This window comes from Enoplosus armatus, chromosome 6 (genome assembly GCF_043641665.1).
Source record: "Enoplosus armatus isolate fEnoArm2 chromosome 6, fEnoArm2.hap1, whole genome shotgun sequence".
In the NCBI taxonomy this organism is placed as follows: domain Eukaryota; kingdom Metazoa; phylum Chordata; class Actinopteri; order Centrarchiformes; family Enoplosidae; genus Enoplosus; species Enoplosus armatus.
In genome coordinates this window covers 18,440,888-18,512,976 of record NC_092185.1, presented here as the reverse complement: position 1 = coordinate 18,512,976, position 72,089 = coordinate 18,440,888, and the positions used below count along the sequence as shown (strand labels likewise).

Here is a 72,089-nt window from a genome sequence, read left to right as displayed (position 1 = left end):
CGAGCACTGATAGCGAGCCACCGCTGCTAACGTAAGCTAGCTCTGTGGGTAGCAACGCACTTGATAACATCATATCTCGTTTCTACTAATCGATACACACAAACACTCACCTCGGGCTCCACGCGGCTCCTGTGTGTTATTCAACTGGCCTCCATGTGTGAGGGGACAGCGGCCGTGTCTTCATGGGGCTGGCCGGTGTTTACCTGGGTGTGTGGCGGGGGACAGTACAGCTGACAGAGGGTGACAGCGCCAGGAACAAACGAGACATGAAAGCGCGGCGATACGCTAACAAACCGCTTCTTCGGCCGTTAAACTGACCAGGATACGTGGTCAGCTCGTGGAGGGATAGATTAGCTTTGCTAGGCTAGGTAATAACTAAAACGGGTAGTGTGTATGTGTGTGTTGGGGAGGAGGAGTGGGGGGGGGGGGGTAGTTACAGAAGGTGCACTTTAGCACTTTCTTGAACTAAAGGGATGAGGTCATGGTTCAGTAGTGAGAAGAAAAAAATATGAGGTTGACGTCACCTCCAGCCAATCAGCGCAGGCGGCTCAGGGGCTGGGTGACGTCAGTTCTGATCCGCGGATTAAAGGGACAGTCCGGCTTTTTAAAGGAGACGCGCTCATGAATGAGTGCAGTCACTGTTCTGCCGTGAACCAGTGATGCAGACCACCACGAAGAAAAAATAGCGTCATATTGTGCTAATGATTATATTATTTCATAATAATCAGTTACTAGACTGTTGCTTTGCCTTATTTAAGATAACTATAAATGTATAACATATATGTTTATGTTTCTATGTAAACCATAGTCTAGTTTTCAGATGTTGCAACAAAACCCTTGCAGATCAGCCACTTAGTGGTTAAAAAAGATGCAGATGCAAGTTTTATTGTGAATACCAAGCATTTAGGCATTTTTCTAAAAAATAAAATATAGGGTAACACAATGCTGCAGTAACACATGCAGGTTGAAAATAACATACATTACTTGCAAAATAATTTGTATTATATAGACCTTTATCGAGGCTTGCATGGTTTTGTGTAATAAACCATGTCAGAATATTTGAGTGTAAAAAATAATTAGCACAGTTTTGTTTTCTGTAATTGTTATTTAGCTGTTATTTAGGTGCAGGGACTCATTTACAAAACATTGTAAAATTGTACATTGCAGTTGCATACTGTTTGCACCACAGAATGTTGCATAGTTTAAATGTGCCTTACAGAAAAAAGCTAAATAATTAGTGAGCACAATTACACCAATATTCTGATATGGTAGCTATTTGAGAATCATAGATTGTCTCAGACTATGAATTTGCTAGGTGAGGCTCACTCGCTGACACAGAACAGCATTTTTGATAATGATTTAAAGGCCCTACACACCCACACAGGTGTTGTCAGTTATGAGACCTCTAATTAGGTGGAAGGTATTCTGGGAATTACATGATGTCACCAAAGTCTGTGTACTGAGAAGAATGATATAGGTGTAATTTGTGACAACACAGCTAACAGTTGAGTGAGCGAGATGTCAATCAAGCGCAGTTCACTTAGTCCTGAGAAGCTCCCTGACCAGGGAACATGAGTGAAAACACCTGTGTTCGTGTATTATTGGTATGTAGGGACTTACGTATTTACGCTAACTTACTTAGAGAAATAGATCAAGAATATGTCAAAAGTATATTTAGATTTTATATATGGTTTACAAAAAATTTACATTAATTTATCGACAGTATTACATTCTCACTAACCACTGAAAAACAGTTGTAATAAGTGGGTGTTGGGTGTTTGAATTCAGTATTGTGAATTCTCTTTTTTTTGATTGAAAGCCTTTTGTTCTGTTCCTCTGCCATCTAAATGTGTTAGTGAGTAAGCAGATGAATGCAGGGTGAAAGAGCCACTGGCAGTATGTGTAATTACATTGTATATGCTGACACCTAGTGGTACAGATATTGAACTGCACTTTGTAGGACAAGAGAGAAGTTTTGCGGGTACAGTCAAGGTAATATGTGAATAGTGAATGTCACATCTCCACTTTGACATAATCGTTCCCGGCGCTTTAAATTTCAGATTGCTCTTTCCATAGTGATTAGCTTCACTGATGCTTAAAGGTTTAAAGGGAGGTTTGTGTGTCTTGTGTAATGTTTAAGTGCAATACATATATAGTCACACACTTTAGTGCAACACATACATACATATACATTGTTATTGTATATATTTTTACCTCATTTCACTTAAATACTGTAAATGTGTATATTTTGTATTTTGTATTTCTTATTTTTATATTTTGTACAAACTTTTAGTTCTAAATTATGCTACTTTCTACTCTTGAATGGGAGCACCGGTACTGTACAATTTCCCCCCGGGGATCAATAAAGTATTTCTGATTCTGATTCTGATTCTGATTGTTATTGAGAGATAGAGCGTCAGAGAAGCAGCAACACAGATTCATGAAAATCTACCTTTATTTGGATGCAAAAACTCACAACTTAAAGCGATACTGTAGCAGAGGAGAGGAATACTAATTGCTGGTTGGTTGTATGTCTGACTGTTTGGCTATTTCGTCATCCCCATTTTGATCATCAGAAGAGGACCAGGTAAGCATTGAAAACAAGCACTCAAAATAAAAGCTTTTCAGTCAAGTACACTGGACATTATCAGAGGATTATGTCAAAACTCTGACAATCGATTGTAGCTTTTCTCATGAATCATCCCAGTCCTGTTTTCCTGTAGAAGGTAATTTTGGCAGTTTAATTTGCTTGTTGATTTGATGTTTAGAAATTGGTCCGAGCTCACACAGTTGAGCCATCCTCTGATAATGTTCATGACTGTTGATCTGATGCATTAAGTCAAGATAGAAGTTGTTTGAGTGTGATTTTTGTTACATAGAAAACTGTCTTCACTGTTTTAGCTGCCTTACACATAGCAATTATTTCTCGTGTTGTCAACTGAGAGTGGCCGAGAGTCACAGATGGAATCGAGTGGGGACTGCGTAAAAACTCAGTCTGAGGTAAAATTCTCCAAGAAAAAACGATAAAAACATACACAGAAAGCAAAGCATATTAAAGCAAAGCCTAAAGGCATAAAGTAATAATACTGAAGACTGAACATAATCTATTTATTTTCTGTACTGTAAGGTAACTTAGGTAGTTGTCACATTTTGTTCTGTCAAATCTTGCAATATAAACCGATGGTTTGATCCACAGTATGAGCTACATTCCATCATGGTGTAAACGGAAATATACACAAGGCATCTACTCGAAAGGATTGTATCAAAATGTTCTAAAAATATCTCTGGTTGGTTTCACAAAAGCAAACTGTATCAAAAGCATTGGCCGAGAGCAAGCAATATAATAGGCTTAAACCCCTTTACACAACAAAAAGCAGGACAACCAATCACGTCGCTTTGATTGTGGACCTATGGAGTCCCATACAGCACATGCAATCCATTAAACTCAACACAATCAAAACACAATACGGGAAAAAAAAGAACTTTTACAGCTGAACATCAGAGACAACCTTAGTTGGTCTATTGTGCTTCATACAGATTAGGCCTGGCCTGTCTATACAACAATCATGGGCTTCTTACTTCACGGATGTGTTCAAGCTACTGTTGAAAGCCGAGGCATCACAGAGCATCACACTCTGAGGGCGACAAGCTTCATGATAGTAAATGGACATTTACAAGAATATTAGTGGTATGTGACCATCCGTCATCAATTTATGGTGCTTTTTTTTTTTTTGATACAACGTTTTGCTTTCCTCTGCTTCACACTTCCCTGTGTGTGTATACGTCAGATTCTCCAGAGCTTTGATTGGGCTTTGCATTGATTTTTCAGACAGTCTGATTCTATTTCTGGCCTCTGTCCCCTCAGTGTCGCTGGCTCTGTGACGCCTCCGAGTGTACGTCTATGTGGCCGTAATGCAGGAGTTGTTCACTGTAAACATCATGGGCCATGAGGACTGCACAGGCAGCATGGTAAAACTGTAATACTGTAGATTGCACAGAAATCCTAATTAGTTAATTAATAACCTAATTGTTATACATTCCTATGTTCCATAACATTGCACATGCCTTTAATGAACACTTAGCACCATGCAACCTGAAGATGAGGTGGCTCCTGAATGCATCAAAAGTTGAAACAGGCCTTCTGTGATGATTTTTTACATCAAAAGTGAGAGTCAATGAGAGTCAACGAGAAAAGAATGTTCCATGTGAACTTTTACATCTATGTAGTGTTTAATATCAGGCTGGCATTTGATCACTTCTGTAGATTTAAATTATGCTGGCATTTATACTGTAAAGGGCCCTTATTATTGACACTAACTTTAGGAGACTGAATGAATCTCCTCCTTACAGCAAACTGACACCGCTGCAGGTGATCTGATTATACTATACCTCCAGTTGAACCTTTTGATGTACTGTACATACAGTATGTGAGGGGGCTATTTCAGACCCAGCACTAAATGAGGCCTTGATGACTGAGACTCATGTACAGTAACGTGATAAAAACCTCAGCAGTGCAAATGAAAAGATGTCAGGAGTGCGGGATTATTTCAGCCTGACTGTTATGACTCTCCGGGACTGTTTGGATCAGTGACACCAGAGTGTCGGATCAGGATTTTTGGGGGCTATCTCAAATCCCCCCCCCCCCCCCCCCCCCATGTTTGTTCTGCTCAAAGACATACAATAAGCACAGATTTCATGTCAACCGTTCAGTCCTGTCTGAGCGAGCCTGTCTTGGGTGAAGAGATTATCATGGTAAGAACTTGTTAAAGGGTGAGATTGAGATGATGCTAGGTACAGTGGTGCATACCACCAGAGGCGGTACAGTGTACAGTGGTGTGTCTCGGTCTGGGTGCGGCTGTGGCGCTCACTCTACTCCTCAGCAGTGTGAGACAGCTGCTTCTCATACAGGCTGAGAACATGATGCACAAACTGGTACTGCTCGCACGTCTGGATCATCCCACCCCTGAGAATCACACACAGAAAGACAAGCACAATAAGTCACATAGAACTTTTTTTCTTGTTGTCACGCTAGCGGTGTAGCTCTGTTGGTCAGTCGTTCCACCAATTTGGTGCCACCATAAGGTTGACATGTATGACATGGATTGCCATGAAAGCAAAAGCAGCACCATCATGAGAACAAAATGTTAATTCCTCCAGAATTTTGGTTTGTGGTCAAATACCTGCAGAACTAATGACATTCCCGTCAACTTCAGCTGTGCTTTGTGTTTGCAGTATTTTCACAGCTTTGTGTCAATTTGCCAAACTAAGATGGTGAACGTGGTAAACATTTTTGCCTGCTTGACTTCAGCATGTTAGCATATCCGTTGTGAGCATGTTAGCATGCTGATGTTAGCATTTAGCCCAAAGCTCCACTGACAGCCTCACAGGGCTGGCAGCTTGACTGTAGACACCTATTCTTGTTTTTATAAGGGTACAAAGTATGCTAGATCTTTGGTATGGTGTTCATCAAAAGCTATATGTGCTGTCAACATTGCCTTTTATACAATTTCCAATCATCCTCTTATCTTTTTTCTTAAGATAGTTTAAGATAGTTGCTGTAGCACAGAGCTATGTTGTGGCTCTGTCTTAAGGAACAGTTCACCCAAATTTGAAATTTCAATTTTTGATATTGAAATTCAGAACACAGAATAAAATAATATAAATATATAATATATATTTATATTTTTGTAACCCAAAACTGAGTACTTTGGCTACTTTTGCTATGAAAATGCAGTACTTACTGTATCGGCTTATCTCAATTTAATCAAAACTAATGTCTCACACATTGAATTAATTTCAGCTTTACTTTTATGAAGGACAAGTTAAAATGTAATAATATGTAATATTAATGTAATATTGGAATTAAAAACATTTTGTGGCCATATTTGTTTGATTAATACTCTTGGCTAGAAAAACATTTAAATTATGCTGCTTTAGAAATTAGGTGGCCATTTTATTGTTTATGGTAGAAGTGTGAAAAGATCAACTCAATAATTTCAGTATATTGCAAGAAAGCTGTGATTGACTTAAGTGGCTTAACAAAGTGGTTGGATGTCCTAAACTCTAGATGTTCTCTGAAGTTTCATTTTGGGTAAACTATTCAAGCTTGAGCTCATAGTGACTTTCCTTTAGCTCATGATTTGAAACGAGATCAACTGAAACTAAGTCAACCAGGCTCTTTTTCCACAACAAACAAAGATTTGATGCCAAGAACTAAAGATAGACGTGAGCGTGGATAAGGGCTGAGAATATCTCACCTGTCCAGACGGAGCTGGCAGGTGGTTCTCAGGATGTCGACCACACCCTCAGTCCTCAGCTGCTTGCACAGGATGGAGGTGGCGATGAAGCAGCCAGTTCGACCAATTCCAGCACTGCAGACAAAAAGTTGGAGGGGTAAAGGGACAGAGGAGGGTGGTGAAGGAGAAAATGGATGGATCAGTGTATTGATTTGCTTTGATCCCACTAATTCAATTAATGCCAAATTCTCCTTGGAGAAATCAGATGGCAGAAGATTGGAAGAAGGAAAATGCTTTGCTTCCTCTGATATGAAACTGGGCGATTTGCATTTGGCCCTATGCATGTATATTATCGACATGGGTTTATTATGGGCCTTTTGACTCAGAGCCTTCTGAATGTACATGAACTCCTTATTTGTCCCTATATGACAAAAAAGCTACTTTTGTACCTGCAGTGGACAATTATAGGGCCAGCGGAGGGCGAGGCTTCTTCTCGGGCCCTTTCCACTTCCTGCACCAGCTCCAGAAGAGGTGGAGCCTTGTCTGGAGTCTTCTGATCAGGCCACGAGGTGTACCAGTACTGCAGAAGACTACGCTCCTCTTCCCCACACTGGTACACGGATACACAAACACACAGACAGGATTCAGGCGAAACATACGGATGTGATCGTGTTGCGCACAAATGTACATGAGACTGAGAATGATTTCTGATCAGCCTGTTGCTCTGCACGTACATCCAAATTGTTACCTTGGTGTTAGTTGCTACGACAACAATGAAGGCAGAGCAAGACAGCAAAAAAAAGAGTGAGGGTTATAAAAAAAGAGCTTACATAGTCTATTCCTCCCCTGCCTACACTGTAACATAATCAAGTCCATCAGCTGCCTCTATTCCCTGAGTGTCAGTCTGACAACGATCATTAATCCAACAGACAGACAACATAAACCAGCGGAGCTGAATAAACAACAAGCTTTTAACTCAGAGCACAGTTATAAAATGATCCCCTGGTGCTTAGTAATCAGATGCAGCCTGCATTTACTGAATTATCATGTTTAGCTTGCTAAGTGCCAATGCCACCGTGACCCCAAATTAAATATAAAGCACCCATCATGAACACATGAATGGAACTGGAAAGTACGGCTACATCAGGAAGACTGAGTAAACCACCGCCCAGCACACACATCTGTGTCTGATGAAACTGTCTGATAAAAAACATTTACTTTGGCAAAAAGAAAACTTGGGTAGTGTTTGCTTGGTATGTTGAGAACCCTGGATCACAATCTGGTGTGATGACTACAAGTCTACACTGCAGTGCTTCATGTTTTTATTACACGGTCTTACAGCATTAATCTTCAGAGATCAGATGTGTGGACACAACCAATCATCTGAAAACACACACACACACACACACACACACACACACAGTTGTCAACAGATATACTGCAGGTAAGAGTGAAAAAAAGTTTTGGTCTTATTTTTACTGCCGCACTACCACAATGGATTGGGAAAGGAATTGAATTTGTGTTCCTAACAACATTCAAAATGTACATTAAAAAAATTCAACAACTTTAGAAACTCTAGAAACCATGTCCTTGTGACTCTGTGATGTTTGGTTGAAAGAAGTTCCAATGAAAACTGTGAGCTCTCTGAATTATCCAGAATAATTGGGGCATTTATTCTGGAAAGATTGTTTTTAGCCACACTAGTGGCATGACTTTGGTCCACACTGAAATATCTCAACATCTATTGGATGGATTGCCATGTAATTATGTGCAGACAGTCATGTTCCCCAGAGGATGTATTTAAATGACTTAGGTGACTTTTCCACTAGAGCCACCATGAGGTTCACATTAGTGTCAAAAATGTACTTTGTGTTTAGTGCTAATTAGCAAATGTTAGCATGCTAACATGCTAGACTAAGATGTTGAACATGGTAAACATTATATCTGCTAAACATTTGCATGTTAGCATTGTTACTGTGAGCACGTTAGCATGCTGATGTGTTACCAGCTAGCTCAATGCACCGCTGTGCAGCCTCACAGAGGTGCTAGTGTGGCTGTAAACTCTTTGTTTCAGTACAAAGTTTGAATGCTGTGAGCACCAGAAATTAAATTCAATTCACCTCCAGTAAATTCAGAAATAAAACCGTAACTGCATAGCTAGTTACCATTGTAATCTTGTGCGCTGTATTCGCCCTTCTTGTGTGCCATATTAACCGTCTGTCTGTGTCTCACCTTCAAAGTAAACACCCTCAGACTGTAGTCATCCTCCTGGGTTACCGTGACGACGGTGATCTCGATGCCCTCATGGGTCACAGTGTCCTCGGGCCAGTACTCCGCACATTTCTGCAACAGTAGACACAATGGACACTCAAGTGGATATTTTTTTTACCCAGTATCAATGTATCTGTCCATTTATCCATTAATGCATCCATCATCATCCTACTTATGCTGCATTTTGCCACACCAACCTCGTTTTTCTCCTCCAGGTTGGTGATCATCACTATGATTGGGCTTCTCTCCTGCCACACCATCCGCCAGAAGTCCCCCACTGTGTTCACGGTGGGACCCTGGGTGGCAATGTATGCACGCTCCTCACCCCCATAACCCTTCACACACACACACACACACACACACACAAACATGCCCAGTCATGTTATCTGTTTCTACAGGAGACACTGAGAACATGGGGTCACTTCCATGGAGAACAAATAAAGTTACAGTGGCTTCATCACAGAGTTGTGCTGGGGCAAGAGATTGCTTGTAAATACACACATTTTCACTTACTTTGAGATAATTAGCATTGATGTAGGTAGTGAGGAAATCCTCTTCATCCTGTGATTTCAAGATCACTCTGCTGTGTGTGTCTGGAGGTGGACAGTATGAGATTATCATGAGAAAGAGAGACAGATGGGTTGTGATTCAAAGAGATAACAGCGAAAGACAATGGGAGATTCATGCATATACCGTATAACACCTTACAGCTCAGTTTTATTACAAGTTTGGTTCGTTTCATTTTATGTGCTGTGTCTCACTGCGAGTATCAATATTCTGGTGCAGGGACAGACCTTTTACAAACACATCTGAGCTAAATAGTTGATGAGTATGTGAAATTATTAAAGAGAAGCAAGACACAAAACAGCCAAATTCACTACTGCGTTATCTCTTTTTGGTGACTGTTGCAGCTGCACTCACTGGGTAAGATGGTTTTGTAGCGGTTCTTTCTCACCAGCCCTGGGTAGTTGTACTCCTTAGGGTCCACAAAGTTCATGGGAGTTTCCTGCCGATGGACACAGAACAATGGATGCAACAACAATCAGTCCTTGCAGAATATGGAGCGGAAGTCTTCTTACAAAACAGTAAGAAAATAATATCCAACATTAAGTCACCCAAAACTCACTGCCCTTCACACTAAACGGTTACTGTCTAATTGCACGAGATTGAATTCTATGGACAACTTGTGTATGGTCTTCAACGCACATCTCTCTGCCTAGCAGACACTGAAATCCTCTGTGGGTTTTCGTATGCAAATATGCCTGTATCCATCCTTCCTTCGCCCACTAACAGACAGTGGAAAAGCTTACGGGTGTGTGCAGAGCTCCGCTGGGTGTGTGTGTGTGTGTGGGTGTGTGCATTTGTGCCTGTGTCTGACTGTGTGTGTCAGCGTACGTCTTTTCCGGTGAGTCTCTGTTCATCCCTGTTAATCTAAAGCGTGTAGGTGGGCGAGCTGCTGTTGCTGCGCTCACATAAAACTCAGCCTGCAGGCTCTGGTCATCCATGGCCCGTGTGTGTAGCATGGCCGGGGTCAGGGTGTGTGTTCCCTGTCGGAGGTATTCCTGGGCCGTCTGGTCTCGGGGGGAGAGCTGGGCTCCGTAACCATAGGGCTCAGTGCAACCCGGTGTACACATGTCCAAGGTCAGGGAAACGTTGGAACCCCTCCTGTGTGATACATATTCAATCATACAAATGCATATAGACGTACAGTGTGTGTTTACCTATTGGCTCATCTGTAGATGCCTTCCTGATCCTCCAGATCCAGATATAAATGCAAACAAATAAACCCAGTTCTCCTATTTCCAAAAGTGCTCCCCAGCCTGCAGACTCTAACCTCTCCTGGAGCCCCACTGGTGTGACAGTGAGGGTGGCGGCGTCTCCCTCCGTCCTGTTGTCAGTGCCCATTTCAAAGACCGGCGTCTGGGGCACAGGGTCCATGTCCAGCAGATCCTCCTGAGCGTCTGTCCACTCTGACAGGGTGAAGGAGGGCTGGCGGCTCACAGACTGACGCCGATCACCAAAGTCCACCCGCGACACTGTTCCTGACGACCACAAGCCAGTGCCGTAACGCCACTTACACACCATGTGGACAACCTGGGGAGAGGTTAGTGGGAGGAGGGAGGCAGTGAACGACATTTTTCCCATCCATTTATCAGTCAATAAACAAATCAATCAAGTAAGAACCTAGCCAATCTGCAAATGAATGATCCAGCCTATCTAGTTTCTTTCAAAGACAATAATTCAACATCCACCCTAATCTCACATTAAAGCAGAAATGATCAAATGTTTTGGGTAGGAAGTGAATGGTCCGTCCAGTGTTTTACCATGATAACACAGATGGCCACTCCGATGCCTGCAGTTCCAAGGACAATCCAGTTGTGCTGTCTGGTGTTTACCACCTCCCTCATCAACACCATGGACTGGCCAGTGCAGAGAGAGAAAGACAGGGGAAGAGGCAGTTAGACACAACCAACACTGGATTTTTTTGAAGCCTAAACAAACAGGTCGAATCCAGGACTGACACTTACATCCGTTCCGAAAATCGGGTGGCAGGGTAAGATGAAGCCTAGGTAGAAGTCGATGACCTGCAGGGCTTTGTAGATGGAAGAGAGCGGTCCATTTCCTTCCACCACAAAAAACACCCAGTACCCCTTGGAGGAGAGAAGGACGGAAGGCAGATTGTCACTGTGCACTCTCCAGTCATTCATGCACTGGTAATCAGGCAGCGCTGTGGCTGCTCTCAGGTGAAAAGCAAACAGAGAATAAAAGAATAAGGCCTATTACGCACGCATAAAAAATATGTAAATTGACCACATGGAGTCTGGTGTCATAATCATGGCCACATTTACAGGGTATGATTTATACGTATGATAATGTTGCACCTGTCCTGTTGCACCTGTCCTGTTTTTTGAGATGGGAAGAGGGAATAAATACTAAAGAGGTGTCAAATTTTAGCCTAAAACCTTTGCCGGAATGAAGTACACTGTCGACCAAAGCACTTCAGAGAGTATGACAACGTAATGACGCATGTGATAAGAAAATCTTTGTGGAAAAATAAGGGCCAAGTTGAGAGAATAACTTGTGCTCAAGTGTCACAGTAACGTGTCATTTGCATTGTTAATGTTGCAATTACACTACATCTCCACTACATGCTGAGCTGAAAACCAAAGCTTGTGCAGGAAGGTCATCTTAATCTTAGTCTACTTTAAAGCAGACATTTGAGTAAAAATCCAGTTTTACTTAATTTTTCTGGTTTCAACTGACGTCCATTCACATACCGTGACTTGGGAGACGACAAACAGTGCAGCCCAGCAGTGGATCTCAATCACCAGCGCGTACACCTTGTGCATGAACACTTCCTTTCCCTGTGGGCTTTGGCCCCCTGTGGGTCCATCTTTGCATTTTGGGAGCCCATCCTTTTTAGGGGCTCCGTCGCCTATTTTTTCAGTCTTTGTGGGCTCATCCAGCCAGACGGGGTCCTCGTCGGGCCTCAGGAAGATGGAGTCCTCAGTGTGGGAACGGGTGGAGCTGCTCAGCCGGCGGGTCATGATCCCCCTGTTAAATGAGGCTCCTTTGTATTAAAGGTATTTCACATGTCTTGCCTCTCTTTCACAGCTGGATTCTGACCTTGTTTCACATTGACTTTTTTATTATGTATTTGCCATGTACACTATCTGAAAATCTAACAAAATACTGAAAGATTAAGAGTGTGTGATCTCAAAGAATGTCCAAAAAACACTGTTTAAATTAAATGCATACAGTGTGTGCTGTAGTTGTTGCTTTAACTCCTTGTACACACAAAAAAGGCCAATGTGGGTTGTGTTGTTTTATGGCTTTATATTGTTTTTGAGACCTTTGACTGGTGTTAGATTATAAGACACCCTGTGTGAACAACATTCAACATGCAGACATACTTCAAACTTCTCAAAATAAAGCTGTTTCTGTTCACGTGACCATTAACATGTCTTGGTAAGTAATCACACTTTGATGGGGTTTTTTTGTGTTTGTTGCTTTACTAATAATGCACGTGCACAGAGGAAAATTCAACAAGACTACATATTGATTTCCAGTTCAATTACCTGCTGGCTGTGTTTGTCAGGTTGTGTGTGTTTGTCTGATAGTGTGTTTTTTAAACGGGCGTGTATATGACAAAAAGAGATGCGTTTATTCCACAGACCTATTCAGATGTATAGCTAAGCGGCTTGGAGTGGCTCTCATCTCCGGATCCTCTTGTCTCCCTCAGATTGGACTCTATTGTGAATGTGAATGTGTGTGTGTGTGTGTGTGTGTGTGTGTTTGAGACAGAGAAAGTATGTGTGTGTGTGTGTGTGTTTGAGAGAGAGAGAGAGAGAGAGTGTGTGTGTGTGTGTGTGTGTGTGAGAGAGAGAGAGAGAGAGAGAGAGAGAAAAAAAGAGAGAAAGAGAGAGGCTCTATTGTGGAGAGATGAGTCAGGGGTAGCGTGTTTACAGCCCTGTCCGTTGCCTTGGCAACAGAGTGGCTCTCATCCCTCTCATCCGTCCTGAGCATTATCATCTACTGACAACACACACACACACACACACACACACACATACACAGCCTCTGTATCAGTCAGCAGTGTATTCAAAGCCCTTTTCCGCCCTGCTCTTTTGTCCTTCAACCATTAATAAAGGTGTTTTTTACATTTGGCTGATTACCGCCACGTGGTTTGTGCGGATGTGTGAATGCGGGGGCCCATGAGAGTGGTGGTGTACTGTTTGCGCACATATCACTTTTGTCTGAATGTGTTGCTGATGGCTAAATTTGCCACGAGTGAGTTTGGAACAAGTTTTCATCAATGACTACCAAACCAACAATGCAGAAGAAAATGATGTCCCTGTTGGCTTACTGGAATATTAAAAAAACAAAAAACCATACAGCCTGTCACATGACTCACCAATGATAGATGGCAGGGAACTGGGGAGGGAGTCAGATCACATGATCAAGTTAAATCCTGTATCCTGTGGCAACCAGCCGTTGTCAGCCATTGTGAGGCAGAGTCAAATCTGAAGGACAGATGACAACAGCCAGACATGTGTTCATCTCACGTGTTCAAAATTCAAAAGTAAAGGTCAGAGAAATAAAACAGGTAATTTAAACACATTCCCAATCGTGTCCCAAGATGCTACATATACAGAAGAGACACCTTGTGACTCAAACTCTACTGGTCACGCTGAGACAGGTTTGGTAATCTTGTTTCATCTAAAGATGGATCAGAGTAGCACCCTCGTCAGCACCCAGCTGTGCTTTCATGAGCGGAGGATCGTAATGTAAGGTGACACAGTAAACTGTCAATATTTCTTCCCCTCTCTTTCTTCCTCTGCCTCTCTCTCCCTCTCTCTCCCTCCTTAAGAGGCAGGGATGATGCGAGCCAGACTAAGCAGACACCCTCAGAGATACATTCAGATTGCTCCAGTCGAATCAGTATGCATGAAGTCGAGCCTCCTCTGCTCTCTCCTCTCTCTCATCTCCCCTCCTCTCCTTCTGTGCCACTGGACCCTGTTGAACGAATGAGGTGAGCTCAGCGGAATATGAGACCACACCAGTAGCAGGAGCTATGTGTGTGTGTGTGTGTGTGTGTGTGTGTGTGAGAGAGAGATAGAGTGAGAGAGAGAGAGTGCAGGTGTTGAACAGAGGGGAGCTGCTGTGAGTCCTTTTCTATCTCTCTTTGCTTGCTGCGAAGGTGGTTTTGAAGTGATGACGCCAGTATGCCCGTAGTCATGGCAACGTGCATACATACAATGTACACACACACACACAGATTGTGTTGTATAAGAGAAACTGCTTCCGTTTTTAAACAATAGATGGACAGGTAGATGAGTGGATGGAGGGATGAATGGGAGGAAAAGCGGCTCTTTTTTGTCTGAAGGTTGTCTGAAGCAGTGACGCAGTGAGGTTGGCGTTTTGGTAACTGTAGCAACCAACATGCTGTAGCGTGCACACACACACACACACACACACACACACACACACACTTTGGCAGACACACTGCATGAAAAGCACAAACATACATCTGCACTGGGAGAGCAGTGACAATATTCACGTTTGTCTAGAAAAATTCTGCCTCTCTTTGCTTTTATTCTTTGAGGTAAATATCTTCAGTCACTTGCTGTGGCTGCTGAGTACTTGCTTGTCTAGTACATTTAACCAGGGCTGTAGCTACAAATACAAAGTCATAGGTCCCCCTCACCCCTCGATGTTGACCAGACACCAAAAATAAAGTCTCAAATTCTTTCATCTGTTAACCGTTTAATTATATTGTTTGTATTTTATTTCCCAACATGCTGTGTCAAAGTCTTTTCTCACTGCCAAGAATTCTGGTGGGGAAATATACATTTTTATTTATAGGCCTAAGGGTAGCAGAATGTATATAAAGTAATCTAGAAAATACTGGAATCAGTATATAGAACGTAACGTACCAGTACCAGAAATAATACTGAGGACATGACCTCAGTGTCCTCAGTGGTAAGTGTGGCCCTGAATTTAACCCAGCTTGTTACAGCTCTTCATCGCAGCTACATGATGTTAACAATGAAAAAAAACATCAAACCAAAACTCCTTTTGTTTTTGTGGCCTCACCACCTATCTAATGGAGATATTCTAGATGTCTTGTACATCATTTTATATACATTTCTCCAAAATTCAGCCTCATCCGACACACATATTTGGTATCTTTGGAAACTCTGGGATCCCCACTAGAATTTAAAATAAAGTTCTGTGGGTTTGAACAATGATGATGGAGATTATTAATGCTCCGAAAGTGATAAAAAAAAAAGCTGTGTTAAAAATGCTCTGTTTCTAGCTTATACACAATGTTCCTGTTGATTGTTGGAGGCATCACATCACACGTAACATAACACACAAAGTTGTCATTCAAAATTACACAAAATCAGACAGTGACTGACAATACCAAGCTTGTAGCACAGGGAGGTAGTTTAATAAAACACAGTTGACATTCTAACGGTCACTAAACTCCTAAAGTAATTACATCACTATTTAATTTATTCTGAGAAAAATGTACCACCAGGCCAAGTGGATTCATGGCAAACAAGTCAAACCTGGCAGCTGATTCGGCCTCATTCCTCATTGAAGGTCTACTGTCTTTGGGTCCTTACAAACACCACCCCCTCAGCCTTCAAATAGAGTATGTGTGTAGTGTTTCCATTGATCTGCGTCCATTCAAAGCACCCAACATCCAGCTGAGTCTAAACGGAGCCATACAGTAAGCCCCGTGGCCTCTGTCCCACGAGAACCACCGGGCCAGGAATGACTGTCTGCTGACAGCTGTGTAAAGCTCTTTTCCTGCAATCAGGAACAAGGGGAATTAAAGCGATCTCTTTTTTTTTTCTTTTTGGTGACAGCTGGCTCGTGTTTTAATGGACATTCCTGATGCTCCCGGTGTCTCTGTCTGGAAGAATAATGTGTTCAAATCTGCTTTTCTTCCTTTTAAAAAGGGTCAGGATTTGTTTTGCTTTGTCTGATGTGTCCCCATCATTACAGCAAAATCTCAGGTACAGCAGCTTTTCCTGTTTCCAGGTCGAATCAAAAGCGCGTGAAGTATCGAGCGCGCTGTTGAAGTGCTGAATGTGGCAGGGAGACGAGGTAAGAGGAAGCTCTTACTGAAAAGTGATGATGGCATGGTAACGTGAGATAAGTCACGAGGGCCAAGACCTGCCTCATCAACCTTTCCCTGTCACACACACTCGTGCGGATAAAATCTTGATATCAACACACACACATAAGCTCACAGTGACCTTAAAATGAAATACTCAGCAAGCCTGCAGCTTCCTCCTGTATATCACACAGACAGATAATCAATCAGCTCTATTGTTTACATACACTCCTACTCTTGCAGCAGCTCCAGGGGCATTTCAATGAGAAATTTCATTAACACACGTATAAACTTACAATTCAGCCTAAGCTATACTGTATGAATAATTGAAATGTGCTGCATAGCAAATTGATTTACAGGCTGCTGGAGATAAATTTGGATTCCCGGTGACAAAGGATTGTGTTACATGATTGCACTGCATCAAAACACCAGTGCAGGAATGGCATTCTCTGGCAGTCATTCATACTAAGACAAAACACCATTCATATCACGTACATGACTACGGTGAGCTAGAGCGACCACACAGTGCAGAGCTGGATGGATTAGTAATGAATCACCCAGGGAGGTGGACTGTTGCATCTCTCTCTGGTAACTCCCACATTGTCACATAGACATGATACAACACAGAGGAAATCAAGCTTTGAATGATAATAGACGAGAGAGGAGACACACAGTTATAACAGCGTCGAGGAAACCAACCTGTTGGCAAATGATCAGATTTAATAATCTGAAAATAAACATGCACGCACAGCCGAGGCTACATCACAGATCCCTACCTTTTCACAGCCAGGGAAGCGCAGCAGCCACACGAACCGTGGGGGCTTTGCTGAGGAATTGGTATTCACCTCATGTCGCACAGGGGGGAAAGAGGGAGAGACAGAGGGAGTAGAGGAGGGCTGGAACAGTCACTCACCCAGAGCCTTAAGTCTGGTTAGGATAAGTCCTCTTACCTGGCTGAGCCCGTCTTCACATCGCCATCTGGCGCTCTGCTCCCTCTGAGCCAAAGACCAGGAGCCAAACACCAAGAACCACGCCAATCCCTTTACTGCTGCTCTGTCTGGGAGAAGAAGGAGTGTGTTTGCATGTGAGAAGGAGACCGACCGACGGTGAGAGGCAAAGGACGTGTGTGAGAGGTTAGGAGAGGCAGAATCTACGGTCGTGGGTGTGTGTGTCTGTGTGTGAAAGAGAGATGGAGATATAAAAGTCTGATGGGTTTTCTTTTGTTTGTATCCTGGAGGAGAGAGAGATCCACAGGCGGCAGCTTCGTCTAGGTATATGCAGCAAGAGGCTGTACGGTAGCCTTGGCAACAGAGCCAGAATGAGGGAGAGCAGGCGAGGGAGCGAGGGAGCTGGAAAGCGAGAGAGAGAGAGAGAGACTGTGTGTGTGTGTATTAATCACATTGTGGGCACATGAATCTGTTCATACAGTCACATTAAGATGGTTCCTACATGGTATATGATTAAAAGGTAAGGCTGGTTATATTCTATATTATAATCATTGTCAACAAACCCTATAAAAATATATGAAAATGAGAAGAATCAACAGCACATTTATCCTACTAACAAGTTTTGTGTCACCAAAGCCTGATATAGCTTATTATCTGTGCCATAGACCTCAATTGTTGCCTGAAAACTATTCAAAACACGTCAATGAGCCACAACGTTGCACTGGATGACATGTTCCTTCATCACCATGAGCATGACCACTGTACTTTATTTGGTGTCAATCCCACATACACCATCCTGCTGCCGTAAATACTCATAAGAGCATCGAATATGTATTAATCCGCTGCTGAAAACAGTACCCAACAAATGCACTATTTTCTCCAGTTTGAGAAATGTTTGCAAAAATCTGTGGTGCCCAGCTGATCTAGGAAATTATTTTACCTTTTTAAAAAATGAAATCATTTTTAAAGATGTATGTCTTCAGTAGGAACGAGTGGATTTGGGGCTGAGAGTCACAGACAGGGCAGGAGAGTCAGAAAGTATTAAGAGACGGAATAACACATTGGTGGTTTTGGTCTTTTTAAGGGATTCGCTGACAATAAGCCTTATTTTTTAGGATAAGTCTCCATGAGTGAATGTAAGTCAATGTGATGTCCTCCAAACACATTTGTGTGTGTGTGTGTGTGTGTGTGGTGATGGTGTGTGTGTGTGTGTGTGTGCGTGTGTGTGTGTGTGGGGGGGGGGTTGGATCATAACACATCACTGAGCAGTGAACGCCCCCCACTGTCACCTCCTCAGCTTCCAAGTTGTAGGCTCTGCCACCCACCTCTCTCACCCTGCTTCACTCATCTTGAGTGAGAAACACATCATCTCTCACTTTTACACTCTTTTTTTCCCCGATCTCCATCGTTTTTGTCGACCTCGTGCTCTCGCTGCTTTTGCTTATCCTCTCGCGCAGTCCCTCTCGCTTCCTACGCTTCCCCCCTCCCCCTCTGTTGTCCTCTCCCTCTCTCTTTCCTTACAACCTCCTGTCATTTCTTGTCTCTCCCCCCTTCAGTGTGTTGTGCTCTCTCTCTCTCTCTCTCTCTCTCCCTCCTTCCTGTCTTGCCATATGGTAGCTTTTCCCTGTCAGCTCTCTGAACTGACCAGCAGAAACAGCCACTCTCTGATCAACACAAATACTGGGGAACACATATGTCAATCTTTTTTTTCAAATTCAATTGCTTTATTGTCATGACCACACAGGCTGTACACACTGTACAACATACAACACCAGTGTACATTACTACAGTGTACATAGTGAACTATAACAAATCATCTAAAGCTGAATTTGGCCACTTGGGGGCAGCAGAAACAAGCTGTAAAAGCTGGCATATTATCACCTTTTTGAGTTAATATGGCGAACTTGTTAGCAAACAATTGCTGAAATACACATCCAGCGGACTCAAAGCAACATCAGCATTCATCTGGATGTGTTTCTGGTCACCTGACGAGTCTCCTGAGAAATATCTGTCTCTTTATCTGCGAAATGCTCCACAATGTTCACCAGCTAGGAGCTAACTTTGTCTGCTGTTTGGTGGGCAGGTAGCATGTAGCGGGATTTTAGAGCTTTTTTTGGTGCCTGAGTGAAACGAGGCTGTTGAAAGTGAATCAAACTCTAAAGTTTCGGCCTGAAAAAAACAAAACAATGTGCTCTGAGTGTACACGACCTGACCATTGAGACTGGCTGACACAGACAAACCTGGCAAAACAGACAGTGTCAGGTCTGCTAACAAAACGTCCATCTACACAGCACCCTGTATAAAGACAGAAGAGCGAAGTTCTTTATTAAAATAAAACTCAAATACCAAGAATTTGACACACTTCAATATTTACTTTGGGAAAAAAACATCAGCACACTGGAGTCAGAGCTACCTTAAAGAGGTACTGCGCCCAACCAAGAAATAGTCTGACACATAACCCCCTGTAAAACCACAATGTGTTGTTTTTACACTTTTTGTGCAGATTAAACAAACAAGATACAACGTGTTGATTGTTAAGCTTTAGAGGTGCTGAAAGGTGAATTTTGTTACCTGTGTAGAGAGCCCGGCTGGCTGTTTCCAGTCTTAATACTCTGCTGAGCTAAACTATTCCTCTAAGCTTTTATTAGTGACATCTCAACCCAACGTAGGTCTTTCTCAAGCAAATACTCGTAAAGAACTATCACTAATAAAAGCTCTGATTTCAGTGTGTAGGTACTTTTCTATTGCATTCACGTTGATTTATTGGTATTCATTATCTATCCCGCAAAGGTTTTGTGGATATTCACACAACAAAATCATCTTCAAAATCCTATTTTTGAATTTCTAAATTGATTCCTTTTGTATTTTTTATTATTGACAACATTACTATTAGAGTCAATTGTTAAACTACATCTCATCTTATTGAACACACTTTCTGTCTCTCCCTTCTTTCTTCACTATTTATGACCCACTTCAGAGTCCTCTCCTCTACGTCCATATATCTCTCCCACACAGCGCCCTCCCCCTCTCCAATCAAAATTGAACTAAATGAACTCCTCAGTCCTTCCTTATCCTCTCCTCCTCATCCATTTTTAAAATGACCTCACCTCCACACACACACACACACACACACACACACAAGGTCACTGTGTGTAAACGGTGAGTATAAAAGCATCTAATTAATGATACAGGAAAAGAGGCTGATATCGGGCGGCCTTTAGCTGTCTGGTTCTCTGGAACCTCCACTGAAACATCAAACTGTTACTTTAGTCACTTCCTCATTTTCTTGACACACATTGATGCCGCATTTTTCTGAAGCCATTTTATCGTCATGGGGTGTTTGAATTTGTAAGTTTCATACGGGGAGGAAACAGCACTTTAAAAATAGTTACTTCCTGGAACATTTGAGTAAATAAGATCCAGAACATTACAATTATAACTGTAAAACTGTATAACTGTAACTGTAATCAAAATAAGAATGATATTGATAAAAAATAAAACATCCGAAGACGATGGACAACTGGTAACAAATGGAGGCATCTAGTGGTCCTAATTGCTCACTGCTGGTATCTTTATGAATGATTAGTAGCCAGACAAGTCGCTCTCATTAATACATACATCTGGAGTGTTTAGCCAATTGATATTTTGTGTGGTGAGTTTTTACAGGCTAATTGGGCTTAAATCTTTCCTGTCTGTCACTAAACCGACGCCAGTCTCAAATTTGACTGTGACTCATCATGTCACATTCAGATGAAGACGCCTGCCTATCTGGAGCCATAAAACACAGTCTAACACAGACAGGCGGGCTAATCTCGCTGCACATTTGCATCGCAGGGAATCAGGGAGCTGTTAAGTGTTCATCTGATGACCGCAGGCTGCTGCAGTCAGCTTGTTTCCTGTAGACACACTGCGATAATACCCAGCGTTAGATCTGTGGGGAAACAGTATTTACTGGAATGCTAAATGAAGTATCGTGAGATATAGTTAGTCAGTCACAGGTTCAAGAAAAACACAAATCAGGCATCAAAGTTAAAGGGAGAATTGTCACTGACACTATACAGTAAGGTACACAAATACCTGTCTATTTGCCAATTGAAAAGAAACATGTTGGGAATCAATTAAAGAGGAACTTTAATGATTTGACACACAAAGATCAGTTTACTGAAGGAAGTACCACTGAGCCTGTGAAACAATTGTATAGTCCAGCAGCACTGGAGGAAGCTCTCTAAAAATCTGCGACTATGGTCCCTGATGTGTATCCGAGTTTGGGCCTGAAGACTACAAATGTAGAAAGCCTGTGTTTAAAAATGGTTGTTTCTACGAAATAAGGAGGGTCTAACAAACATATGCTATTTGTTGCCTTATGGGAAATGTATGATCCAGCATTTCTGGCACTTGATCCATATAGGGACTAAATGTCAGGACATGTTGGCCTCTACTGCTTTGATTCTTGTTTCATGTGAGTCCTTCAGCTTCATGGAAGTGCAATACTAAATTGCTGGAGTACCCCTTTAATGTATAGCTGACAAGTAGTTCCTGAATAATTAAGGATACATCTCACAGTGGTAGCATTTCAATTTAGTAGGACGACCTTGAGTGGACGAAATGTAAAGTATTATGTGATATGGTGCTAATAATGGAGTAAAGTTATTGGTTAAAAGTTAAAGTGTTCATTATCACCTCAGACACAGGTTCATGAACAAAGTATCAAGACATCTGCTCTTATATAACTTATGATTAACTATTACTGTATGTAGTCCTTGGTTCAGAGTTATTCAGTAAGTGTGGCACTTGTTAGCTGTTCATTCATTAATTAGCAGTTAGTTCCCAATTTACTCCTCACTCATTTCTCAGCAACCACTCCAGATTTTGTGGCCCTCATGATAAAACGTTAAATGTTTCAAAGCAAATGGGATCATTCTCGGGACTTCACCCGGAAAGTAATTTTTAGAGGTTTTGTTTTCTGTTCTTGAGCTGTAATGACACATAAGTAGTCAGAAACACCTCCTCCCAGTTCCTGTGCCGTTTTGTAAAATACTTTGACACGTCTTCGTCGCCTCAGGCCGAGAGATGTGAACTTGACTGTGGGGAGAAAAAGTGATAGAGTTTAAGCAAGTAATTACCAGACTATCACAGTTATGAGGAGAAGACAATAAAGGATCATACATTGTCTGACTGTGTGTGTGTGATGACATGAGTAGATTAATAACAGGATCTCAGATTGCCTTTGTTTATGTGATGGTTTGTGTGTTTATCTGTGAATGAGTGAGTCTGTGTGTGCTTTACAGATCAAGAGTGTACATGGAAGGTGGGAAATGTGCAGGATATATTTAATGTATCCTGCTGTCATGAATGCATGTGCGTTTGTGACAGAGAAAGAAGTGCGCTGTGTAGAAAATACTGCAAAATCAGATGTCTTTAATAGAGTCTTTAATGGAGTGTGCAGAGATAATGTCTTTCCAGTGCATCTCCGCCCTCGCTGCAGGGCCCTGTCACAGCGACTTCGCCATCCCACTGCTGTTAGTAACCTCTTTTCAACGTTGTACGATCCCATCGAGGGACAAGACTTCGGATTGGACGGTTTCAAACGCTAGATTAGGATCCCTGTTTACTCCAGTGTTCAAATGTAAACAACAAGCTCTGACAGCGAAGATGTAAACACACGTTCATGGGTCATAGCAGCAATTATGACCATTTGCTCAACATAAACAAGCACATGAGAGACAGTCATGCAGACGGAGGGATGGAGAGCAGAGTTACAGTAGGAATATCCTACTCTGATAGTTGCTGTGACATCTTTTTTTTGCACCAGCATAACGGGAAACTTTGTGTTTTGCCCAAATCTAAACACTAATTTAAAGGGAAACATCCTTTGTACGCCCTTTAATGTGACAGCGTGCTGTTAAACAGAGGGAGTGTGATCCATGCTTCTGTAAAGTGTAAGGCCCCTGTAGTCCCGTGGAATTAAGAGTTAGAGGAGTATGTTTAGTTTGAGAAATTGAGAAGTATACCGAAAGAGAGAGGGTGGGTGGTAGTGGGGGAAGTGCAGAAGTACATCAGGAGGAGTGAGATCACTGAAGGGGCAGCAGCAACAGGGACAGTACTACAGTAGTTCAGTGGTTCCCAATCCCCCACAGCTGATATTTTTCCACATACCCCTTGGCAACTGCAGAAGTAGTGGTTGAGAGTCACTGTTGGAGATGATAAGATCAACTGTGTTAATGTCTGTGCTGTAATGTTTATGTGTTGTTAAATAGGTCTGAATTTCGCATTTCCTTAGCCTGCAGACAGGGAGCGTAAAAGAAACATGAGAATGCAGTCTACATGTTCATTTAAGAAAACCAAAGCAAGAGAACACAACAGATAGCGTCCAATATGGATAAACACACACACACACACACACAAAGGAATATCCCTTTTATTTTAACGAGCATTTTGCATGCAGCATTTGAGTCTTCACAGAAACTCCCTTACAGCTCTCCATAAAAGTTACAGTACGAATTCTGTCCGACTGGGTCACGACCTCTTGATTAAAATACAACCAGAGTGTAGCGAGTGCAGGGGATTGCCAACAGCCTAAAGTAGAAAAAACCCATTACAAATACAAATACATACAGTATGTACAGACTATAGATTTAAACCTTCAACCAAAGGACAAAGTGGGTAGAATTTAGAAATACTCAAAACCTTTAAAAAGAGAAGTAACACAAAGAGAAGACCTTTTGGGAAGGAAGCAGCTAAACAGATAGAGGGTAAAACTATTTATCTACCTCTACATTCAGAGATACATAAACCATGATGAGTTTACAAGGTGGAGAAGAAGAGTGAAGGAAGAAGGGGATGAAGGATTTATAGACAGTTCTTCAGGGGGAATAATACAGTACAAAGTTGTGATCTACACATGTGTATTTGTGCATTTGCAAATATGGTGTTGCATCAAGCTGCAGTTCCTTAAATGGCCACTTATCCAAATGCACTCTTGATACAAAGTGCGAAAACACTTTATCAACATTAGTGATTGTCCTAATGTTTAATTTCACTTGTTTTAATTTGTGTCTTTGTGGTAATTGTGAGTATCATTGGGTCTCTTTCCACCTCATGCTACTCCTCCTTAATAGATCTCTTGTATCTGCCCCAGTTATGGGTTATATTTCAACATTCTTCAACAAACATTTGTATACAATGCTGTTACCAACGGCACAACGTTTTCGGTCTTGTAATTGAATAGCTACAATAGTCTAGCATGTGGTGTATGGAGAAAGACAATTAATTGGGTATTTCCTTGGGTGTTTCCTTGGAACCAAAGAGAAAAATGATCTAGCAGATTGTGTGAAAAAACTTCAAACACTGAATGTTTTTTTTTCTTTAATCAGCCAAGTTTCAGCATTTTCAAAGGCAGTGGTCATTCATATCAGAGAATTACCATTAAATCACCCAGATAGCAGAGGAAAAGGTGGGATTCACTTGGATTGGAACCATTTAAAAACATCCTCCCAGTTATCCCAAACTGCGAATAAAAGTCAAGAAAGTCCCGTTTGTGTATCTGATGTCTAGGTATTGTTTCAGCACCTTTAGACACCTTAAAATGAATGACTCAGAAAGGAAAACATAACTTACCTCTTTCTCATGGTCTAATGATCTCTTGAATTGCCTTTATTAAAAAAGACGTGTACATAAAATGTGTATTGGGTCAGCAAAAAATGATGTACGTGGAAGTTATAGCTTCATATTGATTTGAATGTGTATGAACTTTTGCATCCAGCAATCACGTCTACTTATTGTACACATTCTTCAACTGGAACGCTTCTTTATCTCTGATAATCACCTCCAGTTTGAGTTTGTGGCTGACAGCCAATGTATATAACCTTTTTGTTATACAACCTCCATTGTCTTCATTATTTGGTCTGGAACTAGAAATGCTTTGGTTTCTTTCCTGCTTAAGACATCTTTCAAGGAGAGCAAACATTCAAAGCATCGCCTTTTCAGACTGATGTTTGAACTTGAACCGGGTCACTTTGTGTCTGCTTGTGCTGCTCTTTGAAGCTCTTTCCAGCTGCTCTGAAAAAATGTGTAATGAAAATATACAGTCAATCATCATATTGACACCATCTAATGTAATCAGGCCCCCATTTCTTTTCTCTTTTGAGTTTTCTTTCAGTTTGTTCTTTGATTATGACAATACAGAACCTAACATGGCAACATGTATCTTGCTTCATTTTGTGCCAACTTACATCACTAAAGCATCAGTAGGCTTTCCACAAAACTGAGGAGGGACATGACAAATATGATACCACACCACACTAGTATCATTGTAGTGCCATATCATCACCACTGTGATGGCCTCCAACCTGTATTTGACCTATTAAAACCAGGAAGTTGTTATTGGTTAAACCCTGGTTTACCCCTAGACCCAGCTCTAAGTATATCAGCCAAATAGAGTTGTTGATATCTGGGTTATTTGAAGAGGTTGCATCCATATTATTATTGGAGATTCAACATGTAAGCTAGGACAAAATGGTATTTGAGTGCTTTTATAAATGAGGAGAGGGATTTAAGTGAGGATAAAATGCCACCAGGATGAGTGGAGTTCGTGATGGCACAGATACAAATGATTCTCTCCATTATTTGAACTAGACCATTGACATTTTAGAGAGTACTACGGGAGCGTGAGTTGCCAAAGCTTCATAGTGTAGTGGCATGGAGAGCAGACCTCTGGGTTTATTTCTGCAAATGTTAAAGGTAAAAAAAAGGCAAACCTGGTGAAAAGTGAATGTTTATGCCGAGGTATTTCAGAAAAACCTGCAAAACCAATTCTGCCACTTTCCAGAGAAAGGAAGTAAAGTTCATAACTTATGTGCCTTGTCATCCATATATTGCATATTATGCACATATTATGTTGCTAAATGTTGAGACAAAATAAAAAGTGGTGTAAGGGAAGTTGTGAAGACTAGACTAGAAGACTAGAAATAGCCCTGTCCATTGTGTCCTTTACAGCTTTTACAACATGCCAGTATTTTATAGAGTAGTCTTGTAAAGCATCAGGGACATAACGTATTGATGTTGACCATTTTATGTTGAATTTGGGGTAATTAGTATCAGACACATCTTGATGTACTGCACTATTTGACTTAAAGTAACCAGGGCAGAATAAAAGCAGTGGGACACACTTCTTATAGCATTATAATATAAACAAAACCTGGTGCTGCTGCTGTCTGAGCAACACTGTATGTATGACCACAGCGTAACTTCAGCACACTCAGGCTGGGCTGTTGAGGTCTAAGGTTTAAATGATGTGTGCATGTTACGAATTCATGCAGATAGCACAACATTCCCTCACAAATCCCTCTGCCTGCACATCCGCATCATCTCACACATGAAAAGACTTAACTCTTGATCTCTTGGCAGAGGAAGGTGGGGAGATGGCGGGACACAAACATTAGACAAACACAGAAAGAAACATATACTGTATATGGCAAGAAAAGCACAAGCGGCGAGAGCAGGCCTGCAGAAGAAAAACCAGACAAACATGCTGCAGCAGTCCCCTGAGGATTACATAACATTTCCTTGGGAATGGTGGGTCATAGTTATCAGTTCATATCATCTCTATCTCCATTAGCCATCATCAGCAGGCCTCTTACAACAGCCATTATGAAGCTGTCTGTCACAAAGCGGTGGCAGCTTCGGCATCGAGTGCACTATTTAAAGGTCAGAAAATGCACCCACTCAACACAGCACATCTTTAGCAATGCAACACAAGTATTAAGAGATGTTAATGTTGCATGTACACTTCAGAGCAATTCATAGCTAGATAAGCTGTATGTTCAAGTACTGGTAATTACAATGGTTTTCAAATTTTGTTCCATATTTCACCTAAAATCTTTTGAGTATCAAGTGCTCACCCCCTGCAAGGGGGGGGGGGGGGGGGGGGGGGGGGGTTGTGTGTTGCTTGCATATTACAAAGGATTTACTCAAGTTGAATTCAGTTTGCTGGAATGGATTCCAGTGGCGACCAAGAATCAAAATATTAATAAAAACTATTTCAAAGCATTACTTCAGATCATTCAAGTCTCTGTTGTACTTTTGTGTTCTTAATATGTTCTAAACACTAAAGCTAGAAGGTGGTCAGTTCCTTCTGGCAGGAGAAACCAGCGAGGGAAAATTGAACGATAGCTAACAACCACCATATTTCCAAAGACAGAATTGGGGGGCTGTGTCCAATAAATTCAGGAACTTTCCGAACCCAACAATCCAACATTCATGTCTCACTTCATGTAGTGATTGGCCAGGTGTGCAGAGGTGAGAAAGTCACCAGGATTTGAACTGATAATAATCGTGTTTTCACACACTTCCTAGTTGTAGCAGCCTTAGCTCTGCAGTGATAGATTAACAACACATGCAAACTGAAGAATAATTCAGTCTTAAATGCACTGTTGAGCACATGCTGGAGTGGGGGCTGTGGTGTGAATATTTAAAGCTTGAACACAGACTCATAAATTGAATAAAACAAACAAAAACAACAAACACTTGATCAGAGTTAAATTTTGAAGTTTTCATTTTCAAATATCACCACAATTTCTTAAAATGGTGTTCTACATGTTGTCACAAGGTGGATTGCCTACTGTTTTCTTTTGAGAGCCATGTACAAAAGCTGTCTGTAGTTTGCTTCCTGTTCGGCTTCTCTGTGGTAAAGCTGATAAAAAACGTTCTATAAATAAACTTTACATGACTAGCCCATATCATACACACATGTTTTGTTTCATTCCTGATTCTTTAATTAACAGAGAGGAGAAACGTAACAGAGCAGGTTCAAAATCACCCTTCACCTACACTGAGGTGTCCTTTTAGTCCGTTAGCAGAGAACTGAATCTTTACCAGCTCTACAGCAGTACAGTTCTGCAGTTCTTCAGTATCCTGGTTTTATCTGTCCTGTGTTTGGGGGTCACATGGGTGTAGTGGAGATGTGGACTACATGGGGCCCAAAAGTGCCTGGATTAAAATGTATTTTGTCCTCTTTCAGTGTACACTGCTAATTTATTTATACTTTCTTCACATTACTCTATTTTGAAACAAGGTTTCGATGAAATATACAAAATTACATCCATTACATTACAGCAACTGTTCAGCAGGTTCATACACAGTTGAATAAAAAATCCTCCTCAATGGACAGATAAAGTAGAGTTATGACATACCTGACAACTTTCTCAGGCTGCTTTTCTAATTTGGGGATAGTTAGTGCTCAAGTAAAGGTTTTTTTAACTTATTGCAGATCAGACCTCCTTTCATGTTGAAGCTGGGTGGAGCTATGCTGAACGTTTGCTGAAGTCACCAAACTCCATTTAAAAAAATCATGAAAGTATAAAGTTTTGTTACTTGAAAACTGTAATCAATTACATCTTACATTACTTTGCTCATTACTCCATCGCAAAACCACAAGTTACTTCTAATCACCTTACAGATGTTTTTCTAGTAATAACTGTGTCTCTGTGGGTGTCACATGAAAAGCCCTAAGACTCCCACTCGTCCTCCCCTCTCCTTTCCCCAGATCCCATCGCTCCTCTCTTCCTCATTCATCACTAGCCGTGGAACTAGGCCAGTAACTTCAGGGAAGTTTCCAATAACACATCTGCCATGGTAGCTCGGCTTTGTGCGGTATTAGTAAAAGGGATGCATTCCTTCACCCTGCGTGGCCAAGTTATGGCAAGAATGTGGGATGAGTCTTTCTCATTTCTGCTTGACCGGGCAGCCCCTCTCCTCGTAGTCCGCAGATTCAGGCTGTGTCGGCCGGGCTGAAGCTGCGACACAACGGCGGTGATACGGAGGCAGAGGAGGGTGAAGTGATGGTGAGAGGAGTGGCACACTTCATTAAAACTTCTCTGAGTAACGCGCCCGGCCGCCCCGCTCCTCCCCGCTGACAGCAAGGGAAAAAAACGCCCCCCCCCCCCTCACTTTTAATTCTCCTCATGAAGCGACAGTTTGGCGGAGCGCGTCAGGACTGAGACTCAAAGTCAGAGGGGTTTGACTTTTCAAGCGAGAAAGAAGTTTGGACATGAAAGCGCTCAACTTTTAGGAAAGTCACCTGAATCTTTTCCCCACGCGTGCGGCATGATGAAGCCTGTGCTGCGCCTCAGCGTCCCTCTGTGGACTCTGCTGGTCTCCAGCGCTTTCCTCAAGGTAAGACGCCTTTCATTGCTTTAGGTCTTGCACAGAATTAAACCAGCTGGCACGGATCGGTTCATGGGAGACGACAACACAGGGCGCTTTGTTTGGATGGTGAAGGTCAGTTTTTTTTTCACGCGGGTGTGACTGCACCTGTTGCACAGGTAGCTGCCTACTGACTGCGCAGCTGCGGCAGACTTGTGAGAAAAGTTCAGGAACAATATCAACAAGTACAAGACGATTTCATCCTGGTGTCGGCGACGATGGTTTGGAGAATGTCACGGCGTACTATAAGATGAATGACGGTCCTTTGAGAGTTTTAATTGGATTCAAATTTATGTCAGCAAGTAATTAATACGCCGACCTTCAGCTGGAGGGGTTTCACAATGGCGTGCTATTTGTTGGGGAGAGAATATATAGTACGTGTAATGATGTTTTAAATGAAAAGTCCATTTTTAAGTAGGCCCTACTATATTCCTTTGTAGTAATAAATGCAAGTACTCTCATGAGATGCTTTATATTTCCAATCTCTTCACTGGTCAATTATTTATTCAGGATTGCACTGGTTGGTATCCAGTGACCTGACCTGTAAGTGTGAAATGTGTTAAAATGCATCCCTCTGAACAAGGGTTACATAACTGAACAACAGACCCACCTGTCCCTGTCCCACTGGTCTTTCTGGAGAGAGACAAAGAGAGAGAGAGAGATGAAGGGTGAGAGAGGTTGAGAATGGCATGTGAGGATGTGTGTGACCAACACAAAGGGGTCAGGAATGGAATGAGGTGCAGCTCAGTGTCCCTGTCACACGTCTTCACACCAGGGACTCACACTAACTTACCACTTTATTTGGTACAACTACAGCCTGATGGACAGAGAGAGGTCTCTCCAGACCTCTGGTTATTTTCATGACTGTAATTAGTGAAGGAATTATATTGATAACTATAGTAAAAAGTTCTAATAAAAGTATGAAAATTTCAAACATAAGTCTTGGAGATCTTCCTTATGAGGCCTGGTGCTGCCAGCTGGCTGACTCTGGCCTTTCACACCCCAAATGATAAACCACTCTTTTTTTTTTTTTGCTGTAGCCAAAGTTCATTACATCCAGATTACATACTTTTAGTGATGCACAGATTCAACATTTTCTCTCCCAATGCTTTTTTTACACATTTAAAACGTTTATACCTCACTGCGTGGAACTCATTGGGTGGATGGTGGAAACAGGACAGTTTTGTATTGACAAATGAATGTGTATCTGTATCCGTGAAATAACATTGGTATTGGCGACGAGATCCCTTCATAAATAGTCTAGATAGATTTTCTAGTGGCATCAATAATGTGGAGTGTGCAGAAGGCAGAAGTGGTGTGACGGACCTCTAAGGGAGGAGGTTTGGGTGAATATTTATGCTTACAAAATGTAAAATGTGTGACTTTTGACACCAGAGACTGCTCTTCGAGTAACTTCTCTTACCATAAGCAAACTCTGGCTTCTTTCAACAATGACCACAATGTTCGCCACATCTAACCCAGAACTTCACCATAGAGGTATCAGATTAGAAAACACTCATACTGTTTGTTTTGGAAGGAAGGCTCTGACAAAAAAGCCTATTCTCCCTTTTAGGTTATGAGGACTTGTTGATAATGTACACGGTTAATGTTTTACTGTCTTCACATCAGAGAGGCTTTATCGTTTATGTTGATTCAGAAATTTATATATAAATACACACACTACATTTTCTAACCTGGTACCAACATCCTCTTAGGTATTTACTAGTTAAATCCTGGTATGTAATAACATAACACATAACACTACGCAAAATCAAATTTTCCATTCTTCATTACAAATTAGAGTCAAATTCGGCATCATAACATTACACTTCCTGTTGGTCAGTGGACACATGTTGTAGATTTGGGGCTCAAAGTTGAATTTAGATCAACAGTAAGTGCAAAAAGTGGTGAAAGTTCAAGTTGTCGTGTGCTTCCATTACTTCCATGCTTGCAAGGTGAAAGTGTTTTTTTAATTGGTATAGAGTATGATCCCATTTGAAGGATTGGAATAGTTATTTTTCATTTAGCATGAAACTTCACCCTTCAGCTTGGAAATATTAGGTTTACAGAATAATCATGATGAAGACTGGGAAGTTGAAAGCTCCCGAAGAAGCTAGTAAGAAGACCTAAGTCAAGATTATTTTGTCTCATTAGTTCTTAAATATAGTAATTCATTGTCTTATGGTGAAACACTCAGATATTCTGTGTCCATATGGCACAATAACTGCATTGTTTCAGTGAGGAAGTAAAGGTGCAATGGCCGCTGATTTAGTCAACTTCTATGAAGAGTACACATGTTGAACACAGGCCACACGGTACACATGCAAATGTGAGCTTGCTCTTTAATACTGAGAAGACACAGGCAGGCTGACAGACTCTGATGATGACTCATATAAAGTGGCTACAACCGTGTGCTTCAGTATTAAAGATTTTCTTTGCGTTGTACAGTTTTCTTTCTTAATAAATCCAGTGTTGTTTTATGGAGCCTAAAGCTGTGATCAGAAGTAATTTCTCCCAAACTTAAGAGACACGACAGTCAGGACTTTCTCGTTTAGAGACAAAACCTGCTGCTCTTTCAGCATCTTGTGTTTTGATGAACTCAGAGATTAGAGGCCTGATCGTCTCCTTTGCAGCTTTTGGATACTTGAAATCAGCCCTCCAGCATATTATACAAGTGTGGTCTGTCTGTTTCTGGTGACTTTCAAGAACTGTATCTTCTGATTTAAATGTGTCAAAGAATTGTTTACCACACACAGAAAAACATAGAAAAAGAAAACAACTGCATGTTACAGACTTTTGAAACTAATTCTAACGTGGCCACGAGAGAGAGAGACGGAGGCATTTTGAGATATAGGATCTTTTAGTGGTCAAATGTTGTTGATGTTGATGATCAACACAAAACCCAAAGTTCAAAGGGACGAATCATATTGTGAGTCTTCTCTTTTCCTTAATTAATTCTTCCCTTTCCTCCTCCTTGTTACCTTTTCCGCTCTTTTTTAGTAGCTTCTCTTTGTATGTTGACATCTTCTGTCCTCGCACACACACTGACAGGGGGGTTGATGGGGGACATTAGCGTTCAGTGCTTCCTTGTGGAACTTAGAAAGTAACTGTGGTGCAGCGTTACGCCTTTGTGTCCCTCTTAGGTCATGGAAACAAGTCCGAGAGGATGAGTTGTAAATCATAGCTTAATGATAAATGATACTTAATACTAGGGCTGCTCGATTATGGCAAAAATCATAATCACGATTATTTTGGTTAATATTGAGATCATAATTATTTAACATGATTACTCACTGAGTTTAGAAACGTCATGCATTTATTGAACTTTAAAAAAGAAAATTGTCTTTTTAACAGTGTATTTCCTTGAACTTTTAAGTGTTGCGGTGGAAGAAGTGTTCTCTGTTTTTTGTTCCATTATTGTTTGGTCATTGATCACGTTTGTGTGTGATGATGAAACAACTAATTAAACATGCCACATCCTGGCTGAGAGTGAGTTTGGGCTTTTAGAGAGGGGCGAAAGCGTACCGCTGTAAAGGAAAGGGGTTGGATTTATAACACTTGACAAAACAAGAGCATAACTGCGAAACAGAATGCGGCACAGTAATTGTTTCATCTCGATTATCTTGTTTTCATAATTGTTGGAAGCCAAAATCGTAATTGAAAATAAAATTAAATTTATTGCCCAGCCCTACTTAATACCAGAGCAATTTAAGGACAACAGCATGTCTTTGCTTTCAGAAACAGTATATGCATTTGGGTCATCTCATGTATTATTCTGGGTAGTCTTCAGAATGCATCAGATGTTAAATTTAGTTTCTAACAGTCAAAAAAAAAAGAAAAAGAAAAAGGTAAATTTGGAGACACAGTCTGGCTGAAAGCATAAAGGAAGTTGTTATAGAAAAAGGGGAAATATTATGCTTCCCTAAAAGCATTTTTTGCATACTGACATTTTCCATACTGTACATGTAATATTTCTGGATGTTAATTACCCGTCTGAAGTGAATGTTTCAGTTTAATTTAGTCAGATTGATAAACTTGTCTACACCACGATGCTTGTCAGTAGTCTCTGTATCTCACAGGCCGACTCTATTCACCGTCCCCAGGTCTGCAGCTGATGATGAAATGACAGGCTGACTGAAAAAAATACATTTTATGTCAAATACATAAACAGGTTATTGAAATGTGGTCCTAAGAATGAATGGCAGAGATATTTATTTGTTATTACACCCCCTTCCTCGTCTGTCGTGCATGTGTTGTAACATCTTAATGCATAATTCAGTTTTGAATTCTCCTTTAATGATTTTGTCCTTTCTCTTAGCTACGCCACCAGTCTATCACAGCTCTTCTGCTTGAAATAATACGTCCTTTCAGGAGTTGATATACCGTACATGTTTTTTTTGTATTTAGGAGCTTTTCGTGACATTTGTCTGGCTACCAAACATGACGCTGGTAATCAGTTTGAAATGGGATTAAAAATAGGCCCAAAAATAAAGCGTGGTTTGTTAGGCGCAGTCTAGAGAAAGTGCGTGCAAAGCCATAGCCTGACACTCACCCATTACTGACCCAGGAAAAGTACAACACTTTGCATGAGTTCATCATGGTATGGAGCATTTCTCTTTTCCCATCCACTGTGTCGGTTTCTCTCTCTTTCTCCTTGCAACATGCACAAATGAGAGAATGGTGACGTCGCTATCAGTGGGGAACATCTTGGAACAAGGAAATGTGACGTTTTCTAACACTTACAAGAACTGTCCCTTCTGTGGCTATGGGCTCTGTGTGATGACCACTGTCTTTGCACTACTATAAAATGTGGATGACGTGTGATCCGTGCATCTGAACACAAGTGTCCCTCCAAAATGTATTCTTTTCACTGTATCCAAAAATCCTTGCGTCTTGCATCCCATTATTGATCTAAAGTGCAAAAGTCACAAGTCAAGTCCTCCTTTGTGGAATGCTGCACCCTCCACCCACTCCCAGCCCCCCTCCTGTCAACTGTATCAAGACAGTCCAGTTTTGAATTAACATCCCCAAACATGCTGCCTTTGACCAGGGTAGTGACTGGAAGCTCAGCGTGTACAAAATGAATTACAAAGAGTCACAGTTCCCCAGTCCATGTAAATGAGACACGGGCTCCTCTCTCGGCCTCAAAGGCCTTATTGTCAGCGGATGGCTATCATTTTACCCAGTGGCCCCCGAGCGAGTCATGGCTAGGCAAGGCTGTAGTGGGGATGAAAAATGATTTGTCTCTCTATCACCCGGTCACACCGCCTTTCCAGATTGAGTGCTAGAGGGCTTCAAGTTTGATAGGGTTACTGCTCAGTATAACAATGTTCGGTTCTAAAAAACTCACTTGACTAAATGTACGCTGTTCTTAGCCATGCTAGAGGCACAGCACAAGGATGACACTGAAGAGGTGTTTCACTTTATCAGTGGTCCAGGGTCACATGGGGCAGGAGCCTATCCCAGCATACATTGTTCCTCAGAGTTTAGATTTAAAAAGGGAAAGGACATGTATAGTCATAGTGTCTTTGATCATTTAAAGGCAGTAATTACACCCTTGAATACAGCACAAAAGAAGCCAGTCACTGATAATACAAAACCTACATTATGCTTTCTCTGCTCCTTCTTCCCTGCTGACGAGTGCACATCACATCCCACGCTTTAACACATTTCAAACATCACACTCATCACACTTCTATGATCAGTGTAATGGCCCAGCCCTTTGTGTCCAGAACCTGTGAGTGTGGGTACGTCTGCATTCATGTACACGTTCCTCCTCCTGTTGCACGGCCAGCAGCGTTTGGAGGAAGCTCTGATGGCAAGTGTGCTGTACTCAGATGGGTATCTGCAGCCAGCAGCTCAGACCTCTGCACAGCGCAGCACAGTGCAGTGGACAGTAAATACTACGTCACTCATTTCCATAGCCTGTGATGTGGCCCGTGATAGCAGCGGCAGGACTGTGGTGTGGGAGGCTGATACTGTACCTGGAGACAAACACACTCATTGCTAAAGCCGTCACGTGCCGAGAGTTTTAGCAGGCAGCGGGTATTTTTAGACATGGCTTTCAGCATTTTATGATTCATGTTCCTATAGTATTCCACAGGAGGATGCTCATATAGAATTTCTCTTGCAGTTTTGTGCCATTTGTATTCTCACAGAAATGCTATCACTCTCAAATGCTACATAATATACTATACAGAATACAAATGTATGTAACGTATATAATGTAGAAAAAGCATAAATCAGCAGAAGATGTGGCCCATATTACAGGAACCCATAAAATTCTTACTTTTCTTACAAACGTAAATGAATATAGTTATGTTGTTTTGTTGTTTATCAGTCCTGGCAATTGACACCAGAAAACCGAAGACATATTTTATTGGAAATAGGTGACTCTGGATTTAAATGACACTAATAAAATTTCATCAAAATCTTACAACTTCTACTGCAGATAGTAAGTCAAATCTCAAGTCTCCAGGTTTCCCTATGAAATGTACATTAATTTCATTCATTTAATCAGTAGTCATTGATAACTAATTCAAAATGAAAAAAAACGAAACTCTGTATCCTGCGTATCCTAAAAATCCAGATCATTATAAGTTTGACCCATGTGTATTTAATATAGAGGTAAAGTTGGTGGTCTGGCCTTTATTCATAAATATAGACAACTGAAAGAGAAGTACTGATCACTCGAAGTAAATGAGAAGTTGTTTTATTTTGGCTGAAGTGGCCCTTTAAGTGGTAAACTGCAGCACAGGTTCTCTTGTGGTGCTCTGTGGTGTCAACTGCTCATAGCCTTGTAGCATGAGAGGTCAAAGGTCATGGGTTCCCCTGTGAATTCACTGGAGGCAAAGATCTCAATGTTGCACGGCAGAACCAGTCGTGTGCGATGATTCACAAACTTTAATATGTGACCAATTGCGGTCAAACTCAAGTGTATTCCAGGAAACCCTTTGACTGAATTTAAATGACAATACAAAAAGTCAAACATCGTGCATCATTCAGGGAAACTGCAAATTTAAAGTTACAAAAATGTTCCGACAATGGAAGACAAACCTAAAGGTACAGACATATGGCACACAACAGAGGCAGTGACGGTACAGTCGGTCAATCGATGCTTTGGCAACAGCAATGCTCTAAAATGGAGTTAAGTTAACCTCGACCGGTTTAAGTGAGACAAGCGTTGATATATTAGCCAATGTCATGTGGCTCTTGTCTTCCTTTATTTGACCTTAATGAGCTGGAGGTATGAAGTGCAGCATAGTGCTTAAGTCCTTTTATGCTGTTCAAATCTGTTATCAGGGGGTCTCTGGGTGGGCTCAGGACGTGCCAGGAAGTTATGTTCGGACAGAAACAATGAGTAGGTCACTCATGAGCTACTGAGGCAATGAACTTTAAATAGAGAACAAGCTGCCAATTTATTAGAAGCTGACAAGTGAGAACTGGCAACTTTCACAAATCCCTCCACACATCATGTGTGATGTTCGCATCAGGAGATGAACTTCAACATTTTGAAGTGGAAAGATAGCACAGAGGATTTGGCTTGTGATGTGCTTTTGAACAAGCCTACATCACAAAGAGAACTGTTAGTTGAAAATAAGCAATATTATTGAAATAGTATATATATGTCAAAATGTTTAGTGGCCCTGCACAACCACACCGGTGATTTCAGTTACTCCTGCAGTTAGACCTCTAGTCAGGTTGAAGTTGAGTGAAGCTATGCTGGGAATCACCTCTACAGTCACCAAACTCTATAAACTGATAACAATGATACAGGTGTAAATTGAGAGGTGCAACAAAGCTAACGCCTAGGAGCTTTAAAGAAAAACATCTTATTTGAGAATTAATCATTTCCTTAACTTCACCACATTTTCCAATTTGGCTCCACCAACATTACACTACATTACAAGTACACAGGATTCAAATATTTACAGGTCTTGTATATATTATGTATATATCATACAAAAAAATGCCGTTATCTACAACAACAAAATCAAGTCAAGGACAGGAATTGTCAACACACAAATGCTGCGAGAGGAGAAATTAATACAAAAAACCTAATAATAATTGGAAGAGTCTGAAAAATAGATACTACAGAAGACCACAAAAGGTCAAATAGAAGAAGTAAAGGGAAAATCAATAAGGGAAGGAGAAGAATACCAAAAACAACAACATCAAGCATTTCTCCATTTCTTCCTTGTGAACCTTGTGTGCTTTGTGCAAGACACACACACACACACACACACACACACACACACACACACGTCTTGGTTTGGGTCAGATATCAGGGTTTTGCAGAAATTACAGCTGTAGAGGAATCCACTTTCTCCACTCAGCAAGTCATCAAGGGCACCACCAGCAACTCCTCTACCTTTGCGTAATTCAAGAAGCAGAATGAAGTATTGTGCATTTCTTTTTTTTCTTTGTGTTTTTGTTCCAGGTTATCAGATTATGAGGAACTAAGGTTAAATAGGCTGATCCCTGAGCAAACAGCTTTTAAGGTGATTTCTTGATTGTTTTTGGGTCTGAGTGTTATTACGGAGGAAGGAACTGGGGCGTTATCAGGAGGTGAGCAGCAAAGGCAGACTGTTAGGAATGAGAGGGAATCAGAGAGTGGCAGCCTTAAGGGTTGATGTAATGTTTATATAGTGGTCAGTACAGCCATTTCCTCCTCCTCCTGCAGACGGGCCCAGTCAAAGGGCACAGATACAGTACACAGGGCAACGGGGTCGTTGGCTGGAAGTACGTTTCACAATGTACATTGACTATTGCTCCACAAGTGAAAGTCTCATGGTCACAAGAAGTAAGCCTGGAGAGCTTCTAGGAACTGTATATGTTCAGAGCTTTGAGCTGTGTGTATACTAACAACCTGCAACATTATTTGTCTCCTTTTCCTTTAGTGGATTCAACAGAATAAGCTGCTACTATTAGTGATTTTACACAAACACCTGTTAACACATATCAGGCAGAAAGAATAACAACCATGATGACTTGCCCAATAATACAAGTGATCCTATAAGGTCCGTCAAAAGCATGAGACTGAGACAATAGAGCTGGGGGTTAAAGCAGGGAGGGAGGATGTGCAGATGGGTGGAGCTCAGTCCCAGTGGATGCATAGAAGAAAAAAAATGACGTACATTATTTGAACAGTATTTCTAGGGCAGTTTTTTTTCCCAAATGGGACTTTGAGCTTGGAATATTTCTGCTCTCTGAGTCAGCGCCAAGGCATAATGACTTGAGATGTTGTTTTGTTTATTTAGTCAGCAAAAAATATGTGATACTTAGGAAGAACGCCAAGAGAAACAAAACATTTGGGAATCATAGCTCAGAGAAAGTCCCATCTCCAGAGGTCAGTTTGACATGAGTATTTGTTTGAAAACATGAGATTGTCATAGTATTAAGATCCAGTTTTCACATACTGGGATGTGACCTTTATCATATTCTTGTGGAGCTTTAAGAGGTTTAGTTTTTCAGATTCTCCTCAGACACAAACAGTTTTATACCTGGAGCGAGCAACAGCTGTTTTTAAGTTCAAACTAAGTTTATGTACCAGTGAATTAAGATGTCTTTCATCACACAAACTACTTTTTAAATAGAGCTTACAAAATACAGTAATATATAAACAATATGAAAATACAAGCAAGCGAGTTCATTCTTGACCTCGGAAACAGGAGTTGAGAAAACAATCTCACCACAGGGTCCTGTTCTCCTCTTTTGGATCTTTTGATCATATCACATGATCTTCATCAACAGATGACAGCCCAGTTGTCATGGGGTTTTTTTTTATGAGCGTTTTTTTTATGAGCGTTTTGACTTCTCATCCACGTTGGCTTAAAATCTGAGATGTTCAATTGCAAAGTTAAATGTTAATTGGTTACCAAAAAACTGACCCAACTTGAAACATTGACTCTTAATGTTTTAAAAAAAAAAATGTATGACTTTGGTGACTCCCAGTGGTAGTATTGAAAACACCGCCCACCACACTCTTGATCTAAACTGCATTGAAATGTTTAAGTGGCAAAAGAATCCAAAAACAAGCTGACAGACGTGTTCAGCCTGACATCCAGACCTTTTTCATGGCATCTCAACATGTCATAGCAAGTCTAACAAATAACATTACAATAATCATGCACTCCATTTGTTTTTTTTTATTTCCGGGGCCTTGGTATTTTGCATAAGAGGTCACTGGGATGGCTTTCCGTTACACCTAAATGGAATGCAGCCATCATTGATATTATTGCTTACACATATGCTTTTTCTAAGTTAAAAAGGTCTGCTGTGAAAAGGGTCTATTATCACCTTATTAAGTTGGTATGGCCAACACATTAGCAAACAGTTGCTCATCTATACACCCAGCCAAGACAGAGAAATATTACCTTTCATTTGGAGTCATGTTTCTGACCACCTGATGGATGTAAGTCCAATATTTACTCTTCTCTTTACTCTGTTTTGGTCCACACCAACTCCTGAGAAAAATATCTTGGACTTTTTAGCTGCAACATGTTTGACTTTCTAGTTAGCTACAACCTGCCAGCTAGCTTGTCTATCTGCAGTTTGGTCACAATGCCATTCTTCCCAGAACAAGTCACTTTAAACATTCATGTGTATTGGGCTTTCAATTTCAGATATCCACATTTTTGATATTTAGAATGAACATTCTGGATATCTGCAATCCAATTGTTACTAGTCATAATTTTAATTTCAGTTATCCAAATTGAAAAACCATTCCATATATCCATAATATTGAATATCCTAAATACATGACTATGACTAGTAAAAACAATTAGAATTATGATGAAAAACAATGCAATTGCAGATATCTGTTGATGAGTAAATAGGATGCCGTTTTAAAATAAAAAGGGTTCATTGACTATCCACAATTATATTTTAGATGTCCATAATAGCATTTCTCCTAGTCAAAATGATTTTCTTATTAGTCAGAATGGCAATTGGAGATATCTGCAATGACATTCTTACTAGTAGAAATTGTATTTCAAGATATCTACAACTTTGATTGTACCAGTCAAAACTAAATTCAAGATATCTTTAAATCCTAGTACAAGTGGCTGTTTTAACATGTAGACTGGATATATATTGTAGATATCTGTAATTCAGTTTGTCGTAGTCAGAAAGAACATTTCAGATATCCACAATGACATTCTTCCCAGGACAAATGACGTCACTTTTGCCATTCATGTGCAGATGAAAGCTGAAATACATTTTCAACTTGCAAGAATGTTATTGTGGATATCTTCAGTTACCATTCTGACTAGTGAGAATACAATTTTGACTATTATGGATATCTAAAATGTAATTACTGACAGGAGTGTGGTTCAATTAAATGTTAAAAACAGCTTTCCATAATAGCATTTAATTGTTCTCTTCTCTGTAAAAGCAATTTGTAACTTTATTAAGAAGTGCTATATAAATTAAGTTTTATTATTATATTATTATTTTATTGTTAGACTAGGAGCTTAACTAATGTGGGTATTTTTGAACTGCCCGAACCAAACCTTATCTTTACCACTCAATGCCCTTTCATCACTTGAAAACCATCTGCTATGGGAGGAAAGTGTGACACTAAATTACAGATAGTGAGAAAATGTCTAACACCCATTTACACTCTCTCTGACAGGGCGTTATTGTGAAGCTCACTCACGCTAACACCCTGCACAAAAAGCAGAAGTACAGTCATGCAGATGTATACTTCTTCATACAGGCTGTTCCTCTTGTTCAGGTACAAAACCCACCCAAAGTGACAGGATCCTTTTCATACTACCTAATAATAGCCTCAGTACCCCAACAGTAATGGTTGGTTGGTTGGAGATGTATGTCTTCTCATACACTGTGTAAACACACTTCACCAGATCCTCAAAGTACTGAACCCTTGAACTCCTCATGCACCACTGTGTGGCACCGTTGCACTTCAGAAAGAAGAATAGAGTCCCAGAGGACTGGAAGGAAGGGAAGGGTCTCTGTTGTGAATAGAAAAAGAAAGTTAAGGAAAGGACACTGGTCTCCAGGGCCGGGTGGGTGAAAGGGGCAACATTTAATGCACGATGGGCCTTTTCTTTCTCGGTTTCCTGGTCTGACGAGTTTTGAGTTGTTAGGCCTCTTGTATTCTATTCTAATTTCTAATTCAAATTTGCTTGATTAGCATGACTATATAATTAAGTACAGTATTGTTAAAGCATGTTGTACAAGATTTACAATGTAAGTATAATTCTGAATATAAGAAAAAGATACAACAGATTGTTTTCACATCACTACATAGAACACAATAATGAAAGGCAAATTGTTTCAAACAAATTAAAAATATAATAATAATGTATACACTCTGCTGCTTATTATAGTTTATTAGGTACACCCAGCTAAACTAATGCAGTCTAACACAATGGGAAGGAGACAAGCTAAGCTCCTGGATTTGTCTCCCAGTCTGTTAATAAAAAAAACAAAAAAAACAAAACATTATTATTATAATGTGATAATATGAATGCAAGAAATTGAATAATGTATAAAAAGTGAAGTATCTAATCATTCTCTAATATATTTTATATACTACTTAGGCACTCATCAAACGTAAAAAGTAAACAACTCTGTGCAATAAAACCTACCTTCATGATAGTTGCTATTAGAGCTGAAATTAATAGTTGATTAATCGACTGATCAATTTTCAGAAAAATTACTGTCTTAATTGTTTAATTAATTTAGAACAAATAGCAAATATTTCATTTTAAACATTGTAAACTGAATATCTTTGGGGTTTTGGACTGTTGGTCAGACAAAACAAGACATTTGAAGAGGTCACCTTGGGCTCTGGGAAACTATGATATGACATTTTTTTGGCAAAATTATTAGTTAATTACTTGCAAGAAATATAGACAAATTAATCAATAATGAAAAAAATCCCTAGTTGCTGCCTTACTTTTAATGTTCTTGTAACACTCAACATGACGGTCACTTTTGAGGCTTTAGTTTGTGGTGCTGTTGAACTGTATTGCGTTAATACGAAGCAAATTTTCTAATATTTAGTCTATACAGTCACAAGAATGATGTGTAACACCTCAGCATCACAAACTACAGCTTCCAAAATGATCAAACAGTTAATTAAACGCCTCTCTAAAACAGTCTCAACAAAAACTGAACATTATAACCTTCATGGCGGTAGGATTTATTGCAGGGTTGTTGTATTAGACTGCATGTTTTTGTTTTAGTTCTATTAATGTGACTAAGCTGAACTGGACTCAAGACAAGATTGATTTCTCTTTTTCATAGCGTCAGTTATGCTGTATACTGAGCGAGTACTGCTTTTGCCCTCTAATATTTACTGTGTCCTGTACAGCCCAACATTTCATTTTAAAGTACAACCTGATTAAACTGTGTGTGATGCAGGGCTGCTGTAAAGTCTATTCTGTCATTGTTTGGAGTTAATGACTGACCCTATCTGAGATCTTTGTGGGGGAGAGCATCATGCAGGTTTGAGCTATGATGCCATGTGTTTAATGTTTAGCTGTGTGGTAAACAGACTGACAGGCAACGTGTCAGTGAGTGTTTAAGTTTTGGCTAATGAGTAATTTGGAATCAGTGATGTGATACTAGGATACAAAGAGTAGAAATACAGAGTTGGAGTTGTGTGGACATGAAGTTGTATGTCCACACGCGTGAGGGCGTGATATTAGTTTTTGCTGTGATCAAGGAGATATCCAGATGAAATCCTACAAGGAGGAAGAACAGTGTTTTCAACAGCAGTTCCCCACATAACATTACCCGAGGCCACAGATTTATACCCTGGTAACACCCGACCATCAGGTATTATTCTCAGTCTACTTCCTTGTTTGTACTTGAAGCATGATCTTTTCATCAGTTACAATGGGACTTTATCCCTCAATATTGACCTTTTGTGTGTTAATTTGCACTGAAAGGGAAGTGTCTTGACTTTTGGACTTTTGAATTGATAAAGAACTAGGGCTAGATATCGATATCTGTGTGTATATCTGTGACCCAGGGTTACAAAAGGCTGGTGTTTCAGAAACTGAGGAAACATTACTTATTTAACAGTAGTTCTACTTAATAATTGTTATTCAACAGTCTTGTCCTATCAGTTGTTGCTAAATGTACTGATGCCCTGTGACATTGAATAGGTGGTTGGGTTTCTAGTTGATGCTTTGAAGCTGTTTTAAACGCAATGCTGACCTCTGCTGGTGCAAGATCATTTACTTTGCTTTTCTCTGTCCTCGTCTCCACAGATCTCCCAAGCAGAATGTGTCGGTAAGTACACATGTGCAGTTTCTCTATTTCTCTATTATGTGCTAGCTACATTTCTGTTAATTTGTCTCTATATGTAAGAAAGAAAGAAATGTAAGTTATCAAACACTGCCTTATTTTGTGTTTAATATAGGCTCATTAATTACATCATTCCTGTCAGATCTGTAAAATTATTTGAAAAGAAGACAATTTTCATTTTTTAAAAATCCATTTGTCATTTGTCATTTCTTGTTTTTATTCTTGTTAATCTATCTCTTAGATAGAAAATGTTACAGCAATCAGACAGAAACAGTAACAACAACAACAACAAACATCACGCTTGGATCAAGCTCAAACTGCACCTTATCCATTGGGAATAATATCTCTGGAAATGGTCAGATAACTGATTTGAGGCCTGGAACGGTCTATGAAATCTTCCTTAATTGTTTGGAGTGCTGCACAGAGGCAACAACAAGTAAGTCTGTTTACTTTGTTGAATCACTTCTATTCCAGACCTTAACCATGTCTACAACAATGACTTCATACAGTATAGTTACCACAGCATTGCTGCAGATTCAGCATGTCTAACTGCAGTTTGTATGCTTGCAAACAAAGTGCTGTCAGTATGAATAAACCACAGATATCAAATACATGGATGATAATATTAATAATACGAATGATGAGTGATGATCTGATGACTGTTCTCTCTCTCTCACTCACAGAGCCTGAAGTTGTCAGGAATCTCACTGTCACTGGTTTTACAACATCCTCTGTGTCTCTGAGCTGGACTGAACCAGAGGGAAAGAGCTCTTTCTATAGAATACAGTGGACAGATGGAAATGAAACTGAGACTGTAAATACAACATCTAAAACCATTACTGGCCTGACTGCTGGGATCAAATACAATATAACTGTCACTGCAGTGGCAGATGATGGCCATACTGAGGGACAGAAAGCCGCTGTTTCTCTGTACACAAGTGAGTAAGCACCGTCAACTAGTGAGAGTCTGCTAAAGAAATAAATAACAATGTAAATGTGTCTCAGACGTTTATGACCGTTGCTTTGACAGACAGTGTTGGATATGCCATCTTTAGCCATGCTAGCAGCATCGCTCTGGCAATGTCAATCTGTTGGTTCGTCTACCACTTTGGTCCAGACTGAAATATATCCACAGCTACTGAATGGGTTGCCATCCAATTTTGTCCGACATTCATGGTCTCCAGAGGATGAAGCCTAATGACCTTGGTGATCAACTGACTTTTCCTCTGGCGCCACCATGAGGTTGGCATATGGTTTTGAGTTAAATGTCTCAAAAACTTTTAGATGGGTTGCCATTAAACATATTCATGCCCCCTTCAGGATAAATCATAATAACTTTGGTGATCCCCTCACTTTTCATCTAGTGCCACCATCAGACTTGGTGGTTTTCTGAAGATGTTATTCCTGATCATTGTAATATAACTTATGTTTTACTAACATCTTTTCTCCGTTGCGTTTACCTGTCTTTCACTCACAGAACCTGACGTTGTCAGGAATCTCACTGTCACTGATTTTACAACATCCTCTGTGTCTCTGAGCTGGACTGAACCAGAGGGAAAGAGCTCTTTCTATAGAGTACAGTGGACAGATGGAGAAATAAATAAGACTGTAAATGTGTCTCAGACATTTAAGACCATTGATAACCTGACTGCTGGTGTCCAGTATGAAATAACTGTTACTGCAGTCGCAGATGATGGCCGTACTGATGGACAGAGTACCTCTGTTTCCCAATACACAAGTAAGTAAGCATTTAAATGTGTTTCATGCTGTCAGGTAGTCTGCTGAGGACACCTGGTGGAGAAGATTGTTTGTTATGATTTCAACTTTTACCTCGGACCGATGCTGTATGTGCTGGATCTGGGTTGTATATCTGGACATTGTCGATGGCTCGTCTCTGTAGTGGTGGGCAGATTTCAGGAGCATTTGTTTTGGTTTGACAGACAGTGTTGGATATGCCATTCTTAGCCATGCTAGCAGCATGGCTCTGACAATGTCGATCTGTTGGTTCGTCTACCACTTTGGTCCAGACTGAATTATCTCCACAGCTACTGAATGGGTTGCCATCCAATTTTGTTCGACATTCATGGTCTCCAGAGAATGAAGCCTAATGACATTGGTGATCAACTGACTTTTCCTCTGGCGCCACCATGAGGTTGGCATATGGTGTTGAGTAAAATGTCTCAAATCTTTTAGATGGGTTGCCATTAAACATATTCATGCCCCCTTCAGGATAAATCATAATAACTTTGGTGATTCCCTCACTTTTCATCTTGCGCCACCATCAGATTTGGTGGTTTTATGAAGATGTTATTCCTGATCATTGTAGTATAACTTGTGTTTTCCTAACATCTTTTCTCTGTTGCGTTCACCTGTCTCATGCACAGCGCCTGAAGTAGTCAGGAATCTCACTGTCACTGATTTTACAACATCCTCTGTGTCTCTGAGCTGGACTGAACCAGAGGGAAAGAGCTCTTTCTATAGAGTACAGTGGACAGATGGAAATGAAACTGAGACTGTAAATACGACATCTAAAACCGTTTCTGGCCTGACTGCTGGGATCAAATACAATATAACTGTCACTGCAGTGGCAGATGATGGCCATACTGAGGGACAGAAAGTGGCTGTTTCTTTGTACACAAGTGAGTAAGCACCGTCAACTAGTGAGAGTCTGCTAAAGAAATAAATAACAATGTAAATGTGTCTCAGACATTTATGACCGTTGCTTTGACAGACAGTGTTGGATATGCCATCTTTAGCCATGCTAGCCGCATGGCTCTGGCAATGTCAATCTGTTGGTTCATCTACCACTTTGGTCCAGATTGAAATATATCCACAGCTACTTAATAGGTTTCCATCCAATTTTGTTCGACATTCATGGTCTCCAGAGGATAAAGCCTAATGACGTTATTGATCACCTGAATTTCCCTCTTGCGCCACCATAAGGTTGGCATATGGTGTTGAGCAACATGTCTCCAATCTTTTGGATGGGTTGCCATTAAACATATTCATGCCCCCTTCAGGATAAATCATAATAACTTCGGTTATCCCCTCACTTTTCATCTTGCGCCACCATCAGACTTGGTGGTTTTCTGAAGATGTTATTCCTGATCATTGTAATATAACTTATGTTTTACTAACATCTTTTCTCCGTCGCGTTCACCTGTCTTTCACTCACAGAGCCTAACATTGTCAGGAATCTCACTGTCACTGATTTTACAACATCCTCTGTGTCTCTGAGCTGGACTGAACCAGAGGGAAAGAGCTCTTTCTATAGAGTACAGTGGACAGATGGAGAAATAAATAAGACTGTAAATGTGTCTCAGACATTTAAGACTGTTGATAACCTGACTGCTGGTGTCCAGTATGAAATAACTGTTACTGCAGTGGCAGATGATGGCCGTACTGATGGACAGAGTACCTCTGTTTCCCAATACACAAGTAAGTAAGCATTTAAATGTGTTTCATGCTGTCAGGTAGTCTGCTGAGGACACCTGGTGGAGAAGATTGTTTGTTATGATTTCAACTTTTACCTCAGACCTATGCTGTATGTGCTGGATCTGGGTTGTATATCTGGACATTGTTGATGGCTCGTCTCTTTAGTGGTGGGCAGATTTCAGGAGCATTTGTTTTGGTTTGACAGACAATGTTGGATATGCCATTCTTAGCCATGCTAGCAGCATGGCTCTGGCAATGTCGATCTGTTGGTTCGTCTACCACTTTGGTCCAGACTGAATTATCTCCACAGCTACTGAATGGGTTGCCATCCAATTTTGTTCGACATTCATGGTCTCCAGAGAATGAAGCCTCATGACATTGGTGATCAACTGACTTTTCCTCTGGCGCCACCATGAGGTTGGCATATGGTGTTGAGTTGAATGTCTCAAATCTTTTAGATGGGTTGCCATTCAACATATTCATGCCCCCTTCAGGATAAATCATAATAACTTTGGTGATCCACTCACTTTTCATCTAGTGCCACCATCAGACTTGGTGGTTTTCTGACGATGTTATTACTGATCATTGTAGTATAACTTATGTTTTCCTAACATCTTTTCTCTGTTGCGTTCACCTGTCTCATGCACAGCGCCTGAAGTAGTCAGGAATCTCACTGTCACTGATTTTACAACATCCTCTGTGTCTCTGAGCTGGACTGAACCAGAGGGAAAGAGCTCTTTCTATAGAGTACAGTGGACAGATGGAAATGAAACTGAGACTGTAAATACGACATCTAAAACCGTTTCTGGCCTGACTGCTGGGATCAAGTACAATATAACTGTCACTGCAGTGGCAGATGATGGCCATACTGAGGGACAGAAAGTGGCTGTTTCTTTGTACACAAGTGAGTAAGCACCGTCAACTAGTAAGAGTCTGCTAAAGAAATAAATAAATATGTAAATGTGTCTCAGACATTTATGACCGTTGCTTTGACAGACAGTGTTGGATATGCCATCTTTAGCCATGCTAGCCGCATGGCTCTGGCAATGTCAATCTGTTGGTTCATCTACCACTTTGGTCCAGATTGAAATATATCCACAGCTACTGAATAGGTTTCCATCCAATTTTGTTCGACATTCATGGTCTCCAGAGGATAAAGCCTAATGACGTTATTGATCACCTGAATTTCCCTCTTGCGCCACCATGAGGTTGGCATATGGTGTTGAGCAACATGTCTCCAATCTTTTGGATGGGTTGTCATTAAACATATTCATGCCCCCTTCAGGATAAATCATAATAACTTTGGTGATCCCCTCACTTTTCATCTAATGCCACCATCAGACTTGGTGGTTTTCTGAAGATGTTATTCCTGATCATTGCAGTATAACTTATGTTTTACTAACATCTTTTCTCCGTTGCGTTCACCTGTCTTTCACTCACAGAACCTGACGTTGTCAGGAATCTCACTGTCACTGATTTTACAACATCCTCTGTATCTCTGAGCTGGACTGAACCAGAGGGAAAGAGCTCTTTCTATAGAGTACAGTGGACAGATGGAGAAATAAATAAGACTGTAAATGTGTCTCAGACATTTAAGACCATTGATAACCTGACTGCTGGTGTCCAGTATGAAATAACTGTTACTGCAGTGGCAGATGATGGCCGTACTGACGGACAGAGTACCCCCGTTTCCCAATACACAAGTAAGTAAGCATTTAAATGTGTTTCATACTGTCAGGTAGTCTGCTGAGGACACCTGGTGGAGAAGATTGTTTGTTATGATTTCGACTTTTACCTCAGACCTATGCTGTATGTGCTGGATCTGGGTTGTATATCTGGACATTGTTGATGGCTCGTCTCTTTAGTGGTGGGCAGATTTCAGGAGCATTTGTTTTGGTTTGACAGACAATGTTGGATATGCCATTCTTAGCCATGCTAGCAGCATGGCTCTGGCAATGTGGATCTGTTGGTTCGTCTACCACTTTGGTAGCTACTGAATGGGTTACCATTCAATTTTGTTCGACATTCATGGTCTCCAGAGGATAAAGCCCAATGACGTTATTGATCAGCTGAATTTCCCTCTTGTGCCACCATGAGGTTGGCATATGGTGTTGAGTAAAATGTCTCAAATCTTTTAGATGGGTTGCCATTAAACATATTCATGCCCCCTTCTGGATAAATCATAATAACTTTGGTGATCCACTCACTTTTCATCTTGTGCCACCATCAGACTTGGTGGTTTTCTGAAGATGTTATTACTGATCATTGTAGTATAACTTGTGTTTTCCTAACATCTTTTCTCCGTCGCGTTCACCTGTCTTTCACTCACAGAGCCTAACATTGTCAGGAATCTCACTGTCACTGATTTTACAACATCCTCTGTGTCTCTGAGCTGGACTGAACCAGAGGGAAAGAGCTCTTTCTATAGAGTACAGTGGACAGATGGAAATGAAACTGAGACTGTAAATACGACATCTAAAACCGTTTCTGGCCTGACTGCTGGGATCAAGTACAATATAACTGTCACTGCAGTGGCAGATGATGGCCATACTGAGGGACAGAAAGTGGCTGTTTCTTTGTACACAAGTGAGTAAGCACCGTCAACTAGCAAGAGTCTGCTAAAGAAAGAAATAACAATGTAAATGTGTCTCAGACATTTATGACCATTGCTTTGACAGACAGTGTTGGATATGCCATTTTAAGCCATGCTAGCAGCATGGCTCTGGCAATGTCGATCTGTTGGTTCGTCTACCACTTTGGTCCAGACTGAGTTATCTCCACAGCTACTGAATAGGTTGCCATCCAATTTTGTTCGACATTCATGGTCTCCAGAGAATGAAGCCTAATGACATTGGTGATCAACTGACTTTTCCTCTGGCGCCACCATGAGGTTGGCATATGGTGTTGAGTTAAATGTCTCAAAAACTTTTAGATGGGTTGCCATTAAACATATTCATGCCCCCTTCAGAATAAATCATAATAACTTTGGTGATTCCCTCACTTTTCATCTTGCGCCACCATCAGAGTTGGTGGTTTTCTGAAGATGTTATTCCTGATCATTGTAGTATAACTTATGTTTTACTAACATCTTTTCTCTGTTGCGTTCACTTTTCTTTCACTCACAGAGCCTGACGTTGTCAGGAATCTCACTGTCACTGATTTTACAACATCCTCTGTGTCTCTGAGCTGGACTGAACCAGAGGGAAAGAGCTCTTTCTATAGAGTACAGTGGACAGATGGAAATGAAACTGAGACTGTAAATACGACATCTAAAACCGTTTCTGGCCTGACTGCAGGGATCAAGTACAATATAACTGTCACTGCAGTGGCAGATGATGGCCATACTGAGGGACAGAAAGTGGCTGTTTCTTTGTACACAAGTGAGTAAGCACCGTCAACTAGTGAGAGTCTGCTAAAGAAATAAATAACAATGTAAATGTGTCTCAGACATTTATGACCATTGCTTTGACAGACAGTGTTGGATATGTCATCTTTAGCCATGCTAGCCGCATGGCTCTGGCAATGTCAATCTGTTAGTTCATCTACCACTTTGGTCCAGATTGAAATATATCCACATCTACTTAATAGGTTTCCATCCAATTTTGTTCGACATTCATGGTCTCCAGAGGATAAAGCCTAATGACGTTATTGATCACCTGAATTTCCCTCTTGCGCCACCATGAGGTTGGCATATGGTGTTGAGTAAAATGTCTCAAATCTTTTGGATGGGTTGCCATTAAACATATTCATGCCCCCTTCAGGATAAATCATAATAACTTTGGTGATCCCCTCACTTTTCATCTAATGCCACCATCAGACTTGGTGGTTTTCTGAAGATGTTATTCCTGATCATTGCAGTATAACTTATGTTTTACTAACATCTTATCTACGTTGCGTTTACCTGTCTTTCACTCACAGAACCTGACGTTGTCAGGAATCTCACTGTCACTGATTTTACAACATCCTCTGTGTCTCTGAGCTGGACTGAACCAGAGGGAAAGAGCTCTTTCTATAGAGTACAGTGGACAGATGGAGAAATAAATAAGACTGTAAATGTGTCTCAGACATTTAAGACCATTGATAACCTGACTGCTGGTGTCCAGTATGAAATAACTGTTACTGCAGTGGCAGATGATGGCCGTACTGACGGACAGAGTACCCCCGTTTCCCAATACACAAGTAAGTAAGCATTTAAATGTGTTTCATACTGTCAGGTAGTCTGCTGAGGACACCTGGTGGAGAAGATTGTTTGTTATGATTTCGACTTTTACCTCGGACCTATGCTGTATGTGCTGGATCTGGGTTGTATATCTGGACATTGTTGATGGCTCGTCTCTTTAGTGGTGGGCAGATTTCAGGAGCATTTGTTTTGGTTTGACAGACAGTGTTGGATATCCATCTTAAGCCATGCTAGCCCCATGGCTCTGGCAATGTAAATCTGTTGGTTCGTCTACCACTTTGGTCCAGACTGAAATTTATCCACAGCTACTTTATAGGTTTCCATCCAATTTTGTTCGACATTCATGGTCTCCAGAGGATAAAGCCTAATGACGTTATTGATCACCTGAATTTCCCTCTTGCGCCACCATGAGGTTGGCATATGGTGTTGAGCAACATGTCTCCAATCTTTTGGATGGGTTGCCATTAAACATATTCATGCCCCCTTCAGGAAAAATCATAATAACTTTGGTGATCCCCTCACTTTTCATCTAATGCCACCATCAGACTTGGTGGTTTTCTGAAGATGTTATTCCTGATCATTGCAGTATAACTTATGTTTTACTAACATCTTTTCTCCGTTGCGTTTACCTGTCTTTCACTCACAGAACCTGACGTTGTCAGGAATCTCACTGTCACTGATTTTACAACATCCTCTGTGTCTCTGAGCTGGACTGAACCAGAGGGAAAGAGCTCTTTCTATAGAGTACAGTGGACAGATGGAGAAATAAATAAGACTGTAAATGTGTCTCAGACATTTAAGACCATTGATAACCTGACTGCTGGTGTCCAGTATGAAATAACTGTTACTGCAGTGGCAGATGATGGCCGTACTGACGGACAGAGTACCTCTGTTTCCCAATACACAAGTAAGTAAGCATTTAAATGTGTTTCATGCTGTCAGGTAGTCTGCTGAGAACACCTGGTGGAGAAGATTGTTTGTTATGATTTCGACTTTTACCTCGGACCTATGCTGTATGTGCTGGATCTGGGTTGTATATCTGGACATTGTCGATGGCTCGTCTCTGTAGTGGTGGGCAGATTTCAGGAGCATTTGTTTTGGTTTGACAGACAATGTTGGATATGCCATCTTAAGCCATGCTAGCAGCATGGCTCTGGCAATGTCGATCTGTTGGTTCGTCTACCACTTTGGTCGAGACTGAATTATCTCCACAGCTACTTTATAGGTTTCCATCCAATTTTGTTCGACATTCATGGTCTCCAGAGAATGAAGCCTAATGACATTGGTGATCAACTGACTTTTCCTTTGGCGCCACCATGAGGTTGGCATATGGTGTTGAGTTGAATGTCTCAAATCTTTTAGATGGGTTGCCATTAAACATATTCATGCCCCCTTCAGGATAAATCATAATAACTTTGGTGATCCACTCACTTTTCATCTAGTGCCACCATCAGACTTGGTGGTTTTCTGACGATGTTATTACTGATCATTGTAGTATAACTTGTGTTTTCCTAACATCTTTTCTCTGTTGCGTTCACCTGTCTCATGCACAGCGCCTGAAGTAGTCAGGAATCTCACTGTCACTGATTTTACAACATCCTCTGTGTCTCTGAGCTGGACTGAACCAGAGGGAAAGAGCTCTTTCTATAGAGTACAGTGGACAGATGGAAATGAAACTGAGACTGTAAATACGACATCTAAAACCGTTTCTGGCCTGACTGCAGGGATCAAGTACAATATAACTGTCACTGCAGTGGCAGATGATGGCCATACTGAGGGACAGAAAGTGGCTGTTTCTTTGTACACAAGTGAGTAAGCACCGTCAACTAGTGAGAGTCTGCTAAAGAAATAAATAACAATGTAAATGTGTCTCAGACATTTATGACCATTGCTTTGACAGACAGTGTTGGATATGCCATCTTTAGCCATGCTAGCCGCATGGCTCTGGCAATGTCAATCTGTTAGTTCATCTACCACTTTGGTCCAGATTGAAATATATCCACATCTACTTAATAGGTTTCCATCCAATTTTGTTCGACATTCATGGTCTCCAGAGGATAAAGCCTAATGACGTTATTGATCACCTGAATTTCCCTCTTGCGCCACCATGAGGTTGGCATATGGTGTTGAGTAAAATGTCTCCAATCTTTTGGATGGGTTGCCATTAAACATATTCATGCCCCCTTCAGGATAAATCATAATAACTTTGGTGATCCCCTCACTTTTCATCTAATGCCACCATCAGACTTGGTGGTTTTCTGAAGATGTTATTCCTGATCATTGCAGTATAACTTATGTTTTACTAACATCTTATCTACGTTGCGTTTACCTGTCTTTCACTCACAGAACCTGACGTTGTCAGGAATCTCACTGTCACTGATTTTACAACATCCTCTGTGTCTCTGAGCTGGACTGAACCAGAGGGAAAGAGCTCTTTCTATAGAGTACAGTGGACAGATGGAGAAATAAATAAGACTGTAAATGTGTCTCAGACATTTAAGACCATTGATAACCTGACTGCTGGTGTCCAGTATGAAATAACTGTTACTGCAGTGGCAGATGATGGCCGTACTGACGGACAGAGTACCCCCGTTTCCCAATACACAAGTAAGTAAGCATTTAAATGTGTTTCATACTGTCAGGTAGTCTGCTGAGGACACCTGGTGGAGAAGATTGTTTGTTATGATTTCGACTTTTACCTCAGACCTATGCTGTATGTGCTGGATCTGGGTTGTATATCTGGACATTGTTGATGGCTCGTCTCTTTAGTGGTGGGCAGATTTCAGGAGCATTTGTTTTGGTTTGACAGACAGTGTTGGATATCCATCTTAAGCCATGCTAGCCCCATGGCTCTGGCAATGTAAATCTGTTGGTTCATCTACCACTTTGGTCCAGACTGAAATTTATCCACAGCTACTTTATAGGTTTCCATCCAATTTTGTTCGACATTCATGGTCTCCAGAGGATAAAGCCTAATGACGTTATTGATCACCTGAATTTCCCTCTTGCGCCACCATGAGGTTGGCATATGGTGTTGAGCAACATGTCTCCAATCTTTTGGATGGGTTGCCATTAAACATATTCATGCCCCCTTCAGGAAAAATCATAATAACTTTGGTGATCCCCTCACTTTTCATCTAATGCCACCATCAGACTTGGTGGTTTTCTGAAGATGTTATTCCTGATCATTGCAGTATAACTTATGTTTTACTAACATCTTTTCTCCGTTGCGTTTACCTGTCTTTCACTCACAGAACCTGACGTTGTCAGGAATCTCACTGTCACTGATTTTACAACATCCTCTGTGTCTCTGAGCTGGACTGAACCAGAGGGAAAGAGCTCTTTCTATAGAGTACAGTGGACAGATGGAGAAATAAATAAGACTGTAAATGTGTCTCAGACATTTAAGACCATTGATAACCTGACTGCTGGTGTCCAGTATGAAATAACTGTTACTGCAGTGGCAGATGATGGCCGTACTGACGGACAGAGTACCTCTGTTTCCCAATACACAAGTAAGTAAGCATTTAAATGTGTTTCATGCTGTCAGGTAGTCTGCTGAGAACACCTGGTGGAGAAGATTGTTTGTTATGATTTCGACTTTTACCTCGGACCTATGCTGTATGTGCTGGATCTGGGTTGTATATCTGGACATTGTCGATGGCTCGTCTCTGTAGTGGTGGGCAGATTTCAGGAGCATTTGTTTTGGTTTGACAGACAGTGTTGGATATGCCATCTTAAGCCATGCTAGCAGCATGGCTCTGGCAATGTCGATCTGTTGGTTCGTCTACCACTTTGGTCGAGACTGAATTATCTCCACAGCTACTTTATAGGTTTCCATCCAATTTTGTTCGACATTCATGGTCTCCAGAGGATAAAGCCTAATGACATTATTGATCAGCTGAATTTCCGTCTTGCGCCACCATGAGGTTGGCATATGGCGTTGAGTAAAATGTCTCAAATCTTTTGGATGGGTTGCCATTAAACATATTCATGCCCCCTTCAGAATAAATCATAATAACTTTGGTGATCCACTCACTTTTCATCTTGCACCACCCTCAGACTTGGTGGTTTTCTGAAGATGTTATCCCTCATCATTGTAGTATAACTTATGTTTCAGTAACATCTTTTCTCTGTTGCGTTCACTTTTCTTTCACTCACAGAGCCTGACGTTGTCAGGAATCTCACTGTCACTGATTTTACAACATCCTCTGTGTCTCTGAGCTGGACTGAACCAGAGGGAAAGAGCTCTTTCTATAGAGTACAGTGGACAGACGGTGAAATAAATAAGACTTTAAATGTGTCTCAGACATTTAAAACTGTTGATAACCTGACTGCTGGTGTCCAGTATAAAATAACTGTTACTGCAGTGGCAGATGATGGCCGTACTGATGGACAGAGTACCTCTGTTACCCAATACACAAGTAAGTAAGCATTTAAATGTGCTTCATACTGTCAGGTAGTCTGCTGAGGACACCTGGTGGAGAACACCTCAACTCTTACTACAGACAAATATGTACTGGATCAGAGTCCTGGTTTCGAATGATGGTGCTGTTTTGTGATTTAATCCTTTGCTTTTCTCACGTGGATGGTTTGATCTGTCGATTTTTCTAAACTTTTAGCTGTCTTATTTTCTTTTCTTGCTATTTTACTCCTCTCCTCTCCTGTCCTCTCACTTTTAGAACCGAGTAAAATTGCTGAACCTATTGTGGTTGCAAACACCTCCTCAATCTCTCTGACCTGGACCCCCCCCCCTGGTAAGGTGTTTAAGTACAGGGTGGAGTGGCATAATGGTGAAGCACCAACGGACAAGCACACCTACGATACCTCTATTGTGCTATCAGACCTGATCCCTGGTACTACCTACACAATCACAGTCACTGCCATTGCTGGAGATAATCAGACAGGGGAATCTTACACATTCACTTCAGTCACAGGTAAGCCACACTTCCTGTATTTAACATCTCTGAATTAAAAATGCACAATTTGAATCAAAGTTTCCCTTTTACACATGGTGCTATAAAATGCTGGGAAGCTGTAAACAATATGTTGATTTTATTTCACTCTTCACTCTTTTTCTTGCATTTGCAGTACCTGCTGTGGTCAGGAACCTCAATGTCATTAAAGTCACAACGTCATCTGTGTCTCTGGACTGGACTAAACCAGAGGGCAATGTTACCTCGTACACAGTTCAGTGGACTCAAGGAGAAGGCACCTTCAGTTACACTACCAACAAAACCTCCTTTACCATCAAAGATTTATTCCCTGGTTTCCAGTACAACATTACAGTGGCAGCTTTTGCTATAAATTCCTCAAACGAAGGAGAAAGAGCCCTAACAACTACCTTCACAAGTAGGTCCATATAGAAAATCTTTTTTTCATGACAATAAGCAAAAGCTACAAGATTCTGCAAACAAAATGCAAAATAGAAGCTGAAATGTTATTTAAAAAGCAAATATGATAATGTGTTTATAACACACTATAAAGTAGTTGTAAGCTGAAATAAAGACATTTTTACATGATTATTGATGTACAGTATTTGTCAACAATTACAACATCCTATTAAGACATATTTCATATTATCACATCCGTGTTTTACTATATTGTCATTCATTATCTGTGTATACACTATAGCATCCATTTATTGGTGCCCACATAAAAACTTATAGTTGTTAACAAATACATTAATAAACACTTACATTTGCTTACAACCACATCATAGTGTGTCATGAACCAGTTATTAATTGTTTTCATAATACCTATAAATATCAAATAGGAGGACTTAAAGTGAAGTGTTGCCGTGACGTTTAACTCGTAATTGCACTGACTTTGTGGGAGATAGTGTTCATAAAAGGCAGCTAAAAACCGTATCAACAAACAATTACATGTAGAGCTGCAACAATTAGTTGATTAATTGACTATTTGATCAACAGAAACTTCACTGGCAACTTTTTTGAAAATCGATTAATTGTTTAAGTCATTTTGCAACATTCTCTGAATCCAGCTCCTCCACTGTGAGGATTTGGTGCTTTTCTTTTTTCTTATGTGACTGCACCCTAAATATCTTCCGGACATTTTTCACTATTTTCTGACATTTTATTAACCAAAAGAAAAATCTGCAGATTAATCAATAATGAAAATAATTTAAAAAAATACTGTCCGTGTCTTGACAAATAGAGTGAACCACAGCAAGATTATGTTGTACAGCTGCATTTTCAATAATTAGAGTTGATACAATGTCAATGTTAATCGTATGTCTATGTCTGTGTGTTGGCGCCATTTTAAAGAGTTTATTTTTTAGAAATATAGGAATATATGGATTGGAAGTATGGCGTATGGATTACTAATATTGTTGCAATATTTATGTTTTTAACAGATTAAATAGGCATTTAAAGCAAATATATACTATATTTCTATTATGCCATTTCAAAATGTGTAACATCATTAATGGAGATTTAGTTTTGTTCACGATGCAATGACAAGAGAACCAATCCACCTTTTACTTCTTTATTGTATAGGGCCTGAAACGCCTGGGAACATTACGATTACAGCACAAGGAACTGATAACCTGAGCATCAGCTGGACTTTGCCTAAAGGGAGGGTTGATCACTATGTGGTGAAACTCTCAAATGAGGAATTGATTTCTTTATACAGTTTTACAACAGCAGCCCACTTTACTGGTTTAAATCCCGGGAGAGTCTTTGTTATCACAGTGACCGCTGTTGCTGGAAAATTCAATGCCACTTCTAACCAGTCTTCATTTGCCACTTGTAAGTTCAACACCCTACACTGTTACTGTTTTCACGATCCGTATAAGAGATATACTTCTAATAATGTTTTGCACGTAAATGTAGTTTATTTAAATGGGTTTAAATCATTAAAACCAATCAGACATGAATAATGACAGAAACATGAAAACATTTAGCTAACATATTGACAAAATCTGATTGTGTGACAGTCAACAGCTAATAGTTTCTCAAATACCTGATGTGCTATCCTTTCTTGTACATCAGTACTAGTGCTCCTCAAGTAATAACTAGTAGCTTTTTGATTTAATCTGAATGTGATATGCTGTGGAAGCACCATGCTAACAAATGCTACAATGTGTGATGTATATTTGTTGTTTTGTTTGACAGCAATTATAGAAAAATGTGAAGTAATAAGTGTGTGTGTGCCTGTACCTTTTATTCACACCTCTTAGTTCCCACACCTCCTGGTTCCATCATCATCAGTCAGAGGACAAACTCTTCACTCCGTCTGAAGTGGGCGACGCCTGCTTTGATGGAGGGTGCTCCACACATCAGCTACCATATCACCTACCAGCCTGTGGGTGGCGAAGTACAAGATACAAATGTCACAGTCAATAACACAGAGCTGTCCCTGCTTTCCTCTGGAACTTCCTACAATATAACTGTAAAAACAGTTGGACCCCAAGGTTTAAGCAGCACGGTTGTCCATAATTCTGCTTTCACCCGTAAGTACAACAGGGAGAAACCAAAGGATGTTGAAGTGTCTCTGTTGCCTGGATTGATTAAATTAATTGATTATTTAATTACTTTTTTCTTAACATTTCCCTTGTTTGTCATTTTTCCAGTGCCCAACCCTGTGTTGAACCTTGCAGCCAGCCCTAAATCAAACACCTCAGTAGAAGTGACTTGGTCCTACCCGCAAGGAGTCCAGGTGTATTACAAGTACTTGGTTCAAACCTACAATGCTATGGGAGCACTGATTGACACAACAGTCATCAATAACAGCACTGATGTACCAAACCTGGAGCCGGGAACTAGATACAATATCAATGTCACGACGATAGTAGCAAACGGAAGTGAATCCACGGTGGAACAGACCTTCAGTTACACAAGTAAGGCCTTATATTCAAACACTGTCAAACTGCTGAAGCATTAATGGATTCTGTACTATCAGAACTTTTAAATATCCTGTACACTCAAAACAATTAAAGATATCGCAAAAATGTAAATTACCTTTTTCTAATGTGTTCTTTGGTCTGACATAACCCTCTGCTGTATTTGCTGCAGTGCCCAAAGCAGTGACCAACCTCACAGTGGATGATGTGAACACAACGGCCATCCGGCTGACGTGGCTCAGACAGAGTGATCATAAGCCTTCCTACTCCTACCTGGTGAAAGCACTCCTGGACTCCATGGTGGTCCAGAATGATTCAACAGAAACTGAGACCTATACCTTCGTCCACCTGTTCCCTGGGAAATTATACTCTTTTGATGTATCTACAGTCGTAGAAGGAGTCACTTCCGCAGTGAAAAGCAAATCAAGTTACACAAGTAGGTCTTCAAAGCTTCTTGAATGTGTTTTTTTATATATAATACATTGTCGATGACTAAAAAGATGAATTTACCTAACTGCAATCATCAGCACTATCCTAAGGACCAAAACTCAGTCATGTACGGATGATTACTTTAAAGGGGAGATTTTTGAGCACATAAAGTGCATAAGGGATTTTGAGTAATTGTTAGTTGGCAGTAATTGACTATTATAATTGCGGGATGCCAGGGCCACATTATTCCATACTCTCTGCAATTTACATACAAATCATAATTTTATGAATCCACATTCCATACAGCTAAGGTACCTACAGGTTTATTTAATTTGTCTTGTCATTTTTTTATAGAATCAAGAGACAAAACATACATTAAATGTAATAAGGGGTGACGAGACAAGGGTTGATTCCAGGGGACACCATGGTTATTTTTCATTGTTGTACAAAGCTGTAGACATAAAAAAAAAAGATACTGCTAGGCAAAGTTATTTATGTTAATATATAACAAGTTTGGAGAGATTATTGCTTCTAAATATGGGTGAGTCTAAAGCCACTTTATGTCCCATTGACCTATTCTGGCAACCATATATTAACTGAATGGGCAATAATTGGTCCAAAGTTAGTCAAACAAAAGTGTTTTAAAAGACTGCAAAACAGAATATCCTTAAGGATGTAGAAAGTGTATTTCAGGATTTCTCTGTGATGTCGCATGAACTCCCAAAAGTAAGTAAGTAAGAAGTAAGAAATGTAATTTTAGTCAGAATACACTTTTACAATTATTCTGTTACGACTCAACCCTGTATATTTTTTGAAGTTAATTTGATGTGTGTTCATTAGCTCAGGCTGAAACTAAGTGTTTTAATGTATATTACATCTTTTGTTTTTTACAGAGCCTAAAGCAGTTTCTGACATCATAGCCGTAGGAAGCACAACTACCATGTCAGTGAACTGGACCGCAGCTGGGGGGCAGGTGGCCTCCTACACTGTCCTGCTGTACAGAGACAAGGTGTTGGAGGGAAGCGACTCGGATCTGAGCAGCACTACTGTACACACACTGTTTCGGGGCCTGAAACCAGGAGTGCTTTACTGTGTGGTGGTGATCACCAAAAGTGGACCTTTAGAGAGTATCAGTTCAAATGTTTGCAACGCAACTTGTGAGTTACATCAACATCATGACCTATAAACCTGAGCATACTACATGTACAACATATATGTACTGTATGTATTTTGAAAATATTTGTAGTGTTTGAGCACTAACGAAAGAGTACTCCTTCTCCTGTTCAGTTCCCAACCCTCCTGGTCCCATCACGGTGGAGTCTCAGACTGTGGAGTCCATCAACTTTACCTGGCCCATTCCAGAGGACATGGACCCTAATCAGTACAACTTCAGTGTGTCCAGCGTTAAAGGCACATTTCTGACTGACAGCAACTGGATTCTGCTGGACAATCTCGAGTCTGGAAGCCCCTACAGAATCTCTGTTGTTACTGTTGGCCTGTGGGACTATGAGAGCACACAAGTGACAGCAGATAAATACACCAGTAAGTGTGAATAACACACACCCGAACACACCAGGGTTATTACTATGGATGTTAGTAGCTATACTTTAGGATTTCTTTATACTTATACTTATTTTTCTTCTTTTTATTTCAGTCTTCAGTTCACTCAGTTTTTAGTGTGGGTGTATAGTTTATTTATTCATCTATCCGCAAATGTGATATGTGAGTTTTATTATTTGTTTACTTGTATATTTTTGCTGGTGTTGGTTATCATCATATTTTTATAGTGACAGTTTCCAAAGAGATATTTTGTACATGTTCGCTAGCAATAGTATTTGCTTTGTAAAGGCTTTGTAAAACATTGTATATTTACATACAATTTCTCAATTAGTCAAGTAAAAATATTAAATGTTGAAAAGGTTCAACAAGGTACTAGAGTTTAATTTTACTTTTGACTATGAACTACTTTAATCTTAGTTCTATTTATGACAATAACCTTGATGCACAAAAAAAAACAATTCTGACATTTATAGAGATATTGTTTAACTGCTTTGTGAGCAAGGTGGGTGGGTTTTATCATATCAAGGCCATTCAGAAGCACTAAGTGACATATTGAGCACATTATTACTACAGCATATTGACCTCCAAATGCTTATTTGTAAAAACTGTTAACCCTTTATGCCTGTGTGGCAAACCACAAACACTTTTTATACTATTTTAGCCAAATCTGACACGCGAATACCTCTTCTTTATATCCACTGTATCTTATCTGTCTCTTTTTCTCAGGACCATATAATGTAACCAGGCTGAGACAGGCAGGAATCAGCACAAATGCAGTGACCTTGGTGTGGGAGCAGCCGTACAGCAAACCTCACTACTCATATGTGGTGCAGGCCTCCAATGGGTCTTTTTATCCATTTAACACAGTCTCTAACACCACAATCACAATCACTGGACTTCTCTCTGGGAGCAACTACAGCTTCACAGTCACTACACAGACAGCAGGTGGCACTCAGGCAGCTCCTGTGACAGTGTCCTACTTTACACGTATGTATATATCCAAGATACTGTGCCTATGTATCTGGAAGTAGAAAAAATTAACCTCAAACTAAATGAGCAAAACAAGTGCAGCTTATTTAATAGACTGACAGAATATGAAAGAAGATTGTGTTCTTTATGTTGATTCATAAGAAACTTTCTGCTCTGTTTGTAGGGCCATATAGTATTACGCAATTGGAGACTGAAACCTTGAACACAACTGCTATACATCTGGGATGGATGAAACCGCTGGAGTACAAGGATGAATATACATATAGGGTTGAGACTACAGGCTGTGACTCCCAAAACAAAACCCTCGCAGGGGGGGGGGCAGGTATACTGATCTCAGAGCTCCCCCCTGGGACCAACTGCACCTTCTGTGTTTTTGTCAGTGCAGCTGATGGCATTGAAGGGGAAGCAAACTGCACCTCTCAGTACACTAGTAAGACTCTTACCTGCCGTTTGTGTTTCTTTATTTCAAATTGTCAGTGTGGTTGGTCAGCTTTAATTCCTTCCTCCTCCACACATTAACAGAACCTGAGACAGTGCAACCCAGCATCTCCAGCCAGGGCTCCAATAGTTCAATCCTGGTGTCATGGACCAAACCTCCTGGGAAAGTGGAGAAGTATAAGGTTTATCTAAACAGCACTTCCACAGCTTTAGAGGAGCGAGAGCTGGACTCTACCAACACCTCCTGGCTGTTTGAGAGCCTGTCCGCTGGAAGGCTTTACTCTGTCAGGGTAACCACATGTAGTGGGCCCTTCAGTGCGCCATCTGGATTCATTACTAATGCAACTTGTAAGTATGAGAAAGTTGTCTTCCAGATATCCAATAGTTTTTATTCAATTTGTTCCTGCCTTCTGTAATTGGGAATCCACAACAGTGAAATATTGGGTGCCTTTATTCTTTGTAATCGGATTTACGTGGGTCAGCATGTGGTGCTGCAGTTGTGAACCCTGCTGATCCTCAAAACTTGATGGTGCTTTCAAGAACATGATGCTCAATAACATGATAATTGTTGCAACAAAAAAAAACATTTTGACACCTTTTTCAGTTAAGTCAGCTGTTATTGATTGGCAAAAGAAATACTATGACTACAATGTAATATTCTGTTAGTTGAGGACAGCACTACATGGCTACTGACAGACATTTCATTGAACTGTGAATGAATGGACAAACAGGAAGACATGGATATAGTAAACAGGATAATGTGAGTTTTCAAAACAGGGTTTGCTCACACCTGCATTATCACACGATGATAACAAAGCCTCTCCCAAAAATTAAAGGCAAAGAAATGCTTACTGTGATGGTTTACCTGTCTCAAGCTAATTTTAAATTTCTGCAAGTTGATATTTACACGATAGTGAAGTGGAAGTGAAGACAACTAAAACGTTATAGTATGCTTTGGAAGATGAGTTGCAGTAATGTAAAATCGTTGTGCAATTGAAGAATTTTTAGTATGATGTTACTCTGCTTGTTGAACTTCACATTCTGCACCCCCCCCCCCCCCCCCCCCAGACCCTAACCCTCCCGGGCTGATTGACATCCTGATAAAGACAACCAGCTCCATTGACATTATGTGGAAGGAAGCTCCTCTGATGACCGGTGCATCGTTCGACTACCAGTTGATTATCACATCACACCAGGGAAGCGAATACGTCACTACCACCAACGCCAGTCATACTTTTCCTTCCCTACTTTCTGGGACTTCCTACAACATCTCCGTGGCAACAGTGGGTGCCATGGGTTTTGAGAGTGAGAAGGTTCAGATCCACATGGTCACCACAAGTAAGAGTTTTATTTCTGGACCGAAGCAATGTGCCTACTCAAGCACTTTCCTGTTTCACCTTTGCTGTCTGGTAACTTTTCTCTAACAAATCTCTTTCAAACAATCAGGACCGTTCAGTGTGGAGTCTCTTACGGCTTCTACAGAAGAGGAGAACCTCATAGTCATGTGGGCCAAACCTGGCGAATACAAAGAAAGCTATCGTTACAATTTGACCTGGCAAAGCTCAGATGGGCTCATTAGTCACCGTAACATAACTGAGAACACTGAGTACGACATCGATCACCTGGATCCTGGCAGTCGCTATAACATAAGTGTCACCACAGAGGCCTCTGATGGAACACAGGGTGCTCCAAGTTGGATTTCCCTCTGCACAAGTATGGTCATAACAGATCGGTTCATTTCAAATTGACTTACTGCAATCAGATATTTTCAAATAATTTTGTCATTCAACTGTGCACGCACCTTATGTGACAAGCAAGCTTATTTTAGGAGTGATTTTAGGATGTCGTTGCACAGTTTTAAGATGTTATCTAATAAGTATTTAGTAACTGAATTGTTTTGTCAATGTGAATAGGGTGAATCCTTTTATCATTTAAACTCAGAGATGACAGCTGGTTGCTAACCCTAACCCATTTTTTAAGTAATGGAAAGTCAGTCACGGTAAATGACATAGCAAAGATATTTTGGTCAGTATTCTCAAGATTTGATCACCTGAAGACATTGAAAAGAAATTGAATAATATACTTTTATATAATTGACAGATGTTTTTCCTGACATTCATTTCTGTTCGATGCTGCAGATGCAAGCCCCGTGAAAAACCCTCGATGTAAAGGTCCGAACAAAGAAAATGCAGAAATCCTCCTGTCCTGGAGCAAGCCCAGTGGCCAACACTCTGGCTTCGAGGTCACTGTAGTAAACGCTGACGAGGACATCAACATGTCGTCATCATTAAGCACCTGTTGTAATCAAACTGTCTCCAACCTTCGTCACTATACTTATTACGAGCTGACGGTGGAGACTCTGAGCTGTGGAAACTCCAGCACTCCTGTGCATCTTCACTGCAAGACAGGCATCACAAGTAGGACATTATGCTTTGCGAACATTATAATTACATAGCTGTAGAATGTAAACACTGACGATATGTTCAAACATATTTAAAAACAAGTGTTTTAGAAACATACAGCAAGCTTTTTGCTAATGAGAACCTTTTTGCAGATCAATGCTCAAAGACGTTCAGTCATTTCAGATTAATTCACACACTGTAACTGGGGTTAGTTTCCTTGATTGATCTGTACTTGACAATATCGCTGGTACAAGTACAACAGGTTTTTTGGTTATTTTTGCTATATTTGAGTACAAAACCTCTCAAAATTTTTTCTCTTTCATATTTTCTCGCAGATCCACCCATTCCAGAGGACTATGAGTCTCTGTTGGTGGTGAGTGAAAAGTCATACAACATGTTCTCCCTTCAGATTGACTCGGCCCAGCTGGACAACATCAATGGGCCAATCACACATGTTGGGGTGCTGGTGACAAATAGCCTCCCTGGTGGGTTTCTTTTTCTCTCCTTAATACCAGGAAGTGTTACAATTATGTCATGCTACCGTAATCCATTCATGCTGAAGTGACAATTTGTTGTGCATGACATCAGTGTATGTATGTATTTCTCACTGTTTTTTTATTTGATTCATACGATGAATGAATAAATTAGACAAGAACTTTCCGGTCAAAAGCCAATTGCTGTTACCGGTAATCCCTGTCCCTCCAGGTGGCACATCTAATTTTACAAAGTATTTGGGGAACACTTATGATCAGTGGAAGGCAGAGGAAACTCCAGTATACCTGGCAACAGTCACAGAGAACAGCTTCCAGGCACGCAGTGGAGAGAACTCTCTCAACATAGAAGTAGGAGATGAATCCATATGGAATGACTACACTAATGGAGCTCTGGACGCCAGTGGAAAATACCAGTAAGAACACAAACCATACTATATAGTGTATAAATACGTGTGCAGCAGCAGATAATGTACAGTCGTAACTTGTCAATGACAGAATAACTTATGTAAAAAGATTACCTTCTTTATGGGTTATTGCTGTATTATGTAAAATCATTAGTACATGGAATTTCAACTGTTACTTCCTATGTGGTCTAATAATGTATGTTTTTTATCAGCAGTCGTTGACTAATGTGTTACTGTAAATATTGCTTTTACACTTTCAGTCACAGTGTGTTAAATAATGATTTTATTTTAATAATTGTATTCGAACGGGTTATGTTACGGAGGATGTCTGTCCTTGTCATTTAACTTGTAGCACAAAATCCAGTTGTGTTTTTACAAGCAGATACATTAACCTAGGATGATGCTGTATTTACACTTCCACAAATCGTTACATGAAACAGCAAATATTAAAGAACTAGTTATTTCTAGATATTCAGCGACCGAGATTATGAACAAATAATGAAACGATTTCCTCACTCTAAAATCTCTTAACTGATCTGTTTAATCCTGCAGATATGCTATTGTGTTGTTCACCAGTCTGAATCTGCAAAACAACCTTGTGGATGTTCAAAGGTCACTGGTCTCAGTAACATCCTTCTATACTGCTATTGAACTCCAAAGGGACCCAGGTACCACATTCAAAAACAAAGTGCATTATGCTCCATGAGGTGATGAAATGCTGACTGGCCTCTTTCTTTGTCTTTCTGTCAACATTTCAGCTGTCATTGGCATCGCTATCGGAGCAACATTGGGAATTTTTAGCGTTCTCTTCATCATCCTCATCGGCTTCATCATCTACTGGAAAAGGTTTGTCACCATTCTCATTGATAACAACGACTATTAGGACTAGACTCCAAACTCACTATTTATTACTAGTCTTATTCTTTTTAAACTCTTTTTAATGCACAAATTAGAGGAACTGGCAGGATTATGTTTCACTGTGATTGACCTTATATGATTACATGTGACAAATAAACTTTATTGATTGATTGATGTACTGTAGGTTATCCAAAAAAGAAACGTCAGACATCCAGATTCATTCCATGAGGTAAGGTTTTCATTTTTACCATGTTATTATAAGTTATAAGTAATTGAACAACTGTTTTCATAACTGTGGGTCAACATTGCTTTTTCCTCTTTCTTTTTCCAGAGCTAAAGTGTAAGTAAGCCTTTACATCATAAAGCGTGATCCAATCTATCAAATGTTACACATTATGACAGAAACAGACAGAAATGTACCGAAAACCTCATTACTCTTGTCTGACCTCTGGTGTCTATTTGAGCAGAAGTGTGCCTGTGAGGGTGGAGGACTTCGAGGCTTACTACAGGAAGCAGAGAGCCGACTCCAACTGTGGCTTTGCTGAAGAGTTTGAGGTGAAATATGAACTTAATATTCAAGGGCTCCTGATATATAAATTAGCCTATTCATAGCAGGCAATTATTGCTAAAAATATATATATTTTATCATCATTGGGACCAAATTCAGCAATATATCCAATATATTATGCAGTTTATTCTAGATAGATTGGATCACCTGATTTCATAATTTTGACAATATGTAAATGTGACAACTATTCATTTCATAAAATTTAATTAATATCTAACTAATCTAAATGTACACAAATGGGATTTCAATTGAGGCAACAGCGTTAGTTTATACAGAAGCTTGCAAGGATTCAAATGCCGCAGAAAACAAAAAGGCAAGAACAAGCATACTGTGCTCATCTCATCTCATTTGTGCTCATCTTCCTCAGACATGTCAGACACTTTAACGGGGTAATGTTTAGAAATAAACCAGGACTGGTACAGGACATTTTTTTGTACATGCACCAGATTTTGGACATAAAGCAAGCCGTCCAATCATCAATCAATCATCAATCAAGCTTTTTTCCTTTCTTTTAAAGGACCTGAAAGTTGTTGGTACAGGTCAGTCGAAAACAAATGCTCTGGTTGTGGAGAACAAGCCCAAGAACCGCTACAACAACGTGCTTCCCTGTGAGTCACCTTAACAAACCCACCTCTGCCTCTTTCAACAGTAACACTCCTCACTCTTTAAACTATATCATCACCTATCATAATGTATCGACTACCATTATCCCATTTTTAATCCAATCATACATTTTTAAATGCAATAACACAGTATAGGGAAATACACTGCAGTTACTCAATTCATTTGAATTCTTTCATATTGCAGAAAAGTGAGCGTCCACACCATTTTACACACATTTTTTCATTTCATTTACCCTCTCTTCTCGCCTCCTAGATGACTCATCTAGGGTGAAACTCTCTATTATCCATGGGAGTCCTTATGATGACTACATCAATGCTAACTACATGCCGGTGCGTACTGACACTCTCTGAAGCAGCTCTCTGCCTCAGTCATTGCTTCAGTATCAATAAACATCCTACTGGACAACATAACCTGCTCATTCTTTTGCTTAATGCCACCACGCTTTTTAAACTATTCCACCTTCATACACATTGATGTTTGAAACACTCAAGAACCTCCTAGAAAACTGAACAGGATGGATGTTTGTGTTCTGTGGCTCTGTTTTATTTGGCAGGGTTACTACTCCAGGAAGGAGTTTATTGCAGCGCAGGGTCCTTTGCCCACCACAGTCAACGAGTTCTGGAGGATGATCTGGGAGAAGAATGTACAGACTCTGGTCATGCTGACACGCTGTAACGAACAGGGACGAGTGAGTACGGACACAAACACAACGCCTAGCAACAAAATCTATCTTTAAATACATGGGAACACTATGTCTTCCCTTGTGTTAGCCACAATACTACTGTGCCTAAACACTGAATATCGCGTCCTAAATGTAACATTTTCCATGAAAGCATCCTCTATGTTAAAACAATTGTGCACTATCATCAACATCGGATGCTGTGGCTAGTTAATGCTTTACATTAACTGCTTAATTAATGTAAAGTGGTTAACCTCCATGAACAACATGTTTGGAACATGTATGACCTGATCCCCAAAAAGTTAGACCAGATAATAAGAGACAAGATTGTATCAAAAGTATAATACATGTCCACATTCCACACAGTGTCTAATAGCCATGTCAGTGCACAAGCAGAGCATTGCTCAACCAGAATTTGCCTTTGTAATGTTTATAGAAGTATGGTCTTTTTAAATAAAAATGAAAACAAACAGTATATCTGATTATATATCATATAAACCACTTAAAAAAAGGCACCCAACTCTGCCGTGACCTCACTGAGTGGTCCATCCTTATGTAAATACAGTGTATGGTTCAGTTATTAATCAGCCTCCTGCTACACGCTACAGTATGTGATGATCACCAGGAGGAGGTGTCGTCTTTGCTGGTTTGAAAATAGCTCATGAAATGAAAAATGTATAAACTACTTTGACTGTAAATATTTTTACAGTAAATTTCTATATTTTTAATATGAATTCTGAATATGTGCACAACTTAACAATTGTGTTTCTTTTCCAGGTAAAATGTGAGCAATACTGGAATTCTGGTACCAAGCACTATGACAACATCACTGTGAAAACAACCTCTGAAATACCACTTGAAGACTGGACCATCAGGGACTTTGACATTAAAAATGTAAGTGGCAAGATGTTACATATGCCAAGGAAAAATATATATTTTTAGGAGGGTCAAAATCAACACTGTGTGTCAGTAAAAGTCATCACCCATCAGTTCTTATTTAACACCTTTAGTTTGCAATACTACAGCGATATCAACACGTCAATAATCTAAAGAATGTGCAGTAATCATACAGCACAACAAACACTTTGCACTTGACCTGTTGCATTAAAACATGAATCAACCAATACAATCCAGTTGTGTGCTCCAGTTACCTTCTGAGCCAAGGAACTGTGATCTGATTTATTTTTGGCATCACAATGTGTGTCTGTGATTTAATCACACACTCTGTGCATTTTTGAGTGTTCACACACGATGATTTCTCAGTCATAGCTATTTTGAACTTGCGTGCGTGTTTGTCCTCCAGATGAAAACAGCAGAGACTCGTTCAGTGCGTCACTTCCACTTCACAGCCTGGCCAGATCACGGGGTCCCAGAGACCACCGAGCTCCTCATCAGCTTCAGACATTTGGTCAGAGAGCACATTGACCAATACTCCAAAAACTCTCCCACTGTGGTCCACTGCAGGTCCGACAGAACACACAGGCACACACACACTTTTGCCTTCAATTGTATATAACTATTTCAGAAATTAAAAAAATGATGGTATCCTGTCTGTCTCTCCTCCTTCCCTTGTCTCTGGGGTTATGTTGTCTGCACTCAGTGCTGGTGTTGGACGCACAGGTACCTTCATTGCCATCGATCGTTTGATCTTCCAGATTGAGAGGGAAAATATTGTGGACGTGTATGGCATCGTCCATGATCTACGCATGCACCGGCCCCTTATGGTGCAGACAGAGGTAGGACACAGTCGCGTACTCTGTGGTTTCACTTTAGATGTTGTTTGAAATGATGAGTATGCTGCAGCTCAGTGAACGTTTGTATGTGATGTCTCTGCAGGACCAGTATGTGTTCTTAAACCAGTGTTCCCTGGACATCATCAGATCAAGAACTGGAACCAACGTGGATCTAATCTACCAAAACACGGCTGCACTATCTATTTACGAGAACGTAGAACCAAAAAAAGGTTTTCCCAAAAACGGGTACCACAATGCATAGGCCCAAGAAACCACTCAGGTCTTCTTCTTCTTCTTCTTCCTTTACTCATAGCAAGGAACTGAGCAGACATTTGTAAAGGGAATACCTTTAACAGATTGTGCTGTATTTATTTTTTATACCTGTCACGCTTTTGTTGTAGCTTTCTGGAGTCAAACCTCTATTTTGTGGTATTTATTTGTTAAAAATGTTGAACGTTTGATAACGGAGGAAACTGTGGACATAATCACTGACCACAAATATTTGGATTATATGTAAATTTGGTCAAATATAAAATTGGATTCTCTCTTGTAATTTTTGTGTTACTCAGTTTGTTTAATTTCTGCTTGTTTACTACTGTATATGCCTTACTGATGATTACAGTTTTTGCTCAGGTAATATGTTGTAAGCTGTAAATGTATTCTTACAGACACTTTTGACAAAGAAAAACGTGTAATTAATTGAACCTTTGGAATTGCCATGTACAAAAGAATAGCTGGTATGAATACTGTGTGCCTTTTCAAAACATTTTTGCGTTATTACCAATAGGTGGCACTCTTTTATTTTTGTTTAAACTGAAATAAGACAAACAGGGACTGTTGTGATATTACCTTGTCACAGGAACAGGAACTCAATTTATCATATTTTATTGAAGTTTGTCAGATCATGCACCTTTTAAGCCAATTTGAACTGTGCAATGCTTTTTAATGAAGTTGTGTTGTTTGTACTTGTATGCACTGAAGTGAATAATGCACTGGATGCATTTGTCTTTCCACACTGTTCACTTTTTTAAACTGTAGAGTTTGTATTGTATTGTATGTATTTTTATCCATATGGCTGATTAGATTTTGGCCAGTGCTTTGTGAAACTGTTTGGAACATTATGCTGTTCACCCTGCTATTTTGATTGTTACAGTTTTACTTTATTATTGTTTTAGGATTAAAGAGATGGTCACCTTAAACAAAAGCTCAGGAACTCAAGCAATGAAAACTAAACATTTTACTGGGAGGTATGGTGTTAAAAAATCCTTACTGCACCAGTGTGTACTTTGAAAATCTTAGCGGTCACATCCATTGTTTTTGTTTTGTTAATGTCCTCCATCTCTTCGTTGTACATTCCTCAAAGAAACAACATCGTTAGGTCACTCCCTGCGGCATATCTGGTCTGTCTATGGACATTTCCTGTGATGTTTAAATCACCAGAGGAGCACAAGCTTTATTTTCAGCTTCTAAAGGGCAGAATTTTCCATGAGGCAGGTACGTTCGTTTAGAGATAATTGATGTGTGTGGTTAGCCTGTAGATACTTTTAAGTCCATGTTTTATTTTTATTGTACCATAATGTACTTAATGATTGAAAGCGCTTGTGTTTTTAATGAAAACAAGAAAAACAAATAGTCACAAAGTTTTTGCATGTCTTTGAAATGCTTTATGAGATGGTTGCTGGTACAATGCAAAAATGTAAAAGGAGCAAGGATTTAACATTTGTATACCCTTCATTCTGTAAAGCAAATTGTGATTAAAGATGAACCCAACAGCCCAAAGTGTTTTACTCCCACCATAATGTTTGATAATGTTGATAATGTTCCAAGCTGATGTTGCTCAGAATATGCTAGTTTTAGTGTTGT

At 40.3% G+C, this 72,089-nt stretch overlaps 2 protein-coding genes across 2 annotated transcripts; one reads left to right on the top strand and one right to left on the bottom strand.

Moving 5' to 3' along the window:
- Positions 1 to 4,869: 4,869 nt before the first annotated feature.
- Positions 4,870 to 12,055, bottom strand: ptpn5 (protein tyrosine phosphatase non-receptor type 5). Its single transcript, XM_070907706.1, has 12 exons — positions 11,786 to 12,055; positions 11,036 to 11,158; positions 10,832 to 10,927; positions 10,342 to 10,601; positions 9,980 to 10,172; positions 9,429 to 9,513; positions 9,021 to 9,100; positions 8,705 to 8,842; positions 8,469 to 8,579; positions 6,686 to 6,846; positions 6,258 to 6,371; positions 4,870 to 4,963 (listed from the first exon to the last, which is right to left on the bottom strand). The coding sequence occupies exons 1-12, from the start codon at positions 12,053 to 12,055 to the stop codon at positions 4,870 to 4,872; spliced, it is 1,725 nt and encodes a 574-aa protein (XP_070763807.1).
- Positions 12,056 to 29,189: 17,134 nt separating this feature from the next.
- LOC139286311 (receptor-type tyrosine-protein phosphatase eta-like) lies at positions 29,190 to 70,699 on the top strand. Its single transcript, XM_070907055.1, has 32 exons — positions 29,190 to 29,255; positions 43,532 to 43,553; positions 43,810 to 44,004; positions 45,046 to 45,306; positions 48,446 to 48,706; positions 50,922 to 51,098; positions 52,908 to 52,991; positions 54,438 to 54,698; positions 56,275 to 56,535; positions 58,385 to 58,657; positions 59,220 to 59,483; positions 60,764 to 61,018; positions 61,763 to 62,023; positions 62,190 to 62,456; positions 62,549 to 62,812; positions 63,533 to 63,802; positions 63,911 to 64,177; positions 64,603 to 64,881; positions 65,202 to 65,351; positions 65,572 to 65,773; positions 66,317 to 66,432; positions 66,523 to 66,610; positions 66,807 to 66,851; positions 66,954 to 66,962; positions 67,090 to 67,177; positions 67,708 to 67,798; positions 68,067 to 68,143; positions 68,368 to 68,502; positions 69,271 to 69,387; positions 69,797 to 69,957; positions 70,094 to 70,229; positions 70,330 to 70,699. Exons 1-32 carry the CDS (start codon positions 29,190 to 29,192, stop codon positions 70,486 to 70,488), a joined length of 5,562 nt encoding a protein of 1,853 aa, XP_070763156.1. The 3' UTR covers positions 70,489 to 70,699.
- Positions 70,700 to 72,089: the final 1,390 nt, after the last annotated feature.

Bases quoted from the DNA above. Each gene is read 5' to 3' on its own strand.
- ptpn5 (XM_070907706.1), bottom strand. From the start codon at position 12,055: ATGACCCGCCGGCTGAGCAGCTCCACCCGTTCCCACACTGAGGACTCC. The intron at 11,159-11,785 runs GTATGTGAATGG...CTCTCCTCCAAG, and splicing joins TTGTCGTCTCCCAAGTCACG to GGGTACTGGGTGTTTTTTGT. The intron at 6,847-8,468 runs GTGAGACACAGA...TCCGTGTACCAG, and splicing joins TGAGGGTGTTTACTTTGAAG to TGTGGGGAAGAGGAGCGTAG.
- LOC139286311 (XM_070907055.1), top strand. From the start codon at position 29,190: ATGAAGCCTGTGCTGCGCCTCAGCGTCCCTCTGTGGACTCTGCTGGTC. The intron at 66,611-66,806 runs GTTTGTCACCAT...GATGTACTGTAG, and splicing joins TTCATCATCTACTGGAAAAG to GTTATCCAAAAAAGAAACGT. The intron at 68,503-69,270 runs GTGAGTACGGAC...TTTCTTTTCCAG, and splicing joins GCTGTAACGAACAGGGACGA to GTAAAATGTGAGCAATACTG.